Below are 72,089 nucleotides of genomic sequence, written 5' to 3' on the forward strand. Positions count from 1 at the left end.
CCTGTTATCCTTTTTAGAGTATATTAGTAGTCATCTTTTTAATTTAATTACTTCCTTTGCTGATTTTATGGGAGAGTTCCAGGAAGATAGCTGGAGAGATGACTCAACCATTAAGAGCAATGGCTGCTCTTCCAGAGAGCCTAGGTTCAGCTCCTGGTACTTACATGGATACTTACTCACAACCATCTGTAATTCCAGTTCCAGGGAACCTGATGACCTCTTTTGACTTCTGTGAGCACCAAGAACACACTTGGTCCACAGGCATACATGCAAGCAAGTGGTTGATCCATACATATGAAGTAAAATGATAAATTGTAAAAGGAGGAGGAGGGAAGAAAGGGAGGCAGGGAGGAAGGAAAAAAGAGAAAGAAAGAAAGAAGGAAGGAAGCACATTACTTGGATCTCACATTTCAGCTGGGTATTAAAATATGTCCAGGAAGACAAAAGACATATTTACAAAGTTTTCTAGAAATCCCTCCTCCATTAGTGGAGAAGATTTAATGGTTAAGTAGAAGAGGAAGAGCTAACATGAGTCTGTTTCCCTGGGTGGAAGCAGCCTGATGGATTTGCTTTTTATTATTATTATTATTATTATTATTCTTGGTTCAGCATCTCAGTTCCTCCCCTAAATCACATTGAGTTCACCATCATTCTAGGGAAATGGATCATTTAAGGGAAATGTAGTGGTTTGGACGTGAATGTCTTCCATAGGCTCAGATATTTAATGCCTGGTCTACAGTGGGTGGAGGGGAGGTTAGGAGGTGAAGCCTTGCTGGAAGAAGGGCAGGGGCTTTGAGATTATACAGCCTCACCTCCTACCTCATTCTCTTTATGCTTCCAGCTCGTATTGTCATGTCTGTCCACCATGATAGACTCTTAAGCCTCTGGAACAGTAAGTACAAGTAAAGTCTTCTCTATAGGTTTCCTCGGTCACATTGCTTTATCACAACAGAAACGCTTACAGGGAGGCAAGAGGAAGCCAGAGGCATTGATTCAATTCATTTTGTCCATTTAGCCATATCCTTGGGTGGATAAGTCATCTGTAAGAAACCATGAGGATAAAGATCTTGAACACTTAAGAGCTATTTAAAAAATCTTATCCCTAGCTTAGAACAGTGAGATACTGGAAAGCTACTTAAACCTTCTAAATGCCTTCTCCCATCTATGAGATTATATAGTACATTTTAAAATCAGTTATTTTGAACAGTAAACAAGATAAATGAAGGAAAGTACTTGCCACATAAAGAGTGTTCCTAAATGTATTTATTTTGTTATTAACTTTAAATGCACAGTCTTTTGACTTTCGTTGTCACTAATTTGATGGAGCTGGAGAGATGGTTGTTAAGAACACTTGTTTTCACAGAGGTCCTGAGTTCAGTTTCCAGCACCCATGTGGTGGCTGACATCTGTAATTCTAGTTCTTGGGGATCCAACACCCTTTTCTGACCTCTGAAAACAGCAGGCACACATGTGGTGTGGATATATACATGAAAGCAAAGTACATAAATAAATCTACAACAATATTTGTGAAAAAAGGAAAAAAACCCACACTAGATGTTAGAAAAACCGATGATGTGACCTTTTTTTTTCTTTTGCACTGCCTTAAGAAGGGAGGGGGACATGCTCTTACATCAGGAATAATGTATTTGCTTTCCCCCCCATGACTGCTTGCTACCCCCATGGGTTGTCTTAAGGATGAGGCAAGAATGAAGTTCAGCTTCCTTAACTGTTTTTTTTTCCATATCTGCTCAAATGCTGGCTACTTTTATATTTTCTGGCATTCTTCTCTGGTGCTATGTGGGTTTTCAGCTGTTTAAGCTCCCTGTATCTTTTATATGCTATATTGAATAAACATTTATTAATATTATTATTTTATATGTGTGTGTATGTATGTATGTATGTATGTATGTATGTATGTATGTATGTGTTTTCTCATGGAAACCAGGGCAACAAAATCCCTGGAGTTGTAGTTACACATGGGCTGTGGGTGTTGGGAACCAAACTCAGATCTCAAAGAAGAGTAGCAAGCATCCTTAATGCTGAGCCATTTCCCCATCTCTACTTTAACATTTTTAATTTATCTTTTTTTCTTTTTGAAAATGTTCCAAGTAACTATAGGAAAGTGTCTGGTGGCAGGCACATGGATGCATATATCCCTAGTATCAATACCTTTCCTTTACAGGTAGCAAGTGATGAAGAGACATTTTACCCTGCTTCAACAGAAAGGATGGAATATCCTTAACTATGATAAAATTTTCAAGGCAAGTCTGAATTCCAGGTAACTGAGCCTTCTTTTGCTCGAACATAAAGTATGTGCTTTAAGGTGATCCACACATGGAGTGAAATAAACTTGGGAACAGAAAGATGTCTGAAAATAAGAAGAAAACAATGCTGAAGACCTTGCAAAGAACAATAGTTACAAGCATGGATGGGTCAGAAACTGAGCCAACATCTGGCAAGGTAGTCAGTCATATGCTCTGCTAAGTCCCAGCACACAAAAACAAGGGAAACCAATTAAATGAAGTAAATATAAGGAAGTGTCATGCAAATGTGTAATTGGTTAATGGCATTGTTTAAAACCACAGCAGCCACAAGAAAAGAATAGCTTGTCACATTTTAGTTGTGAAAGTGATTTTTTTAAAAAAAAAAATATGTAAGAAGCAAATATTTCTTCTCTCCCACCTACTTTGCAACAAGTACTTCCTAAATTGGAATTTTCATAGTGTGATCTTTCTGGGTACTGCTTCTGATATTTCCTACTGTGTATCTATGTCTGTATTCAAATTGGGAGTGTTATTGAACGTGTGTGTGTGTGTGTGTGTGTGTGTGTGTGTGTGTGTGTGTGTGCATGCCCACTCACGATGTGTAGAGACCAAATGTTGATGGGATGGCTCATCCTGCCAGAGTATCATTTTTTCACAGTGTCTTTCATTGACATGAGGATCACTAGCTGATTCATCTGGGCTTGGGGGGTGGAGTTGGGGTGCAGGTGGGGCTCAGGGTTCCTCATATCTGGCTTCCTCAGCACTTGGATAAAGCCTACCATCACACCTGACATTTTAAACATTAGTCTGGAAGCTCCAACTCAGGTTTTCATGGTCTCACAGCAACTTCACCAACAACCATTACCCTGTCCTTCCTTCTGTCTCCTCTTCTTTCTTTCCTTCTTCCTTTAAAAAAGAAATAAAGAAAAGAACTTGTCCCTTTTGTACCTTCTTCTTACAAATGCAAAACATTTCTCAGTATGTGTGGGAGGGAATATGGTCCACTGGTTTCATTTGGATTCTGTCAAATTTGGGTTCCACAGCAGTCAAAGATGCACCATTTCCTCTAAGACTTCTAAGGGGGCTATTACCACAGGCCTGCAGTTCTGGTTTGTATTAGAGGAGACACTATCTTCTAAGTAAAACATGGAAGAGGAAGTGTCCAGAATTGTAAATAAGTCTTTTAGGAGAAGCCTTGTTTGGGGACCATGATGGAGAAAACCCACCTTGTCCAAGCCAGGATTCATCTTTGCTCCCTTTACCCAAATCTGACACAGACAATCCTGGATCATTTTTTGAGGTTTTAGTTCATTTGCTTTACTTTCCAGAAAGAGAAGTTTCCTTAAGTGTTCTACATTGTTCACAAATAAATTACTCACGGATAAAAGTCCATCTACACCTCCATTAAGAAGAATGAGCCAGGACCTCAGAGTGTTCTCCTTGGGTACAGTGGAAAGAGAAAAGGGTGAAGCCTCACACAGCCTTCATATGGAGTTCCCATTTGTGAGAAGAAAACGGAATACACACAGACCTAAATGTGCATAGAGTTTGTGTGCCTCCACCATAGCAAAATGGCCACACTGAGCATCTTCATATTTTTCTAGCATAATTTCACCTCATAAATTCACCATGTACTGAAACATTTTTTTTTTCTGTGAACTTGGGGAAAAGAAAAGAAAAAACCTCCAGGGCTTAGCACCTGCTTCTGGCACCATTCTTCCTGCTAATGTACATTCCTGAAGAAGGGGTGACTGTTTCCCCCTCTTTAAAAAAGAAACGCATCTTGTTACATTAATTGTGCATAATGCACATTAATGTTACATTAACGTCGTTTGGATTAGATATAGAAGCAGTAATCTTATCTCTTTATCCCGCTAAAAGACTGTCCTTTAACCTGTCATTACAAAAGCATTTGGTTATTGTCAGGGGTAAAAGATGTTACAGGACATTCGTTGTCATTTCCTAGGTGTGGAAGGAATGAGAAGAAAACTAGGGAGGAAAGTGGTTATGAAGGAAGCGCAGTTCTTCAATGGCTGCTTGAAATCTATATGGATGGAGAATGTAGGAGATCTGTTCACCCAGGGACCGCTTGTCCTGCAGTGAAACTCCGGTAGAGAAATGCCCCTTTCTCTTCCTCTGAAGAGTCTCTTGGTTGAAAGGTCAGTTCTAGAAAAGGTCTGGCCACTCTAAGGGACCGTGGTCATGGAATCGGGTGGACCAAACTACTCTAGCAGTCTCAGAAGGGCTGGTGCTCATCTCTGTGCCGGAAGCCCTGATCACCTCCAGCTCCCTGGATCTTGCACTGGCACTGTAGGTTTGTTGGACAGAGCCAGGCAGGAGTCCCTAACTGAAAGGTCTTCTTGAACTAGGCTTGTAACTTCAGATTTGAAGTTGCTGGAGGGACGAAAACTCAGTACGGACTTTGACAATCTGGATAAGCGCCTTATTAGGCATTCAGTCGGGAATTTTAAAACTATGGCTCAGTTGGCCAAAGCACCATAAAGCAAAACTCCCAAGTACTGGCTAAATCGCTGTAAATTGATTCCCCAAATACATCTAGGTCCAATGTTCGCTCATAAGCTCAAACCTGCTGCGAGTTCTTGCAGCATCTTATTGAGTTCTGAACTTTGAGGCGCCTAAAGAGGGCGTAGTGGGCCATGTGCTTCTGGTGATGCTTCCCAGGTTGTGGGGGCAAAAAGTGTCCCCGTTACTGGCTACATTTTACTTCCATCAGAAACCAAACTGCATCCAGATTTTCTCCCGGGTGCGACTTGCCGCTAGGCACAGTTCCGGGCTGGTGGGGGAGTGGGCGTGGGAAACCGGGAAATCCAAACCTGGTATCCAGTGAGAGGCGTGACCGGACGCGGGGAATCTCCGCCCCTCCCAGAAATGGCCCTGCCCCCATGCTCTAGAGTTTAGCCAGCGCTCTCTGCACGGAGTCCTGGGGACCCCAAGAGAGCAGTAGGCTGTGTTTCCTTAGATTGCGCAGGACGCTACCTGGTACAACAGAAAGCTCAGATTGCGTCCCGCAGCCCGGATAACCTGGTTTGCTGGTGTCTGCAGATTCCGCTGCAGTCGTGGCCGGAGCCAGGGCGTCCTTGCCCTGCGCTCTCCCGGGTCCTGCGCTGCGGAGCGCGTATCGCCTCTGTGACTTCTTTGCCAGCCAGGGACCGAAAAGAGCCTGTGCCTAAGAACTGGGCTCTGTGCCCAGCGCGAGGTGTGTGCCCAGCGCGAGGTGCAAGATGGAGAGCAAGGCACTGCTAGCTGTCGCTCTGTGGCTCTGCGTGGAGACCCGGGCCGCCTCTGTGGGTAAGGAGCCCACTCTGAAAGTAAAGCGACAAAGTAGGGTGCGGGCGGAGAGGGCGATGCGAGAGAAGACCTAACTCGGAGAGAACTAGGGACCTGCCCTTTGGTGTTCTTACATTATCATCAGGGAAACCGGTCCAAAGACTAGCCCTAAGCGACCCAGCCAGTCAGTCCATGGTTCCCAGAGCTCTAATCTTCTCCAGGCGTCTGTTGGAGCTTGTAGAGTGAACTCGACACAGCTTCGGGTTCTAGGGAGGCGGGAGTGGGAAGACGCTCTGAGCAGGGGCAGGAGATGCCCCCACAGGCAAGAACAGGCAGTGAAACGCCTGGAAGCAAGCACAAGCGGGGCGCCCTGAGTGGCATCCTGCCCTTGGTGCTGTCTTTGCGGAGTGGAGCAGGGAACCAGCCCTCTGCTCTGCTCCCCTTTAGCTCCAGCACTTGTGCACACCATCTATGTGAGGTGAGGTCTTTTCATAGGGTGACACTTTTCTCCTCCAACTTTCTTTGGTGCGGACTGCTACTTTCCTCGCAGAAAGAAGAAGAGACAGTCCACTCTTCTGTGACAGTTACTCCAGTGTCTTAAAGTAACTACCTATCTAATATTCCAAAACGTTTGGTCCTGGGGTAAACTCCTAGTTAGAAACGGAGTTTCAGAAATCTCTTGGGCTTGGCACTTAGTTGTAGAGCCACTTTTTATATCACTTAAAATTGCTCTCTGCAACACAGTTAGTAGCACTCATGCTCTTGGGCTCTTGCAACATCCCTTCCCTTCCCTTCCCTTCCCTTCCCTTCCCTTCCCTTCCCTTCCCTTCCCTTCCCTTCCCTTCCCTTCCCTTCCCTTCCCTTCCCTTCCCTTCCCTTCCCTTCCCTTCTCTTCCCTTCCCTTCCCTTCCCTTCCCTCTCGTCCCTTCCTTTATTTCTCTCTCATTTCCTTTTTGTAGCCAGTTTGCAGATTTCCCAATCTCCACCCATTGGAGATCAGAGGGAGTCAGAAAAAGAAGTCAGTTCTGTAAAAACATTCCTTGCATCAGAACCGTATGCCTTAAAAACACTGGCATTGACTTACAGTATCAAGATCATCTGTCTACAGTTATTGAGTTTTCTTCATAATGACTCGGTTCATCAGGCTAGCTCCATCATGGGTACTCATTTGTCCCTGACAAATGCCCACTCTCCCCCACTTCTGGGAAGAGAAAGACAGTCTGGAACATGTGCTTGCCCTGTGTCCCACAAAGAAGTGAGTTGCTTTGAAGCCTGGGGTGTTCCTAGAGCAGCAGTTTAACAGTAGCCTGGTTCCCTGAATAAAATGGAGGTTGCCCTTTTGGAGTGTGTGACTTGCTTAATTGGATTGGACTGTAATTGGTGCCATCGAAGTCTAGAGACAGAGCTGCTGTTGTTTTTCCTTCTTGTCTTTGAGCGGGAAGGATAACAGTGCACAAATTAATTAGTGTTGGTTATGGGATTCGAACATAAAAGGGCTTTTATTGTGTAGTAGCATATGTACCTCTTACAGTCAGAATGAGCTTTCTAAGGGAGAGCACCCAAACTTGTCAATAAAAATGAATGAGATTTAGTGGGTGGGTGGGTGGGGGAGTGTTAGTCATTGATGTAACTCTCTAGTTATTATCGATAACCTTGCTGACTAGACTTGATTGTGGAGAGATCCCTAGAATAGCATGGTGTTGTAGATGGTCTTGTGAATGGGACATCTCTTAAAAATGAATACAGCTAAAGTGCCTGCAGTCTCAGATAATCTCTCGCTGTACTCTATTACAGAGACAGTTAAGGTGCTTTCAGTGGCTGTGGCATGTAGATCAGAGGTAGAACACTAAGGGTCTGGGTTCACTTCCCAGCACTGGAAAATAAAAGTCATCTGCTGTGGAGATGGCGTGGACACAGTTTATTGAATGGCTAGTTATTTACTACCACATTTTCCCTTACACATCTGCCCAACTAGTGGCTTCTTTTTCATTTGGCTCATCATATGAGTGGTATATAGTTATTGTTTTTGGACTAATTTTTCTCATTCATGTTTAAAATCTATTTGTCAAGCAAATTGTTTGATTTTTCACTTCTCAAACAAAATAGCATTCCATCATTGGAAGATCCATTTATGAACATTTTAATTGCTTGCCTATATTAAGGGCAATGATTTCTTTCATATTGAAAAGTGTTACAATGATTGATTGAACATGACTAATTAGTTCTGTAGCTGTCTTAGGCTGTCCTCCAGAGCACCTGTGACACAGTTACTTTAAATGCCACTTAAAACGCATATTTGCCGACCTAGGAATATCCAAACACCACATAAAGTTCAGAACCACTGTCCAAACACAAGTCATTGATGATGTCAACTAGCTTCTGAGGCTATTTAATGTCATTTCATTTCCAATGTTTGAAAATATGTCAGCAGTCAATAAACCTATGGTTATATCAGCAGCATATAAGCATATGATTAGATTGGGTGTATTTGGGGTGGTATAGCTGTAGATTGTTTTGTACATCTGTGTAGGTGTGTGAGAGCCTGTGCTGTCAGTTAACAACCTGCCTCAAGTTATTCACATAGGGGCCACAGTGTCACAGCACTGGCTATTTGCCCTGACTATTTGCTCATACTCTCTTTATTCACACGGCCCTGTATTTGTTCATGCTCACTTATTTGCCCAACGAGGTCAATGGCAGCTGAGACCCTACGAGTCATCTGTTCTCAGTTGGTGTGAATTCGAAAGCCTGGGTGGCTGCCTGGTATTAATTAGTTATTTTTTTTTCTTTTGAGACAGTCTCACTATGTGAGGCCAGCCCAGGCTAGCCTCAAACTTACAGTCCTCTTGTTTGGTTCATTTGAGTGCTGGATTTCCAGGTGTGTACCGCCATGCTAGGCAGGTCAGTTACGTTTTCAAGCTGAGAGCTGGATCATTTTGATGTCACTTAGCATGGTGGGCAACTTCTCTTTTTCTCATGCTTTTAACATGCGTGGTAACGCTTTACATTTAGGTGACTGACACCTAGTCATCTTGCTGTGACATGACCTGTAGAGAAGTGTACCTCTCATGATGTTTTCCTGCATTTTAATTCTTTAGGTAACATGTATCTTGTGTCTGGAGTTTTGTGTTGAGATGAGCTCAGAGCTTTGATTAATTATCAGTTGAGACTCCCTCATTGTAGCTCATTAGAGTTACACTATTTTAAGTTTTGCTCAGAGAAAAAGTATATTAATATGCATGTATGCATGAACTTGAGAAATGTTTCTCTTCCTCAATTCCTTTTCCTTCATTTAAATGTACTGTCTTTAGGAGCCACTACCTCAGCTTGGTTACCAGAGGAAATCTGCTACACAGCATGATAAAAGACAATGGGACAAGGTCAGAGTGGCTCCTGCCCCTTTCAGGGGTATGGAGATGAGCTGTATAGAGGAGCTCTCTCCAGGGAGTTTTCATTAATCAGCAATTTAGTCAGATGTGTACATCCTATGCTTTCCCAAGGGCCTGAGATCATCAGATGGTGGCTCACTGGATTTCAATGTCCCATATCCTTTTGTAAGACCTTGAAGTTGGCAGTGCAGGAAAACAGGAACTCCACCCTAGCGCCGTGAATTGCAGAACTGTTGTGTTGGTTTGTGACCATCTGCCCATTCTTCCTGTTATGACAGAGCCTGTGAACTTTTACTGGGAATGGGGCAAAGCAGATTCCACTTTTATACGATGAATTGCTGAAGAGGCCTTTTAAAACTTGGAGTGTGCATTGTTTATGGAAGGTATTTCCTATTGGGTCTGACTCTTATCTAATTTGTTTCTAGGTTTGCCGGATGATTCCCTCCATCCACCCAAGCTCAGCACACAAAAAGATGTACTTACAATTTTGGCAAATACAACCCTTCAGATTACTTGCAGGTAAGGGTTCATTTTAGATTCAGATTTCCTGTGTGAAAAGACCCATTGTTTATTGAGGTCACAACAATTTCCATTACTGCAGAATTATAATTGTATTGTTGTAATTGTTTATAAGTCATGAGGCTTCTAAGAACTCAAGCAATAATGAAACAATGAGAAAGGTCTCTTCAAACTTTTGAACTGTTTTTCTGGGCCTTTTCAACACGTACAAGCATTTTGCACAAATGCAACACCCACACATGCATACGCACAAGCATGCACACATGTACATGCATGCCAAAAACTGACATGTGATAGACATTCATGACTATTGATGAATCAGTAAAGTTAAGGACTTATCCTTGTGAAATAGAGTTGAAGTTTGAGCCATGTTCATGTCAGTCTGAATGGTTTTTGGACATCTTTATAAGAAATGTATTCTACAAATGAAATTCTGTCTGTAGTAGCAATTTAATCTCTAGTCAACAATGTTCCTGACCAGCTTAAATCATGAACTTCATACTGTGGCTTGATGTTCAGGGCCTCTTTCCCTCTTGCCAGCAAGAAGCCATGCTGCTGATGCTAGATAAGCAGGGAAACAGAACTTTTGGACAAGAGGAGGCCTCTAGAATTTTGCTTTTCAACCAAGACACAAGAAAGTAAATATAGAATAGATTAGAAGAGGTGTAGGTGGATGTGGTGCTCATTTATGAATGACCCAGAGGTCTCTGCAGACCAGTGTGGTTTTAGTGGAGATGGTGATAGATAATGATGCCATCTAAGAGTGCTTGGTGCCACAAAGAACCTTGGCAGCTTGTGGTCATTGCTTCTTACTTGGAGAATACCAAGTGGTCCACAGCATAATTCAGGTCTGTTTTAGATTGTTGCATGTGGAGAGGCCCTAGGCCTCTTATCTAAGGGCTGCAAAGTCACCAATACCCAGCCTTTGGGGGGGGGGAACAAAAACAGAAAGCCATAGCAGGAGCTGTTTATCTTCGATAAGTCATGGTGTTTCCAGAGACTTCCCCCTCTACCTAGCCTCAGATACAAAGGTCACTTAAGATCTGCAAAGGTTCCCCTCCTCCCTTTAAGGGAAACTTCAGAAACATTTCTTGTGTTCTGAGCAAACCCGGGAGTGAACAGGCACAGTCAAAACTGTGATGTCCTGGGAGATTCAAGTTCTTTGAATGAAGGCTCAGTGGGCCACATTGTTTTATTCCTATTGGCTACCTTCCTTTGTCTTGGGGAGGAATGGAGCAATGAAAGTATTGTCTATTTAACTTGACCCTTGCGAGGATGTACCAAGAGCCTCTTCTCTTGATACCCTCTCTTTTTCCTCCCCCAATACCTACATGATGATTCTGGCTTCCCTGCTGCTCCCCCAACACTCCAGATGCTCACTGGTCCCTGTCCTTCACATCTACCATTCTTGCTTGAAATGCTGTTCCTTGTCATTTGCATAGGGCCAGCTTGGCCAAGTTCCTCCCTGTTCTTTGCTTCTTTTATGTTTTTCTTCACAGCACTAAATCAACACCTTTTATACAATGACTCGTATGTCCTACTTGTCTCTCCCTCATTAGAGTGAGCTTTCATAAAGGCATTGATTTATGTGTTCTTGGTGTACACTGGGCAAGTGCTCTAGCAGTGAACATCCTATGTTTGGTTCCTTAAAGCTGTGTTTTTTGTCCTTAATACTGCATAGCCATCATATGTACTTAAAAAGTGTTCACTGAAACAATGAATGTGTGGACTAACAGAAAACACATGACCCCATGGGTGATTTCTGAAATAGTGTGTGATCTTTGGTGGCATGGCCATGCATTCTGTCTGCCATTGGTGTCTATCAACTTTAAAGTGTCTGTTGTGCATTTTATGTGCATGTGAGAACCAAACCTTTCCTTCTCTGAGTCATAGCCTCATGCCACGGAGTGTCACATTAATACCTGCCTGGAATACATTTTTCAGGGGACAGAGGGACCTGGGTTGGCTTTGGCCCAACAATCATCGTTCTGAGGAAAGGGTGTTGGTGACTGAATGCAGTGATAGTGTCTTCTGCAAGACACTCACAATTCCAAAAGTGGTTTCAAATGATACTGGAGCCTACAAGTGCTTCTATCAGGATGTCGACATGGCCTCCAGCATTTATGTCCATGTTCAAGGTAAGCAGTAGATAAGAACGTACTTCCCACATCCACTTACTAGGCCTAAACCACAACAGGCACAAGAAAAGTTGAATCCAACAGGAGTCTTGATGGAAAGGCTGTTTGCCAAAAGGAATATAAAATCTGCTCTCCCAGGCTTCTTTTGAGAAAGGACACACTGAGTCTGGGCTTTGGTCTGAGCTGCATCTGTCTTCTTCAGTTAGGTCAGTCCTGGTCCCTTCTCTATGGTGCTCCGAGATTCTTTGTGACCTGCCATGGGCTATAGGGACTCATAAAATGCTTTCTCCTGTTTGAGACCCTGAGATCTTAGAAATGGAGGGAGATTGGAGGTGAATTATAGAGAGGTTTCTGTGGTGAGATAGGTTATCTGTAGCAGGGAGGAGGTTTTTTGCAGGAATGCATAGTGAAATAGCCAAGGACTCTGGAGGTTGTGTTTTTCCCCCTCCCCCATAAGATCTTTCCTTTCCAGGCTCACACTTTATTTAAAAAAAAATCCACATACCCATGTGCAAAGCACAACACCACCTCAAAAGAATCCTTGGAGGACTGCATTTCTTGTCTTTGCTTATGTGCTTTGAGAGGGCTTGAAGTTTGCAATCCATTCCAGGAAGATGCAGCCTAGAGACATAAAAAAATCACTTCATAGTTAGAGAGAGTATTTTATTTTAAGGGGCTGAGTAGCTGTGTGGACTTCCTTTGCATAGTTCACCTTTAAGAGCTAATGATTTAGGACTGATTTACGAAAGACCTTTCATTTTATGTCAAAGGATTAGCTTAGCTTTTGTCTCACATCAAAGGATTACTTTAGCACTATAAGCAAAGGCATGTAACTTAGCATCTTTAGAATTAAAAACAAAAAACTACAAGACAACATGCATTCAACATTTAGAGTATGAATTATGATCTATTTTATATTTTAAAAATTGCACACCACCTTTTCTTGTGAAAAACTTGTCTTCACTTGTGAGACGCCTGTAATATGCACTTCTCAGGAATATAAAGGCTGCATTATAGTTAAAGATTTACAAGTTTTTATTTTGTGAATGAGTTTTTCATGTTTGTGTGTGTACTGTGTGCATGTCTACTATTTGTGGGGGGGTCATAAGAGGGCATTAGACCCCCCCCTGGACCTGGAGTTACAGATGACTCTGAGCCACCATGGGTGCTAAGAAATGAATGCAAATGCCTGCAGGAGCAGCCAGCACTTCTAAGTGCTGGACTGTCTCTCCAAGTCTGGTTACATTATATTTGACAAGGGCTGTGTTTCCTTTGGAGAAGGGTAGGTCTTTAAAGGTATTTTATTTATTTATTTATTTATTTATTTATTTATTTATTTATTTATTCATCTGTATGCAATCTTACATCTCAGACGATTTGAGACCCGTGGAAATGACTTTTGAGATTTTTTTTCTAGAAGCCACTAATACCAGACAGGAAGGCTCTTCATCAGGGCAGCACCCTTGCAGACCTGCCCTTCCCTTTCAGTGGGAGACTGTCCCAATGACCCATGTGCGCTGGCGCTGCTCAGTAGTTGGGCATTCTTTTTGCCCAGGGTAAGCAAAGGCTAAGAGGGGGTTCTGTACTCTCCTCCTCACTCTGCAGAATCAAGGGAGACAGACCTTGGGGAATGTCTGGCTCCTTTTGATCTGGCAGTCTTGGGAGATGTGGCTCTCTCAGAAGACTGCAAGGATTTCCTGCTCTCTGCCTGTCTGGAAATACTACAAGATGAGACTCTCCCACAATATCTCCTGACTTCCTTCTCCCTGAGTCAGGAAACCTGGAGACATGTAAAAAGTCATTTCTTGAGTTACAGTAAATATTTTATTTTGAGAGGATGCATGGTTGTTTAATGCTCTTTTGTTTATTTCCCCTGTAAGGCTACCAAAATAGAATCGATTTGCCAAATAGCTTTAGTCTTAAGTCAAGAGATTAATTTATCTTCTCCAGGCTCCGAATGAAGCAAGTAATAGTCCATTAACATGTGCATGGAGGGTAGGCAATAGCAACAAGCGGTGGTCTCTAACACCTTTGGATCCACCATGAAATTCTGCTCCTGCCTCAGCTTAGCATTTTAAGTTGGTAATGAAGTTTAACAACAGGAAAGAAAGCTTTGAATGTTATTCCCTATGGGTAGGTCCTTAATGTCCCCCTATGGTCCCCACCTTACTTCCTCTGTCCTCTGACCCATCTAGCAGTGGATGGAGCCAGGAAGCTGGCCTTGGCCTCCTATGATAATAGCTATGGCATGGGGGGGGGGGGTGAAGCTAGCTGTATTTCTATGCTTTCCAGCTGGGGAGGAAACCAGATTTTTGCTGTTGAAAGGAATTAGCTACTTTTCTTCCCTTTGGCTTCATTAACTCTTTTTTTCACCCCTGGAAAGGCTTGATCAGATGTGTATGGGGGTGGGTGGGGGGTAGGAGCTGAGATTTTATCTCTGAGATTTCAAGTGGTGGCTCCAGACCATGTCCTCTATCTCTGGGGAATGGAGTAAATTCCCAGCCATGTATTAATGCAGTGTGAATTCTCTCTGAAGGTTATCAAAAGGACTCTGGCTTTTGGTCCAATCTTTTGGCATTATGGTTTTCTAAGTATTTATTGTCAGAGATATATTAATAAAGTTTAAAGCTTGAACTGGATGTATTGGCTATTAAACATTATTGCATAAAATCTTACATCTTCAGTGCTCACAGTCTTAAGGTATTATAGAAATCATTCTTTTGAATGACTGACTCATCTAATTGCTACTTGCTCTTAGTTTAAAGATTTCAGTTTCTTTTCAGGTCATTTATACTATTTGCCTACTGAAAGAAATGAAGTTTTAGCATCATAAAATTCATAGTTTCAGTGTATGGATTTAAATTAAAATGCTTATTTTATTAAAAAAATATAATAATCTATTAAATCATGGAATTTCGAAAATAGATTATACTTGCTACTATTCCATGTGCAGAAGTTAAGCGCATTTTTGTAGTTTTCATTCAGATCTTCTCTCTCTCTCTCTCTCTCTCTCTGTGTGTGTGTGTGTGTGTGTGTGTGTGCATGTGTGTGTGTATGTCTGTATATGTATATGCTTCTTTCCCCTTCCTTGGCCATAGCTTTGGAGCCAAATATCTACATGCAGATTAACCTATGGGCATGCAAGTTGTCAATGGTAATCATTCACTCATTCAGTTAGGGTTCATGGATCCAAGAATACCAACTGTCCTGCTAATAACTCACTGGAAGACTTCACTTTTCTTCCAGATTACAGGTCACCATTCATCGCTTCTGTCAGTGATCAGCATGACATCGTGTACATCACTGAGAACAAGAACAAAACCGTGGTGATTCCATGCCGAGGGTCAGTTTCAAGCCTCAACGTGTCACTCTGTGCGGTGAGTTGCCTCTTTTTTCAGTCACTTCCTAAGTTTCCAGGCTGTAAGCCTCTTTGCCGATGTGCTTCCTGTTTCCAATAGCAGGTCAATAGTGAACTGTAAAGGCCCTTAGGGAGGGTCAACAGCACAATAAACAAAACCAAACTATGTTCCTGATAGTAAGATGGAGCCTTCAGGAGTTATCAAGTTCTGAAAGCACTGAGTTAAATGCTCACTGTTTCTTTGTTGCTATCTAGAGATATCCAGAAAAGAGGTTTGTTCCTGATGGAAACAGAATCTCCTGGGACAGTGAGAAAGGCTTTACTATCCCCAGTTACATGATCAGCTATGCCGGCATGGTCTTCTGTGAGGCAAAGATCAATGATGAAACCTACCAGTCTATCATGTACATAGTTGTGGTTATAGGTAAGTGGGTGTTTTCTTTCTGTGCCATTAATACCATCTAATGAAGAGTGGCTTTTCTACGATCCTGGAGAGGAAGGTGTAGGGTGAAGGGCAAGGGGTGTGGAAAAAGATATTAGCTCAGGCTACAGAGGTGGTCAACTCCTTATAGATACTCTTTTCTACCAGACGCTGTGGAGGGAGGGGGGCTCCTCCTTTCTGGCCAAGACTAAGAATGAAAAAGTATCACCACAGGAGCTTGTGTTATGAAAAATACAATATTCAGATCACCACTTGGCACCAGTTCTTTTAATTGTATCTATTTTATGGAAAGTTCAGCAATTTACTCAAGTAGGCCCCATTAGCCTAGATTTTATTATTCACTGGGTTACAACATTTTCAGAACCGCTGAAGATAGTGATTTGTAAATCACTATAAACCTTTTTTCCTGAAAGCCATCAAAAAGCAGTGAGTCCTCCAAAGAGAAGTGATGTCACACACTTTGCACCACTTTAAAAGACGTGTGCCAAGTCCTGGATGTCTTTTCCGTCTTACTTTCTGTTTTTATCATTTACTCTCTCCAGGATATAGGATTTATGATGTGACCCTGAGCCCCCCTCATAGAGTCGAGCTATCTGCGGGAGAGAAGCTTGTCTTAAATTGTACAGCAAGAACTGAGCTCAACGTGGGACTTGTTATCAACTGGCAGCTCCCTTCTTTGAAGGTAACACAAACAGCTCAGAGCCAGACCTCTGAATACTTTGATAATACACCCTAATGAAGTTTGCTGAAGAGATATAGGGTCCCCTCTGGTCAGATAAATCATAAAGGCTTAAAAACGTGTATATATTCTGTGTGTGTGTGTGTGTGTGTGTGTGTGTGTGTCTCTCTCTCTCTCTCTCTCTCTCTCTCTCTCTACCCACCCACCCACACACACACACCCACACACACACACACACACACACCAATGCACTCACACTTTAATATAGAAGTACGGCAGAATACATAGCAACTATGAAAAGATACCTTGCTAGGAATCTCAACCCACCCTGCTATAGTTGGCCTGTGCATATTGGCCTCCACTAGGTTGACATTACATTATTTCTCTATTCTCTAAAGCCCTTGATCTGTTTTTCCCTTTAAGAGATGACCTGAGTTGCATTGCTCTTTAAACAGTTGTATTTGTATCTACACTCCGCACACATCTCATTCTCATTAGCTAAAGAAGTCTTCATAGTTCTACCTCAGTTCCAAGCATTTCAACTTCCACTCATTTCTCTTGAATCACAATATATATGTTGTTGATGTGGTGCTTAAAGCCTTAATTAATAATGGTAGTGCTCACCAAGGGACAGGACTTGATTCTGTGGGTCTCTAGGACTATTGGATGGTTAGTTGTTCTCCTGGGCTGTGAACATTTGCAAAATTCTTTTTTTTTCTTCTCAGCATCAGCATAAGAAGATTATAAACCGGGACTTGAAACCCCTTCCTGGGACTGTGACGAAGAAATTTTTGAGCACCTTGATAATCGATAGTGTGACCCGGAATGATCAAGGGCTATATATCTGCACAGCATTCAGTGGGCGGATAACCAAGAGAAACAGCACATATGTCCAAATTCATAGTAAGCGACCATTTTCTTGCTAATATACTGTACCTGTGAGAGTGAGATGACCTACATCAGTTCAAGTTATCTTGTTCATTTGGAAGATACTTTTGAGTTCTTGTTAACAAGGACACAAGGCCTAGAGGTCAACAGCTTAGCTTTGGAGTCAGGGACTTGGATTCAAAATCTCAACTTTGAAATGAAGCATGCTAAGTGCTCACTAGGCCTTACTTGTTAGAGCTGTTTCTGCGAGTATAGATATTATTAGAAGTAGAGTGCTGGTATATGTGGTGGTATGTTGTTTAAGATTTCAGTAAGGGAGGCTAAGGGCTTACTTGAAGAAGTATGCACCCTCAAATTGGGGAAACCCAGATTCAGTTGCTTTCTCTGTGGCTTTAGATAAATCACCCAAATTCTCGGTTGTGCACTCTCATTTGCATGCTGTCTCAGCTTAGATAATTTATGCTTGCTGGAGATCTGGCTTATGCTTTTACAGGGTTATTTTGCAGCTTACATGGAATAGTTTGTTTTGTGATGTCAGGGTCTTGCACAGGTTAGGTTAGTGATCTATCATTGTGCTACTGTAAGGTGGTGAAGGCAGAAGAGTGGAGAGAAGTTAGGAGCTGATTGTTCAAATCCAGGTGAGAGAAGATAGAGGACGTGGACTAGGGTATCTGTGGAGAGAGTAGAAGACACGAGATCCTGGGTCTATTGTGAAGGCATAGTCAACTAGACTTGCTGGTTGACTCGTTGGCTGTGATAAAGGCTTGAGCTTTAACACAAGCAGTGGAAGAGTGGTGTTACTAAGTGAAAGGGGTTGGGTGGGATGGGATTTGTAGAACAGCACTGAGTGAGTTCCTTTTGGAGATGCCCATTAAACATCCAGGAGGAGATGTTTGATATATAAACCTGAAATACAGAGAAGTCAGGCAGGGGTTGATAGTTTGTTTATGTAACAGATGCTTTAAATCTAGTACTAGACAGCAGAGGGGGCAGGGGAAGAGAGAGGTCTGAGGAGGGAGTGTTGGGGCAATCAACACCTAGAGTGTGGGTAGAGGGTGTTATGGCAGCAGAGGGCAAGGTATGCCCAGTGGTTCCCTGGGGGATCTAGAGAAGGTTGTGTGGAAGGATGGAAGCTGAAGGCTCATGAGAAAGCACTAGTGAGGACAGAATTCTGATAGACGGGAGCTGGAATGTGGCTGCAACAGACAGTGTGGCAACTCTCAGAATGATACTTTATACGTGTACCCCAACATCTAACTTTTCACTTGACTAAAAATCCAAACCAAAAAAGGCATTTGTAGTAACTTGGCATTCATGAGAGCCATTGTTTTGTTTTCTTCTAGCAAAACCTTTTATTGCTTTTGATAGCAGTATGGAATCTTTGGTGGAAGCAACGGTGGGCAGCCAAGTCCGAATCCCTGTCAAACACCTGAGTTACCCTGCTCCTGATATCAAATGGTAACTACTGGAAAGCAATGCAAAGTATTGGTCTGCATGAGATCAAATCCCTCTGTTGTGCTAATTCCTGGGACTATCTTCCATAGGTACAGAAATGGAAGACCCATTGAGTCCAATTACACAATGATAGTGGGTGATGAGCTCACAATCATGGAAGTGAGTGAACGAGACGCAGGAAACTACACAATCGTTCTCACCAATCCCATTTCAATGGAGAAACAGAGCCATGTGGTTTCCCTGGTTGTGAATGGTGAGTTCATTCAATGCTTCCTCTGCTCAAAATTTACTAGGAAAAAAGAGACTGAATCTTCCTACATCTCCTAGCCATCATTCCTTTGTCTCCTGTTGCATCATCCACATCATTAATTGAGCCAATGCATAAAAAATGAAAAATGACCCAGGGAGGTGAACTTGAAAGGAGATGTGGTATGATGGCGTATTCTGGCCATGCTTCCTAAGTCATGTAAATATGCTGTTGGGGGTCAAGTGCAAGGTAGTAGTTGATGGTACCCTCCAGACAAATGCCTTTGGGGTCTCTTTAAGGTTCATGAGCTCCCATTGTTCTTGTCCACAAAACTACACATTGAGTGAAGATTTGGTAGATTCTCCTTGTATTGTGTATGACATTTTAGTCTGAAGTTTTAGCCTTTTCACTCCAGACACATGGCAGAACTCCACACAGGATCCCTGTGGAGACTAGCATTATTGGCTGACTTGCTGTCCTCTCAGAGGACATATCTTGAGTCTGTCCAGAAAAGATTATGAGTTTTTGACTTAAGGATAATTTAAACTTTTCATTCCCAAAGTGAATGTTATAATTATTTGAGGTCAGGGGCAAGAAGGTGTTATGGTCAAGCGAGTGTAGAAAGTACCACCATGCTGACTGCCAGCCTGTTTTTTCCTTATAGTATTTCACTATGCTAATGAATATTGTCTTTTCCAATGGGAGAGACAGAGGATAAACTAGCTTATTTGACTAGGGCACTTTTCCTCCCTCAGTAAATGCATTACTATTTTGCTCCAAATACAGTTGGAGAAATGCTTCTAGTGTAATTCTTCATGCTGACCCCACATATGAAAACTGTCTCACGACAGTAACGTACTTCCCACATGTCTCAGTCCTCTTCTGTGTGTCTGCTGAGCATGGCTTCACTTATTTTTTCTTTAGGGAATATTTTAAAGATACAAGTTCTGGGATGGTTGCTTAGAAGCAACATGGGCAAAGGGGATGCAAGAGAGGGGAGGAAGACAAGAGGTGATAAGTGCAATGGGAAGAAGATAACTGGACCTCAAAGACAGAGAAACAGTGAGCAACCCCATGGCTCTGCTTCCCGTAGTCACCACGTGCAATGAACCTTACTTAGCATTTCCCCCACCGTGAGCAATAAATACAGACGTGAGGTCTGGCTTCTGAACAGAAGCCAGAATGTCTACCTTTGTCCTGAATTTTGCCACATATTAACTGATGCCCTTGGGCAAGTCTTTTAATGTTTGCCTCATTTCTTCTCGTGTGTAGTGTGAGGGCCATAGCCACGGTTGTGAGGACTGAAAAGTCAATGGGAAGCATCTCAGTAAGACCGGGTGCACAAGAAATGTATTTGCTGTGTTAGGTTTTCTCTCTCCTCGCCCCATTCTTGCTAGGCTGGAGGACAAGGTCAATAACATTTTTAATGTAGAGTGAGTGAATGAGGCATGGGCGTGGAGAGTTTGCTTAAAGTCACACGGCTTATTGGGTTTTAGTTTTATGATAGCCTAAGAATTCAGGTTCCAAGTCTAGCTGTTCCTTTGGGAAAGCAAGCAGAGGTGAAACCATCTGAGTACAAAGGGCAGATCTGGTAGCTGAAATCATCTCCTTGTGCCTCATAGCAATCAGACAATTCACAGGCTGTCTTTTTTGTGTCCAGTCCCACCCCAGATTGGTGAGAAAGCCTTGATCTCTCCCATGGATTTCTATCAGTATGGTACCATGCAGACACTGACATGCACAGTCTATGCTAACCCTCCCCTACACCACATCCGCTGGTACTGGCAGCTAGAAGAATCGTGCTCTTACAAGCCCAGGTGAGCGGAGCCATGCAGTTTGTTTTGCTTGCCATCTTGTATTCTTTCTTGCCAATCAATGCTGCCAATATTTCTTCTAAACCCGCAAGGCTATCTCTAAAGATGTTACCCTTTGAATGGCACTTGAACTCTCCTACTTTCCTCTGTATCTTGAGTTTTAACAGACGTCCTGGCTTGGGGCATCCCACTGTGTGAGTCAGCATTCTTAGTTAGCCCTGATGTCCACCTCTCCAAATGAACACTGTTTGCTTAGTTTGCTAATTGCCAGTCTTTGGATCTCCTCCTATCTGTGAGCTGGGGAGGACCATATTGCTCATTTTTATCTGTGGGAAGGTCCATCTCTCAGAGGAAGTGCTGATGGATGGGAGGTGGTGATAAACCTAGCCCAGACCTCAAGAGCCTTAGGCCCAGCTTATCAAGTTCTACCACAAGGACAGACATCCTTAGGGAAAACAACAGCCACCACCTTCAACCTACCATCCCAAGCATCCCCACTTCCTGTTGTTGTTTTGAAATAGCAAACACTGGTTTCTTCCTCAGCTGCTGGTCATTTCCTAAACAAAAGCCACAGCCCCAGAGAGACGACTTTAAGAAGCCCATTGGCTCCCAAGTTTCCCTACCTTCCTTTGAACTGAATTGACTTGAATTGTCTTGTCGATCCAACTTATGAATGGAGATGTGTTCCCAGAATAGCTGCTTCCCTCCTGTAACCTCAGTCAACCACCTTGGACCTTTCCACTGTCGTTGACATCTATTTTTAATTGGTGCCAAGTCCTGTGAAGTGTTAGCCTGCATCGAAAGTTACCACTGAGAACATGATAACCAAGGTCTGACCCTTTGCTGCACTATTGATTCAAAAGAAAGAGAAGTCTTGACATGCTATGCTTTCTCCCTCATACAGCCACACAAACCCATATACTTGCAAAGAATGGAGACATGTGGAGGATTTCCAGGGGGGAAACAAGATCGAAGTCACAAAAAATCAATATGCTCTAATTGAAGGAAAAAACAAAGTGAGTCTGAAATTCTTGATTTTGTATCTCTATTTCTAGTTCTCACTTCTACATAGAAGATGGTACAATAACTTGCAAAGGTATATTGAAGGTTATTAATCAAAGAGCCTGTGTGATACCATCCATAATAGCCAAGTTATAGAGTCAACCTAGGTAGATAAAGGAAGTGTGAGCTTTACACACACACACACACACACACACATACACATACACGTGAGCGCATGCACACACGTACACTCATGCACACACACAGGTGCTTTCATCTTTAAAGAAGAACTAATTGATGCCATTTGCAGAAAAACGGGATCATAGTGTTTAACTAAATAAGCCAGACTTAGAAGTACAGATGTTTTTCCCTCATATAAATCAAGATTTAAAAAAAAAAAAGACACAAAGATAGGAGCACTATTTGGGAAGAGGAGGGAGGTCATTTGGATGGAGGAGAGGGAACAGATAGGGTAATTGGGAGAGAATATAATCTAAGTATATTATGTACAAGAAATGTCATAATGAAGCCTGTTATTGTATACAATTAATACCTACTAATTTAAAAAGGGAAGAAAGAACACAGTACCCACAGCTTACTAGCAGTTTATGGAAGAGAAACAAATCATGTAATGCCATCCAGTATACACACCTGTTGAAAGGGAATTCTGATTCTGTGCACATGAAAAATGAAAACTGTTCAGAATACCCACTAAAGCCAATCCTTGAGGATTTCCAAAGCACGTCTGCATCCCGGGCATAACACCGAGTTAGAGCCGCTTAACTTGGAAGGTGGGCAGTGTGTAGCGTGAATGGCAAAGGCCAGTCTTAGCAGGTGTGTGTGTGTGTGGGGGGGGCTGATGTATTCAGACTCAGGATGTGTGTGCATATTCAACCTGCATTATTCATGGCTTGGGACTTGTATGTTCACAGACTGTAAGTACTCTGGTTATAGCTGCCAATGTGTCAGCGTTGTACAAATGTGAGGCTGTGAACAAAGTTGGACGAGGCGAGAGAGTGATCTCCTTCCATGTGATCAGTGAGTAAACTCTTTGGGGAGGGTGGGAGGAGGCGCTGTCCCCCAGAAAATGCATGCTAAGCTGTGAGGTCCTCTGTTGTCCTTGTAGTTTGTGTGAGTGGTGTGGTGTGTAGTTAGGACTTGAAGGTAACAGAAGTTAAAATTGCTCAGATAGCCGCTGAGCTGCATGAGAGTTCGTGCGCCATCACTGGCCTGAGAATGCTTTCACAAGCTTTAAGCCTCCAACTCCATGCTGTGTGTGACTTGTCTTGCTCACCACTTAGTGTGACTCATGACTCACTGGGGTTCGAGATGTTTTCTGTGGGTGTGTTCTAGAACAGCAGTGTGGCCGAGGCTTTGGGAGGGAGTGGAATGGCATGAGCATACTGTACTGTGCCTTCCAACACTCCTGATTTTTTCTATATAGCTGGCTTTGTGGCTCAAGTATTTCATATGTAGTTTTACTGTCATGTGTTAATAAGAAGGCATTGTTAAAGTGTCTACATGATGGTTATAAATGCCTTGCTTTGGTTTTTTTTTTTTTTTTCAATTTGGAAACCATGTCCAGAACTCAAAGTGGAGTACAGTAAATACTTGTGGAAAATTAATTCACATTTCTAAATAAAATTTTGGGAAATGAACTGTCTGGGTTGGCTCTGACCTTGTAGTAATGGCTGGGGACTGCAAGACCTGTCTCTAAGTTCTTTGTAGCAACAAGATGACAATAGTGTCATGTACCAATTCAAGTCACCATCCTCTAATTATGGATTTGCATTTCAGAGTGTCCAGAAATTACTATGGAACCTGCTATCCAGCCAACTGAGCAGGAGAATGTGTCTCTCTTGTGCACTGCTGATAAAAATACATTTGAGAACCTCACTTGGTACAAGCTTGGCTCACAGGCAACATCGGTCCACATGGGAGAACCACTCACACCAGTCTGCAAGAATTTGGATCCTCTTTGGAAACTGAATGCCACCAGGCGTCCTGATAACACAAGTGACATCTTGATTGTAGCATTCCAGAATGCATCCCTGCAGGACCAAGGAGACTATGTCTGCTCTGCTCAAGATAGGAAGACAAAGAAAAAACATTGCCTAGTCAAACAACTCATCATCCTAGGTATGAAGGCATTCTTGGGCGATGATCCACAAAGCCTTAAATGCAGTGTGTTTGGATGCTATGTCAATAGTATAGGCCTCTGGGAACTTTTGTAGTAGGGTTAGTTCATTCCTAGAAGCAGAACAAAGCTAATAATGGTGAGGTGATGCATTAAACTTAGAAGTCAGCTCGGCTCTTTGTAGCCTTTATGATGTAGTCACTACCAGTATCTGCAAGGGATTAGCTCAGACCAGTGAGTTCCTGTGGCATCTTTGGGCATTCAGTGATTAAAATCAGAATGTTTGTGTAGCACTGTGAGCAAAGAGAGTGCCAGAAACTCATAGTATGGACCTAGAAGGACAGGATGAGATGACAGACAAGCACTAGGTGATCATACCATTGTGAGGTCTCCAATTCATAAGGACAAATATTGGTCTATGCTTGCTTACTGTAACGTTAGCCATGGAACACAGTGGCAAATACTAGGGTGTAATTTGACCATAGAACACAGTGGCATATACTAGGTGCTCAGTGTGATACTTGCTTCACAAACATTATGGTGAGGGAGTGAGTTATAAGATCTAGAAGACTCTATGGAAAGCATGCTACATTCATTGCCTGTATTTCTGTGGTATCCCCTGTGGGGATGTTCTCTATGTCTTGTTTAACCTTGTACTTTGCACAAAACCTGGGCATTCTCTGCTCTGTCTCTGAGGAAATCTGGTGATTTTAGGGGATTTCTCTTACTTCCCTTTCCTTTCATTTCCTCCTTTCTTTGTTGTGCCCTTCAAGCTTCTTGTGAAGTGTATCTTCTCTCTTTTATAGTGCAAGGCAGAGAAACTTCCCAGCTTAACACATCTACACCAAAATTTTATACCAAATACCATCTTTTTTTTACTGATTTGGCTTATTTCAGGAAGCCCCTCCTAATAGACACCAGTGTAATGTTTTCTTTTATGAAGACTTGGGGACATAAGGAAAGATGTTTCAAGTTAAGTCATTCCCAAGGCCCTGGAAATCACACTGATGGCACATAGACCCAGTTATATTCTGTGGACATTAGTAGCTGGTCGAGCTGTGGAAGAATTTAGAAATAGGTATGAGGGGGGCTCTTGTCTTAACTATGACCAGGAAGTGCAAGATCATAGTCAGTAGGTGTGCTTCTATAAGGATTCCTGTGCTGTTTCCAGAAGTCTCTTCTTAGAAGATCAGACCCAGGATTTTTGTTTAAACTCTAATGTAATGCGCCCTAGAGGTAATGGCAATTTTCTAAGTGTTGAAGTGGATTTGGTTTGGACAAGATCTTTCTACAGCAGTTGGATGACTTACAGGAGGAGGGCAAATCTCGTGTCTTGCTGTACATGTAAACAAATGTCAGGTCCGTGACTTTTCACATGATGTTGTTTGGTTTGTTTGGGTTTTAGTGGAAATTAGACTGAACTTTCAGGTTCTCCTCATTCTATTATTAACACAACCATTTACTTGGTTATAGGGACTTGGGTGAGATACTTGAACCCCTAAACTGCAATCGTTTCACCTAAAAATAAGGCTAATGGCCTGGCCCTCATCATATATGACTGATAGTAAATATTAGAAATTATATAAAGCCATGCAACAAATGTAAGTTACTCTCTATGTACTTGTGCTGAAGTTTTGCCCTTCCAAGTGAAAGCATGCACTCTTAGTGGCTACAACCTTGCTGAAAAAGAGTTGTGCTTGGGGGAGAGCCTTGTGTAATTGTAGGAGGAAAACCCTACAACTTTTTAAAAAATCCCCCAGGACTCCTGAATTGTGATTTGCATGTAGGGTGATTAATTTGAATATTTAACCCTATGTCTTGGTCTGTTGGATCTGCCCTTCTTTATTATATTTCACTCCACTCATCCACCATCAATGCTCTTGTCACCATCCAGACAGCTTCAGCTTCTTAAGTTTAGACTGTTCAATAGTCACAGGACTATTGTTATAGTTGGAAGCATGGGCTCTATAATTTCCTTTTTATGTTCGTAGAACGCATGGCACCCATGATCATGGGAAATCTGGAGAATCAGACAACAATGATTGGTGAAACCATTGAAGTTGCTTGCCCAGCATCTGGAAACCCTACTCCAAACATCACATGGTTCAAAGACAATGAGACACTCGTGGAAGATTCGGGTGAGTGAAACTTGTCTATTTCTCTAGTGGTAGAATTTTATTTTCAAGGATACTGTGTAAGACTGCTCTCATTTCTAGGTTTGTTTCAAAGTTGAAAGAAAGTAATATTTATGGGACTGGGGAGACAGCTCAGTTAGTGAAATGCTTGCCATACAAGTGTGAGGACCTTCATTCACATCCCTAGAACCCATGTAGGAAACTAGACTCAGCATCCTTCTGTAGTATCAGTGCTAAGGGGCCGGGTGTATGTGTGGAGGGCGTGATGCAAGACAAGTGCATCCTTGGAGTCCATTTACCAGCCTGTCTAGCTGAATCACAGAGCTCCAGATTCAGAGAGAGACCCTGTGTCAAAAGAAGAAGGTATAAAATAATAAAGAAGACACCCAACATTGACCTCTGGTCTCTATGCACATGTTCCTCCCAACACACACACACACACACACACACACACACACACACGAACACATGAACACACAAAGTGGTAAAGGGTAAAGGGTCTATCTATCTGGTTCATTTCAGAGCCAGAAGCAGAATAGTTGGAGCTCTGTTGTTTTCACATGGAGATCCCATAGGAGAGTCGGGAGTCGATTCTGTGTGCCTCTGTAGAGCTGGATAAGAGCCATAGATGAAGGGCAGCAGCAACTATTCTGAAAATTTTCTTGATAAAGCATACATCACATTATCAGAAACAAAACAGGTGATTCCTTCCTCTTGTAGGTATTGTACTGAAAGATGGGAACCGGAACCTAACTATCCGAAGGGTGAGGAAGGAGGATGAAGGCCTCTACACCTGTCAGGCTTGCAATGTCCTTGGATGTGCAAGAGCGGAGACACTTTTCATAATCGAAGGTCAGTGTGATGTCATAGACCCCACAAATGGTTGTTTGTGATTAGTCTGTGCTGTTCATAGCCTCAAATACTTTGAGTGGAATGGAATGTGGGTGACTGCACTCTTCACGGTGGTCAAGTGTCTCATATCTAAAATATTTAGGAACAGATATAGCCCAGGTTTTATCATTTTTCACCAGTTTAATAGATATTTGGAGAGAGGACCTACATCCAAACATAAAACTCATTTAGACATCATATAAACCTTATACTCATAGCCAGGAGGTAATTTTACATAATATTTTCAGTGGCATCTGCCCTTTGACTGTGGCCCTTGACTGATGTAAGGGGTTAGTACTCAAAAAGTTTCCAATCTTAGTCCTCTGGGAGTTCTGAGTTAGAGATTCTCCCCCTGTTCTTCATACTCTGTCTTCAATGGGCTTGTGTTCTTTTAAACAGAAAACAAAATTAGAGGTGTACTTGCCTGTACCATATTTCCTATCCACTTGGCTCTCACTGTGAGGAAACTTAGGAGCGATGAATAACCTCCTGCCTGGTTATCACTTTGAATGGCCAAGTTAACTTAAAGGATTGACACTCCCATATCTATTTGGGAAAAAAGAATTAGAATTGGTGTTGCCATTGCTATTCAATTAGTGACAAGGATTCAGAATTTTCACTGGAGCTGAGGCTAGATTTACTCATAAACAATAGATGATTGCTTTTGTGACGTGGAAAATTGAGGGTTATTATTGAAAAATGAAAGGAAACCTCTTTCTCCTACTGTGTGTGTGTGTGCGTGCGTGCAGGATTGACGTGAAGACTGCCTTCTTTTCAGTCAGCACTCTATGACAAAATGTTTCAACTTATGAAGAGCGTGCCTGAGTCCTTTTTTTTTTCTTTTTTTTTTTTCTTTTGTAACCCACCAAGAGAACGGTGCAACTATATTGTGTGACTAGAGGAGTGGTGTGAAAGGGGGATGATTGAGGGAGGTAAGAGAGGTGGGTTTGGTCCCTTTAATCTGTCAAACTCACATTGTCAGATATTGCATTTAGAGCTACTATCATGTCCTCAAATCTGCAGGGATGTTAGGATTCTATAAACTGCATCTGCAAGTGAAGATGCCAAAGGCATGGTGGTTTTATCATCTCCAAAGGCATTCATATCTTAATGCTGATCCCAGCACCCATCAGTTCTCTCTGGTACTCTACCTCCCTCAATTAGCCTTCTGCATTAGGGTTACCCTGCCTAAGTGGGCATAGTGACATGGGTATTGTGGAGACTTCCTGGGGACAACAGCAGAATGTTCAGCTCTCAGAGGTTAACATGAGAATATTCATAACAGAAACTGATAGAGACAGTTGAACCTTTGATCTTTCTTCTGTATCATGTGAATAGGCTTCTGCATCTTTACATACAGATAGAGAATTATTTCCCTGGGAATCGTAGAGAAACCAAATCCACTTTCTGACACACTCAGAGCTTGTCTCCCAACTGGTGACTCTTATTTTGCCAACTAATTAATTGCTTGGCTTCTGGCTTCTGGGCTACTCCCCCCACCCAGCCAGCTTGGGGGCTCATTTCAACTCACACTACATAGTGTGAGTTAAGAGACAGAGACCCCAAGTGATAATTGTGTTCTAATCACCTCCCTCCTAATCACTTGGTGCTAAGAGCCTTCTGCCTGTAATCCCCCTCTTGGAACACACTCTGGAGAGGAGGCTACAGCTTTCCATGCCCTGCTTAGCTTTGCCTTTCCCCTCTCCTTTCACATAAGGGCCAGTGCCCTTATGCCAGTTCTTCTCTCTCTCTCTCTCTCTCTCTCTCTCTCTCTCTCTCTCTCTCTCTCTCTCTCTCTCTCTCTCTCTCTCCATTCCTCCCTCCCCCTTCTGCCACACAGGGAAAGGATTAAGTATTGGTCAGGTCAATTTGGATGAACCTAGTATAACCCTTGAACAATCCACCAACTTCTCGTGTCTCTCAAACAAGTAGCTTAATCCTTCAAATCTTATTCCTTCAGTCTGAAAACTTACTGAAAAAGTGAAGGAGGATAACATTTAAAGCAATAAGTTCATGGCAGGCGTGTGGTCATAAGTAGCTGTCTGGGCAAAGGGCTTCCCTTATTTCCTTGTGTGGTTTTCTAAATAATCATTTTTCCCATGCCACACAAGTGAAGACATGGACTATCAGCGCAAACCGAGACTGTATTACCCACAAATTATAGAAGTACCTTTTTTTCCCCCTCAAAAGAGGTCTCTTGCCAAACATCCTGTAAGTATTTCTTAATGCACCTATGGTTCATTGAGAAACTTATTGCTGGATGTTTTCATAAGCCTATGTGTCTGCTGTCTTTTAAGAATACTGGGAACTGGGCTGGAGTATGGATAGCTCAGCCGTTAGAGGCTAGGCTCACAACTAAAAATGTAAGAATGCTGGGAACTCCATCCAACTTAAGGAGTCTGGCTGTTGGTCTCTAGGGGTCTTGAAAGAGGATGAGCCTGAGGTTCTGCTTTCCATGTCATGCTTTTATCCCCTTCTGCCAAAGACCATGGGCTTCCAGTTGCTGATCACTCGAATGTGTGTCTTCCAGGTGCCCAGGAGAAGACCAACTTGGAAGTCATTATTCTTGTGGGCACTGCAGTGATTGCCATGTTCTTCTGGCTACTTCTTGTCATCGTTCTTCGGACCGTTAAGCGGGTAACAGCCTAACGTTCATCCTGTCCCTTGCATGTTGGTTTTTTGTGATTAATGGAACCTGACTGGGTTTCTTTCAGCTGCTTCTTCCCATTGTCATTGGCTCAGTGGGCACATTTTTACTTCAATACAATAACATTCTTGTCCATTTTCTTTGGCTGAACTATGGGCATTAATTGATGGAAGCCACTGGAGGGGTAAAGGGTCTGGACTGTCCACTGTAATTAAGATTTAGAAACTTTATTCTGAGCTCATTTTGGAAACTGAAGAGGCACTAGAAGCAGGGTTATAATAGGACTCCTCTCAAACTTCACGAGTTTTATTGGAAAATGAGACACCATGAATGGGTCCCCTATGAAACAGCAACAAGTACACAAAACAACAACCAAACAACAGGATCTGTGTGTGAGTGGAAGGGTTTTTATGCTTTCCAGGCCAATGAAGGGGAACTGAAGACGGGCTACTTGTCCATTGTCATGGATCCAGATGAACTTCCCTTGGATGAGCACTGTGAACGTTTGCCTTATGATGCTAGCAAATGGGAATTCCCCAGGGACCGGCTGAAACTAGGTGAGTTGTCAACTGGAATTAACTTGATATTGGTTTTACCAGTCCACCTAACTCTCCTTTAAGACAATGACATGTCTAGTCTATTCAGATGCTGTATTCTGATTCATAAATATTAATTCTAGTTCTAGACTTTGTGTAATCATCCATATAGTCTTCCAGCAAGACTATATGTAAGGAACACACACAATCATCCAAAGCAGGGCATATTGGAGGGTGAAGGGAAAAGCCAGAAGGAGGAATTAAAGTGAACTGTAGGTTTAAGTGGAATGCAACATCACCTTAACCAGTTAGAATCTTTACATAGCCGTCTGATAGTGTGACATGACAATCAAAATTTTGTAATTGCCATTATCATTGGTTCCAGGGAAACCTCTTGGCCGTGGTGCCTTTGGCCAAGTGATTGAGGCAGATGCCTTTGGAATTGACAAGACAGCGACTTGCAAAACAGTGGCGGTTAAAATGTTGAAAGGTAAAAAGCAAAATGACATTGTGATGTAGCTCTCTCTGTTTTGTTCATCATTAAGCATGGTATAAGGTTGTGCATAGGTGGGCCAGGGGGCCCCTGGCTTTTAGTGCCTTTGCACAAACTGGAAACAGTTTTCTCCTTAAAAGTGTCATGTAAGGGCACATGTCCAGGGAGCTAGGATCAACTTGTACAGTTCTGTTTAGTGGTCCTGGTTATATGGGAGAGACTATCTAGTTCTATTAAAATTGTTTCTCAATATATTACAATTGGAATTGAGGAAAGAAGTTTGTTATCAGTAAAAATAGCAGAAGCAAAACCATCATGTTCTTTATAATTCGAACATGCCAAAGAACTTTGTCTGAGAAGGTGTTTTGCAAAGTAAGAGTGTCTATGCACACAGAAGAGGATGTGGGTGTTCTCTTAGACATAGCATGTTTTCATAGTAATGGAGATACAGCCCGGACATTCTGATGAGAGAAGGCTATGTAGGTAAAGCGTCTGCTCCATTTGTGACTGCTTCCATGGAGGGACATGCTGCTGCTTGTCCTTTGCCAGGAGGTGTTGTGCCTTTCAAAGCCTCCCTTCCTCCATTTGCATTTTCTGTCTCAAGATCTCAAGGCTTAAGGTGTGTGTGTGTGTGTGTGTGTGTGTGTGTGTGTGTGTGTGTGTGTGTGTAGAGGGGCCATCAGGCCCTGAGGTGAAACCCATAGCTGTGAGTGAGAGAGAAGTGAGGCTGCCCAAGCAGCATCAAATGCAGTCTTATCCTCACTAGGCTCATGTGCAAGCAGCTTTGCTTATGTGCTGCTCCTGTTAACTTAGTTATTTGGTGCAGACCAATTGGAGTATCAGTACAGACCTGAGCAAATTTACCACATGCATTTATGTGTGTGTGCATGGGTGACTGTGTATGTGTAGAGGTGGGGGGAAGAAGGGAGAGACAGAGAGTGGGAGAGGGAGAGAGAAGGGAGAGAGAGAGGGAGAGAGAGGAGGGGGAGAGAGAATATATATACATTGTTAGAGGACAACTTATGAGAGTCAGTTCTCTCTTTCAACTATGTAGGGCCCAGGATCCCAGGGGGTTTGAATTTAGGGGTTGTTAGGCTCAGTGGCAAGCATCTTTACCCACCCATCCAACTCACTGGTCCCTAGATCTGAGAATATTTAATGTATGGGACCCTTCCCTATGAGTAGTCATTGAAATGATTAGGCCCTCTAAGCAGTCTACTAAACCTGAAATAGAACAGTCCAGTTTTGTAAAGAAAGAGAATCTGGCTGTGATTCCACTGCAAAAAGGTATCCAGCTTTACAAGAAACTCACCTTAGATTCCTTCAAATACCAATCATTCAGGGTTTGCTTAAAGTAAAGCCTTGCTTTCTAATTAGCAAATGAGTTTATATTTGACTTTTTGGAACACACAGCTGTACTCTACCGAGAGAGCATGCTGCATGGTTAAGTGTACCCATCATCCTGTGGCATTGGCCACACTTAACAGTTTCTGTCTTTATTCTGAATTTGTAGAAGGAGCAACACACAGTGAGCACCGAGCCCTCATGTCTGAACTCAAGATCCTCATCCACATTGGCCACCATCTCAATGTGGTCAACCTTCTAGGCGCCTGTACCAAGCCGGGAGGTGAGTAACTGCTATAGCTCTGCCCGCCTGAGTTTGACTCACGATTCTCCATTGGCGTTTGAAGGAAGCAATACTTTGAAGAATCCTAAATGTACTATGCTTCATAGAAATTTAGTGGACACTATAATCAAATGATTCTGTAGCATCCTTCGAATTAAAGAAGGATCTCATCATGGGGAGATGGTTTGTTAGATGGGAAAAACGAACATTCCTTAGACCTTGAAAGGAAAGAAACTCATATCATCTCCCTTTCCTCCCATCCTGCAGTTGTCTCGGTTGATTGCTGATGTTTGGATTATTCATGTAGAATCATCTCTTTGAAAAAGAAAAATTACAATAGGAGGGATTGGTGTCAGCTGATGTCTGCCATCCTGTTCCAGTGAAAAGTTATATGTAGCCTTCTAGAGAAGTTTTGGGCTTGTCAGTATGCTAAGCACATAGTGAAAAGTGTTCATGAAAAGCATTTTTTTCCCTTTCTTAACTCACCATGTTATTTGCAGGGCCTCTCATGGTGATTGTGGAATTCTGCAAGTTTGGAAACCTATCGACTTACTTACGGGGCAAGAGAAATGAATTTGTTCCCTATAAGGTATGTCACTGTCATCTGCCTGAGCATGGTCATACATGAAAGCAGAGCAAAACTCAAAGTGGCTCACATGTGTCTTTTAGTTGGAATTCTTCACATGTTTCCCTGGTTGTCTTAACGTCTGCTTTATCTTCTGGGGATTGTATGCTTCTAATATTTTATTTTTAGGACTTTAATCTCCTGGCCCATTATGATAGTGCTAGATTTGATTAAGGAAAGGGTAGGGCAAAGGGAGCTTTGGCTCTAGATTATATTCTGTCACCTCAGCCATATTTGGCTCTATGGAGGGTACATCTCTCTGTAAAGAGAACACTAATGGCAGTGTGTCTGAGTATTTCTGGAAGCAAAACACTTACCACTTGACACTGAGGAGAAGGAGCTGGGTGTTACAGCAGGAACGGTGCTAAAACTCACCCACATTTCAACTCAGAGACTCTAATCCTAGGATTGTCTTTCTTGTTAGTTTCTAATAATGCAACTGTTTGCGACCTTGCAATGCATTAGAGACCCATTTTGTATTTGAGGAATTTACACATTCCCTTCTTTTCCAGAGCAAAGGGGCACGGTTCCGTCAGGGGAAATACTACGTTGGGGAGCTCCCTGTGGATCTGAAACGCCGCTTGGACAGCATCACCAGCAGCCAGAGCTCTGCCAGCTCTGGATTTGTTGAGGAGAAATCCCTCAGTGATGTAGAGGAAGAAGAAGGTACCTGTCCTTGCTGTCTGTGCCTAATGCACACTCGTGTAGAAAGAGATAATGACAAGATACTCGGCCATGGGGGAAGCTTCATATATGAAAGGAATCTAAACTCCTAGGTAGCATCCAGTCAAACTTGACTAAAATATGGAATCCTGAGATGTCTAGGTAACTAAGTGGGCTAAACTGTCACTAGCAATCAAACCAACACTTGGTCCAATAGTGGATTAGAATTTATTGACAATAGCGGTTCAGGGCTGTGTTCGGAAAGGGGAAGGGAGAGACTTCATTACCATAAGTGGTTCAGACCCAGTAGGAAGTGTGCTTCAGCAGCACAGAGAGATCCTTCGGTATCTCTACCTGACCTTCTCCAAGATGGGTTAGGACATATCTGCCATTTTCACTCCACTCCAACTGGTTTCTCACACCCCCTTCTAGCCATGCTTTATGGTCCCAATGATATTTTAGTGGTATGTATAGGTGGAGCTGGACTCCAGCCTCACTCAAATGCTTCAGTTAGCTCCAGGACACACTGTATGTCTGCTTTAATCAGGAGGAGTGGGCACAGCTGTGGTCAAAGTGACAGGAATGCCTGAGGCCTGGTACTCTTGGGAGTGTGAGTTTAGACAAACCCAATCCCACTTCTGTTTTCCCTGCCATAAGCCAACTGACAGAACTTAATCTAACTTCTTTCTCTTGGAAGCTATATAGGCAGCTGGTAGCTAGGGCTTGTGCTAGAGGGGCATAGGGAAGTTGTCTAGGCTTGCTGTCTTGAGGTCTGCAATTAAGTGGGCCCTGCACCCTCTTGCTCACAAATGGTAGCCAGTGAGCTGGAAATGCAAGGCGTTAGGGCTGGGAGTTGAGGTGTAAATGGTGTGGAATTGCAGGCCTGGGTTTTGTCTCTTTGTCTTTATCTGGAAAATAAAGAGCACTTCACTATTCCTAGCCATATTAATTGAGGAAGAAGTCTCAACCTTCTTAATAGTAACAAGGCTGTTATGGCAATTGAGTTTGTGCTTACTCTAGTCTTGTGTCCAGGAAAGAGACAGTAGCTATATCTTATCTGATCTAAGTTAGGAAAGCATTTCAAAATACCCAGGAGTGCCTCAATGTTTATGTGTATTAGTTGTGTCATAATAAATACTACTAACTTATGTAAACTGGTCTTTCTTTCATGTTGTTGTCCCTCACTCCTAGTCTTGGAGGAAAGTCTCCTTTACAGACCAAACTTCATATGCTTACTGCATGTCTTAAGTTTGAAAGTGAGAGAAATAAATCTCTTTCTGGTATTTTTAGTTATCTGTTGTAGACTGTGGGTTGAACTTTGGTCTTTGTCCCAGGAGACTAAAGCCTGAAGAGAAAAGATTTGATGACCCTCAATATTATTGTTTTATTTTTAGAGTTCTTAATATGAGCTATTGTTTTTTCCCTCAGAGTTCATGGGAAAACAACAACAACTTGAGATAGCAGACTTTAAAAGGTCTTTTTCCTCTCCTTGCTGTCTGCACCGACCTCATCTCTATTCTTCTGGGTTTAGTGGCTCAATTTGACTACGACAGAGAAAAATTTCTTTCCCCAAGAAGTATGATAAAGGCTAATAACTTGGGATTTAGCAAATGGGCAAGTACTCTGCTTCTGTCTCCTGAAATTGGCTCACAGGTCTTGAAGATACCACTCGGGCTGACTTAGAGCAGGGCTGCTGACTGGTGGGAATACTCAATCATACTCAACCATGTCCTCTTGCCTCATCACAGCTGCTGAGGACTTGTACAAGGACTTTCTGACCTTGGAGCATCTCATCTGCTACAGCTTCCAAGTGGCTAAGGGCATGGAGTTCTTGGCATCAAGGAAGGTATGACAGGTCAAGGGAGAGGAAGCTTTCTCTTCAGATCACAGGCTTAGAAATAAGATATCTGCTTGTTTGGAAAGTCATGCACCACTTTCAGGATTCTTAAATGTGTTTCCTTGGGGAGGCTCTCCTACTGCTAATGAAAGGTGACTAGAGGTTTCATGAAATAATTCTTGTAATTCTCATTGACCAACTACTAAGAACTAGGCTTTGTTTTTGATTCTTTTATTTTGTTTTTGTTTTGTTTTGTTTTCAAGACAAGGTTTCTCTGTGTAGCCCTGGCTATCCTGAAACTCGCTCTGTAGACCAGACAGGCTTTTAACTCACAGAGATCCTCCTGCCTCTGCCTCCCAAGTACTGGGATTAAAGGTGTGCTCCACCACAGCCCAGGTGACTAGATAGACTTCTAAGTGCCATAATGGTGAACCAACCAAGACAGCTTTGCAGCTTCCTGGTGTTTACAACACTGGTGGCTGATGAAAGAACCAATAAACAAATAACAGAGAAGGAAGATTAAGTAGAAATAGATATTGTGGGGTAAAGCAGAAAGGACTTGCAGAATGAACAGAAATGCTGTGTTTGTGTGTGCACATGTTAACATGTGTGTACTACAATGTTATACAAGCTAAATGAGGAAGTCTTTACTAAGGATATGACATTTGAGCCTCGAAGAGGTGAGTAGCGTCTTGTAGATATCCTGGTGTAACAGGGTCTATTTTTAATTTATTTTACATCCATCGCCATCCATCAAGAAGTTATTTGTTATTTGTATAATTAGAAGCCAGGAAGGCCAGGCTTCAGATGGGGACGATTAAAACAGCTAAAATTAGAAAGTAGGCCAAACAAAGGCTGAGGTGGGACGTGACAAGTGACAAATATTCCAAAGGTTGTAAACACCACTGAGGTGGGGGGGGGGAGGTTGGTGGAAGTCACTTGGTGACCTTGGGAAGGGGGAGATGTGTAGTCTCACATTTGGTAAGAAAGGTTCATATTATATTCAGGAAAAGCTCTCAGTTGGTGAAGTGTATTTGCTGCAGGTTCCTAGGAGAACAAAAGGCTTTAATATTTCTTTTGTTTTCTTTGTCATTGTAAGGTCCCTTACCCTTATCCCCTACTGCAGTTAAAGTTTCTCAACAGTTTCTGCTGAATACTTCTCATATTCTTATTTCCCAGCGAGAAGGGAGAGGACCAGAGTCCTAGGTCTTTGAGTCTTTTTCAAGGGTTGTTTCAAGGGCCAGAGCTAACTCTTGGGCCAAGTAATTCCTTTTGGCAACTGGAAGAGAGAATTGATATAGTGATTGGAGAGTGGGCAGCTAGAATCCTTTCCTTTCTCTTATAACCACCAGATAGTTTTTTGTTTGTTTGTTTGTTTGTTTGTTATATACATAAATCTCCAGCTGGAAAAAGGAGTTCTTTGCTTGAGAGCAAGTAGAGGTGCTGTCTGCTTTGTGGCCTTTCCAGTTCTATTACTCACGCTAGGCAATGCCATCCTGAATATTCTGGTGCAAGGGAGAATGCTGTATGGACCAGGGGTGCCGGGTAGGATAGAGGCAGTGATTCCCAGTTCCTCTGGTCACTCCTGTGCTGATCCTGGTCTCTCATGGAAGCCTTTCATTCATGTCTAAAGTTCTTCGAGGCTCTTAGTTCCTCTCGGGTGGTGCTTAGGCACTTGTCTGAAGGCTATGATCATAGAGTGACATAGCTACTTCATGGCTGAAAGTCAGGTCCAGTTAGAGGACAGAAATGAGAGGCCACTGGAGGCTTAAGGCCAAGCTCTGGGACACTTTCCAGTGCCCTACAGAATCTAGTCTGCTCGTGATGGCTAGCCTTGCCTGGGTTGACCTTTACTGTAATACCAAGTACTCTGAAGCGGGATGAGTACCACTATGTATGGCTTCCAGATCTAGTCCAGCTTCAGTACCAAATGAAGTAGAACCAAGTATGCCCAACCAATGAGAAGAATCCTTGCTTCTGCTTTCTACATATCGATTCCACATGAATCTATTCTCAGATCTCCTTATAATAACCCAGTTTAAACCTCAGTGGGTGTCAAGCCAAAGGATGTATGGATGTGATCAGAAGCACATATTTTTTAATCTGTGTCCATCATCAGACTGTAACTTAATCATCGAACTCCAAAGGACAGGACTGTTTATGGAATAAGCAGATGTGTCTCAATGAAACACACAAGCCCTTTTCCTGACCTATTAGTATAAAACACCCCAGTCCTTGTTAATTGGTTGGTTCTCTGGTGTTGGATTTTTTTTTAAAGCATGAAGTCACCAGAGATGTAAAAGAGATTAGCTGTGTGGAGACTTATCACAATACTGTTCTTTTCACAGTGTATCCACAGGGATCTGGCAGCACGGAATATTCTCCTATCAGAGAAGAATGTGGTGAAGATCTGTGACTTTGGCTTGGCCAGGGATATTTATAAAGACCCAGATTATGTCAGGAAAGGGGATGTAAGTATCCATGAACTTCATGGTCTATTCAGGTGCAGAATTCAGACTTTGTGGCTCTGTGTTTAAAATCAAGGGAAGCATTTTTTTTTCCTTCAGAAATCCACCAATTTGGGTTCTGATGCCTTACTATCTATCACCACTTAGGCCCGACTCCCTTTAAAATGGATGGCTCCAGAAACAATTTTTGACAGAGTATACACAATTCAGAGTGATGTGTGGTCTTTTGGCGTTTTGCTCTGGGAAATATTTTCCTTAGGTAAGTCACTTCTCTTTGACCCTCTCCTGGGTGGGGGTCCAGGAGCAAAGATGATAATAGTCGACAAGTCCTTTCCTCAAGTAGAATTTCTTAGAAGATTTAGATGGTAAAAATCAAGAAGAAAAAAGCTCTGTAGGTGATAAGAATGTACAAGAGTCAGGCTTAAGGGCTTTTTGTGATGAATTCAAAGCTCACAATGCTCTTACCTTATTCTAGGAGCTTCCCCATACCCTGGGGTCAAGATTGATGAAGACTTTTGTAGGAGACTAAAAGAAGGAACTAGAATGAGGGCCCCTGACTACACCACCCCAGAAATGTAAGACTCTGAAAAACATGTTTCTTTGTTTTCTCACAAATTCTTCCCACTAAGAAGACCAGAGGGCCTTCCATTGTGAGCATCTACGTCATGGCCTAGTTTGTGCTCGGCTCTTTCTTCCATGCCTTCCTCGGTTACCTCAAGTACCATCATCACATTACCGTATTGTCTGCACCAGAGAGCTTTTATTAATGGTTGATAGAGATGCCTGACAAAGAAGACCCTTTTACAGATAGTTGGGTGTCTGAGCACAGATATCTGTGTCTCCTACAGTTTTCTATCTCTGGTTAGCTTCCCACTCCAGTATTATTTTGACCATTCACTCTTGGAAGAACTGCATGCTTAATGAAGCCATTGTCTTGCTTGTCCAGGTACCAGACCATGCTGGACTGCTGGCATGAGGACCCCAATCAGAGACCTTCATTTTCAGAGCTGGTGGAACATTTGGGAAATCTTCTGCAAGCGAATGCTCAGCAGGTTGGTAGCCCTCTACAAAGAGTCCTCAGGTTGAGGGTCTGCTGCCTGAACATTCACAAGGCACCATGTTATCCTCTTGACTGCTGATAAGGGAGCCTCTGTCTTCCAGTTCTGGGTAGTAATGTTTCCTGAAGCCACAATTGCTCTTTAGACCAATAGGATCCTAACTTGTAGCCTGGGAACAGATAACTCTAGTCTGTTCATAAGTTGGAGGAACCTGTTCTCTCCCTCTACCTTGCAGGTTCAAGGGATTGAACTCAAGCCATAAGGCTTGCCTGATGATGCCCTTACCTATTGAGTCATCTTGTTGGTCCTTGCATACTTGGTTTTGTGTTTTGTCTCCAAATGTTCTTCTAAAGTTAAAAAAAAAAAAAAACAAAAAAAAACTGCTGAGTGTGATGGTGCATGTCTGTAATTCAGGAATTCTTAAAGCCGAGGCTAGAAAATCACAAGTTTGAGGCCAGCTTAGGCAGCATAGCATCACTACCTCAAAAAACAAAAGAAACAAACAAAATGAAGCAAACAATAACAAAAAACAAATCTGATTGACTTGCTGATTATCAAAACTGGAAAGAATTTCAAGTAATTTTTAGTCAATTCTTCAGGCAAAGCCAGAACAAAACAAACATGTAAAACCATGACTTTGGCCTCCCTTGGTAAAATGTCAAGCTGTCGGGACAGTTCCACAAGGAATTTTGTTGTTGTTAGATTTTTTTGCTGCTCAGTGTCCCTTGTTCCAGTGGGGGCCAGTTGCTTCCTTCTTCCTTCTGAACACTTGCTGGTGACATCTATTTTCACCAACAAACCTTCCCAAACATTTGAGTGTACTGGATCATCTTGTTATTTCTTTCTCTTGAGACTGCATTACCCAGAATTCCTATGCTCCCCCTGTTTATTGCTTTTCTCCTCACTGCCTTCTGATTTTCCATTGCCTTGGAATGTGGAGGCTCGACTGGAGGCAGTATGCTTTGAAGGTCTGGCTCCTGTGGAGGTCTTTGTGGAGAATTGATTTCTGGGCTCTGGGCTCTCACATCTTGTCCACAGCCATTGCCTGCTTTGTCTTCATGGCAACCATGGCCTCTTGTCCCTTTGCTAATCCGGTTTTTACTTAGTCCCTTTATTAACCTTCTTCCACACATCCCTTTCAAGTGCCCCTTTTTTGTTTCTTTCAACCCTTTTCCAACACAGTCTTCAAGTCTTGTGCTCAGATATGAAAGCGGCACACACAGCCAAGACGCCCCCCTGCCCTTTGTTTCTCATGAAAAGGCCCTTGAAGGATAGCAGCCATAACAATAGCATGCTGTGTTTATTGTTTCAGGATGGCAAAGACTACATTGTTCTTCCAATGTCAGAGACACTGAGCATGGAAGAGGATTCTGGACTCTCCCTGCCCACCTCACCTGTTTCCTGTATGGAGGAAGAGGAAGTGTGCGACCCCAAATTCCATTATGACAACACAGCAGGAATCAGGTATATGGCCAGCATCCCCTGAGGGGGGGCCTTTAAGGCCGGCTCGGGAGATGGGGGTGGGAGGAAGACATTTGGATAGGCTGTCACTTACTACTTCTTGCTAACTGGAATTCTAACCCTCACCAGAGTAGTGCTCCCTAAAGAAGGTCTGGAGGGCTGAACCACCTCCCATCTGTGGCCCATATTGCTGGCACAGCTCTGCCTTTAAGAATTCTAAGCCTTGTGGGAGCAAATAACTAAAATGCCATAGTTTGTTAATCTCCAGGGGAAAAAGAAAGCCATGGTTCAGAGACATCTGTATTAAAATTGTCCCCGTGTACAGTTTCATTAAGGTGAATTAAATGGCTTAGGAAAGACTCAGGAAGGAAGAGTTCTGTGCAAATAGGAAACATACTGAGGGCTCTCTGGTGAAGACACAGCACGCCACAGGCTGTGTCCTGAATGGGGATGTACACGACAGAAGTTTGTCCCCAGTCTGGGTTTCACCATTGTGTTTACCTAACGGGGCGCCTGGGTTTATTTAGAACAAATACCATGCAGTGCAGGCTTGGTCTGTGCAGGGTTCTGCAGGCAGCTTTCCATGTTCTCAGTTAATACCTATGCATGAGGAAAATGCTCATGGGGTTTCCCACAATCCGACGATGTTAATGTTGCCTTTCCTAAGCCCAAGGCAACTTCACTTTGCTTTGGGTATCGTCCTTCTGCAAGCATAACAGCACGGGCGCAGCCTGCTTTTCTGAGTATGCCCAAGCTGCAGGAAGAGGAATGGACAGCTGTGTCCTGTGGGAGGCAGTGGCCCAGCTGTCATGCAGCAAGGAGTTTAAGGAGGTGCAAGACAGACAGACAGAGAGAGAGAGAGAGAGAGAGAGAGAGAGAGAGAGAGAGAGAGAGAGAGAGAGAGAGATTCTTTTTATAACAAGAGCAGTCAAGATTTGCTGAAGATTTTTTTCTGAATATTATCAGATTTCTGCCTATGTGGGAACTCTAGATTTAGGCAAGAAGGTAAACTATCACCTAGGTTGGATGCTGAACACAGGTCTTAGTTCTACCACCTAAGGCAGGGCAAAATATTGTGATTATAGATGTAGACATGAGAGCTTGGTGAAACCAGATATGATGCCAGGGTCTGCCTTTTAGTAGCTGTGTAGCAAGTCCTATATTATTTACTCCCTCCGCCAACCCAGTTTCTTTGTTAAGGAAGGCACGGCCACTGTTTGTGAATGGCCAATTGGAGGATTGCACGCTACGATGTATTTCTAAGTTCCTGGCACTTGAAGGCACTTCATAGAGGACAGCTGTTAAGAGAACGGCTTCCCACCCTGCCTTGGAGATGAATCCAACTCCTCTGATTCTAGACTTAGGGCCACCTTCCAAGGAGAGCATCTCAGAGACGAAGAGTCTTGAAGTGAAACTCCCCTGTATGCAAAATCTTACTCCATTTTGGCTTGACCACTGTTGCCGCCATGGTGTGTTTGTTGCCTTCTCCTTAGTCAGAGAGCCATCTGATGGCTCACTGTCCTCCTCATGCCCTGTGACCAGGCAGAGGAGAGTTCAGGGCTTGACCATTTGGCTTTCTGGGCTCTTGGAATGTGGTGATAAGCAGGAGATGAAGTCCTGTTTGGGTGACAGAAGTACCAGTGTGAGCTGGGGCTAAAAAAGGACTTGCTAACATTTATCCCCAAGAGTGCGGACCAATGTGACACCATGCTTTCAGCCCAGCCAGGCGTGGCTCAGATTTTCTGCCTCTGAGTTTTGAAGGAGCCTTCCCAGACTAGGTTCTCTTTTAGCTATCCATAAACTGAAAACTTAAACAGAAATTGGAAGCTTTTGTTTGCATCTCCTCTCAAGTCCCCTGTTTGTCTTTTTCTAAACAACAAAGCCCTCTGTCACCTCACAGTGATGTAAACAAAGACAGTGAAGGTGTGAGGTATGAGCACACACTGCACACGGCAGTGACAGTGCAGGACTCTCGTGCTGTCCAGCTTCTCTGGGGAAAATACACCCAGGCTAAGGCACCTCCCAGGGCATGTTCTATCTATTCCCATGCTTCCAGACGATCAGAGAAGCCAAGCCTTTCTGGCTTTGTTTCTTCCTTATACTTTTCAACTCTATTGCATTATAAATAGAGTTGGGCAGGGACATCACTGTGGGAGACAGTCTCTTGATTTGTTGCCCCTTTAAACTATTTTTAAAATATTTGTTCAATAGTTATGAGAAGAGGCAGAGGAGTGGGGGCAGGGAACACCACTTATGTCTAGACTTAGCTTTGTCTCCAATTTTCCCCATGGATCCTCTCTGGCCCCAAATGTGCATGCTTCCTGCAAGAAAACCCATATTCCCTGGGCTCGTCTCTCTTAGAGGGCAGTATGTGGACCAACTGTGGTTGCTTTGTCATTTTCTCTGGGAGTTTCACCTCCCATTACAAGCAGTTTAACAGAGATTTCTTTGCAGTTCTCTTCCAGAGCAAGGCTTCGGTACACACTATTTTCCTCACTCTGAGTATTTGCTAGTGGTAATTAAATACCCATGGTGGATTGATGCCTGAGAGAGCCTGCTAGCTGTCTAGCCTTTCCTTGATTTGGCCATCATGTTAGATGACTTGAAATAGGACTGTTCTTTCTCTACCTTTCATCTACTCAACACTCCATACTGACACCACCCACCCATTCACCACAAGGTCAGTGCACATGTGGGAACCAGAACAGTGCTGTGAACACAGTAGGTATTTAATGAATATTTGAGCAACATGTCTTTGACTCTCTTCTTTCTTTCCCATCCTGATACTCCAAGGGAGTCATGTGGAATAGGGTGAGAAAAACCAACCCCATGTGGGTTTTAGAGCCTGCAAACTTGAGTGTCAGTCCTGGTTCTAGCCTTTACCTGCCATTTTCTCATTAAACCTTGGCTTTTTCATCTCCCAGTGAGAAATAATGAGAGATCAGTATGGGAGACTGTGGGGAGCAGATGCAAGGAGATCTTGAGAAATACTTTGTCATTTGTGAGGACCATATTGTTTTAAAATCATTGGGTTCAGAATTCAAGGGTCTGAGTCTTCTAAGGAAGCTATGTGCTATCCATGCCTAGTTACTCTGCTGGGTTCACCCCTCAGATATCTATGGAATTTTGTCACTGCTTCAAACCTCATTTGCATTCCCTTTCTTTAATCAGATTCCCTGCTTTCCTGCTAGATAAGTGTGAAGTCTTCTAACTGGCTTTCCTGCCTCTGGTCTTATCCTTCTCAATCACAGCCAACTTTCAAAAAAAAAAAAAAAAAAAATTGTAGCTGGTCATGCCAATCCCGTGCTTAAAATTTTTCAGTGGCTCTCACAACTGTAGTGTAAGATTCTAGCTGTGTAGTTTTGGACCAGTGGATTTTGGAGGGGTTGTCATGAAGATGCCATGAGGTGATATCTGAAGAGTATAAATACTCTTCATTGCCTGACCTGTCTGTGGTAGATCCCCAAAGGTCTTCCTGACTGAGGGAATAGTCATGGTCCCAGCCGTCTTTGACGGTCACTGCTTTCAAGGACCGGAGTCAGTAGGAAATGGGCTTTGCTTGTTCTGTGTATTGCTTGTCCTCTTTCCTGTGGAGTCTCCTGAGGCCTCCCTCAGGAGTGTCACTGGGAAGCTCAGTCTCCCCTCTGTGTGGGGAGGAAACGACCTCTTGGGGAAGAGAAGAGGCACTCAGCTTCCAGTCTTCAACTCTGACCCAACTGTGCACTGTGCCAGCAGGCTGCTTGTCCTGGGACAAGAGTGAAGAATATGTTTATTGTCACCATGAACCCTTCCTGTAAAAAGGACTTCTCTTACCTCCCTTTGGGCTGTAAGATGTTTGGATAGGTTTTTTGTTTTGTTTTGTTTTGTTTTTGGACTCCCCCAATGTCGAGTGGTAAGGAAGAACAACCTCCAGGGAGAGATGATGAGTTGTCTGTCCAGTCTCCTTGAAGGTCTTTGGAATTCAAAAGAGAAAGCAAATGCTTGCTGATAGTTTTGTTGCTTCTTCAGAACACCAAACTTGACATTTGCCATGTCATTCACCTTCCCAACAACCTTGTGAGCTAGAAAGAATAGCTATTAGCTACAAGTGTTTAAAATAGAGGGATGGAGCCATGACTTTTATTTCTATAGTCGGTGTTAGACTCAAAACTAGGCAGAGTGTCTTGAGACTCTGAAACATTGCTGAGTTAAGACTCAGCCCACCTCCCTCTGTGCCCTAGATCTGTATTTCATGGAGAAGGAAGACGTTGACTTGAGATCACTGCCTAGCACAGTATCCTTTAGAGAAACCAAAGGTGTTTCCTATGCCCAGGCATCCCTGTCAACACTGTGTAGAGCACTTTTCTTTGAAGATGACTAGAAAAATGGAAAGCATGCAACAATACATCCAGCGCTCACTAGAGGAATCCCATCTAGTCAGGGCCATGAGAAGGTAGCTGCTGTTGAGTCAGCTGCCATTGACCTTAGCTCAGCACTGGGCCTCAGAAACATGATTCACCACAAGCACAGGGTCTCCCTTACTCTTCTCAGTTCTATTATACTTTTAAATGGACCTTCACAGGAAATTAAACCTTTCGTGTGTGCTAGCAAAGAATGATTTTTGTTTTTCTTCTTTCCAAAGGATGTTTTGAAGGTTGTTATTAAACTTGTGGTTGAACAAGAATGAACTTAGGTATCACTTGAGGCATCCACAGCCAAATATACCACCACTCAAACACAAATAAATATGTGCTCTCTTGCAGTCAGTATCTGCAGAACAGTAAGCGAAAGAGCCGGCCAGTGAGTGTGAAAACATTTGAAGATATCCCACTGGAAGAACCACAAGTAAAAGTAATCCCAGATGTAAGTACATCTTTTATAAATAGTCATAGAAATAATACTCAAGGTGAAATACTAGCTAGATAAATATTAGCCTAAGCGTTTGAGTCTTGGAACCTCATTAAGGCTTTCCTTGAGGGCATATGCCATGGGGTCATTATGGAGATGGATCTTTGGCTTTGCTGTAGGAAAGGCACCTGGACCAAGGTTCAAGATAGTCCAACTGTATATCCAACTTCACATAACTGCACACGGTGTCACTGTGCAGAGAGAAGGAAACTCCAGCATCCTTGGTTGCCGTGTGTCTTCCCTCTTTCCTTGGCCTAAATCCACTTCCTGGAAGCATTTGCTTCTTTTGTGGCTTACACAGTCTCTGGTTGCCATACCCTCACCCTCCTTGGCAGGACACTGAATCATATTATACACTAGATGGATTGAGAAATGAATTTAAAGGAGCTGGTCCTTTGTATATTCACTGTGTCGTCTCATTGTCTCCTAAAAAGGACAGCCAGACGGACAGTGGGATGGTCCTTGCATCAGAAGAGCTGAAAACCCTGGAAGACAGGAACAAATTATCTCCATCTTTTGGGTAAGAATCAGCCAAATATGAAAGACCTTTGCAATAGGAATTTCTCAAAGGACCTAATAAAGACATTCAGTGTAGATGACATTTCCCCTTTGGATGTCTTTGAATGTTGATGTTGTTAATACCCAAAATTAACGATTTGATAAAGAACTGAAATAAACCAAACAATGAAATTGATACATCTGAAAAAAATCTGAAGTGAGTTAGACGGTTTAGTCAATTTCTAATCACCAAATTTATGAAGGTTGTATACCTTCTGGGCATATTGATATGGGTCAGCATATTGACTGTGACCAGTAGTTTATGTGGTCCTGGGCAAACATCAGCAGATACCATGATCCTGAAGAGTTATGAGTTTGCAGTCTGAAGGATTTTCAAACCTGGACTTAATTGTCTTTATTTGTAATTAAGAGGATATGGAAATAGATACATAGTCACTTATTTAATATACTTAAATATTATTATTTGAATCATTGCCTTTTCAGTTGTGGGAAAAGTATTGTTTGATCTTGAGTCATTTGTCTCTCATGGTTCAACAGGAATGTGTAGTTGCTTTGATCAAGTGTACCTGATTTAAACATAAGAATTTGTGAGAATCTATAGTTAAGAGAATAATGAGATAATAGTAGCCATTTATTTGCTTATAGGTTGTTCATTCTAGATAGGAATACAAAAGATTCGATCTACCTATAATAGGACTGCTGTATGAGATGGGAGTCCCCATGGGTTTTTGAGCAATGCCTTTACAATGGTAACAGTAAATTTTGCTTTTTCTTTTAAGGCTCAGTGAGAAATCATGAGGGCCAATCATATGCTTCTTTTGTTGATTCCAACTATACTTATCCAGAACTACAAAGTGGCTAACTTCATGCCATTGTTTGAGACATGAATTAAGTTTGGTGTGGGGAGGGAGGAGTGAATTGAAAGGGGAAAAATGTATTTCTAGTTCTTTGAACCTACTTTAAACCATATCTTAACACAGAATAAATAAACTCTTTTTTTGTGGTTTTTATTATGAATAATGAGGCTAAGGCCCCTAAAAGGGCAAACCCTGAGCTTTTCAGTCCACACAGCCTACATTTGTTAGTTTTGACATGATTGCTATGTCATTGAAACATTCTCCAGTTGCTGCTGAGAGACTGAACCCCCAATTTGTCCAAAGAATGTGGTTTTGATGAATAAAAAGCAGTTTTTGACATGTCCGACTTGATTCGCACACACTCAGGGGTTTTTTTTTTTTCTCTACGAATTTATTAACATCTTTCATAAGCCATGTAGTCTTCAAAATGAGCAAACAGGAAAAACACAAATGAACTTTTAGACCATCCCAGCTTCCTTCAATATCATGAAAGAGACCCTTTGGCTCCAATCACTGTATACAAACTTGTCAATCATCAAGGCTGTAAAACTGTTCCATTGGTTGGGGCTCTGCATACCTCAGCAGAACTGCCTTTTATCTCATCTCAGGCTTGAAAGACTTGGACCTGAATAAGAGGACTTATCTGCAACTACTAACTCATGTTAGTACCTGAAAGTAGACCTTGTCTGAGTGAACCTGATAGGCTGATTAGGGAAGGGAGATAGGGGCTGGTGTTTCTGGAGGAGATTCCACCTCAGGGGACTGAGTAAGTGTGAAAAGCCAAGGGGCCATCTTCTTCCTTTCAACTCATCTGGTCGCCATTTCTTCCACAGTGGGATGATACCCAGCAAAAGCAGGGAGTCAGTGGCCTCAGAAGGCTCCAACCAGACCAGTGGCTACCAGTCTGGGTACCACTCAGATGACACAGACACCACTGTGTACTCCAGCGAGGAGGCAGAACTTTTAAAGCTGATGGAGGCTGCAGTGCACCCTGACTCTGGGACCATGCTGTGCTCACCTCCTGTGTAAAAGGAGGCACTTCCACCCCACTCCCTAAGTCTTGGAATTCATGTGAGAGGTGCTGCTTAGATTTTCAAGTGTCGTTCTTTCCATTACCCGGAAGTAGCCACATTTGATTTTCATTTCAGAAGGACCTCAGACTGCAAGGAGCTAGTCCTCAGGGCATCTACAGAGAAGATACCCCATGACCCAAGAATGTGTTGACTGTATTTTCTTTTCATTTTAATATTGTGTATAAAGTGCCCTGCTATGGATCTTACTGCCAGTTAAAACAAAAGCCATTTGAACAGTGGCTCTGTCCTCCAAGAAGTAGCCATGCCAGGGCAGTGGACACCTCTGTGAATTGGGTGAGATGGGCAATGTTAGTGCTTTGTGTGTTAAAGATGGGTGAGATGTGTAATGGCTGAGTCTACCTAAAAGGCTTTGTTGAGGATGTGGGCTAGGAGCCAAGTGTGGGATGTGGACTGATAGGAAGGAAGGCGCAGGCTCTCTTGGAGAGCGGCTGGAGCCTGCAGATGCATTGTGCTGGCTCTGGTGGAGGTGGGCATGTGGCCTGTCAGGAAATGCAAAAGCAGTCGGCAAGGTTTCTGGTTTTAGAAGGTTGCGTGCTCTTTGCAGTTGGCCTATAGGCGAGTTCCCTGTGCTGTTTCCTACTCCTAATGAGAGTTCCTTCCGGACTCTTACGTGTCTCCTGGCCTAGCCCCAGGAAGGAAATGATGCAGCTTGCTCCTCATCTCCCAGGCTGTGCCTTAATTCAGAACACCCAAAGAGAGGCCATTTGGTAAGGGCTCCCTTTCATGTTGAAGTGCACAGTGCAACTCAGGGTTTCTGCTGGATGGATACCCACGCGCCTCCCTGGTGGCAGTGTCTGAGGCCATATACAGTGGGTTCTGTGTCAAGCTGTGGTGGCAAAGTCTCAGACAGGATGTATTCATTTGTTCTCTCTACAAAGCCACTCCACTCTCATCCCCAGTTCTCAGTACTTTAGCTTTGTGGCCTGTTGATGGCAGAAACTCTGAATTGGTTTGTTCACTCTGCAGATAAATAATCGTTAGCCAGATTTCAAAATTGCCTTATAGCCAAGGTTATAACATCTACTGTATCACTTAGAATCTTAACATATAAAGCTATGTCTACTGGTTTTTGCCCTTGTGCTTATGTTTTCAAAGAAGAAACTGTACTTTTCATTTGGTACCATAGTGTGAAAAGCTGGGAACAATGACTGTAAAACATGCTATGGCACATATATTTATAGTCTGTTATGTAGAAAAAATGTAATATATTAAAACTGTATATTATATATAATGAACCTTGTACTATTCACATTTTGTATCAGTATTATGTAGCATGACAAGGGTTATAATGCTCTCAGCAGCTAATGTTTTATTAAAACCATTGACGAACTCAAAGGAATCCTTTCACAGGAGATGCGCAGCTATACCTATCATTTTTCTCATCTCAAACAGAGGAGGAGGAATCAGATACAATGTGAGTGCAGTCCACTTTTCCTTGTTCTCTATTCTTATAAAGAATATTTTCATCAAATGTTTATAATGCTTTATAAACCAATAAATGTATTCCGAGTAAAAAGATGCAGTGTATCATGTTATCACAACTATTCCGTGCCCCTCTTAACCACTTTGTTGTCATTCCAATCATATTTCATACAGCAACTCAGCCTTGTCACATCCCGAGCACTGGTGACATTGTTAACACATGGACTGAGACAAATAGTTCCATGGCCTTGCCTTGAACCTCAGAACTCAGGGGAGTCATATGGCGTGGCAGAGCTGGGGGCAGGGAGCAGATGCTCCACTGTCTACCTAAGGCAAGGGTGTGTAGTAAGACCCACTGTTAGCATTTTTGAATGACTGCTTTTACTCAAATTCAGAGAGCAAACAAATCCTCAGCACCAGTACATATCTCCACCTTCAGTAATGCCGAATGCCGTTCTTTGCTTGTGTTTTGAAGACAGGGTCTTTAGCCCAAGCTAGCCCCCAACTTATGCAGCCAAGAATGGTTTAGAACTTATGATTCTCCTCCCTCTACTTCCACATTACTGGGATTCCAGACCGCGGACCACCATACCTGGTTTAATTGGTGTGTTTTTGTAAATATAAGATATTGAAATACTATCTAATCAAATATGGCCATCTTTTAAAATGGCTTTTAGGTTTTTCTGGTTGTGTTATCATAAGCACTTTTCCTGAAATCTAAAGTAACACCAAAATTCATTCATGGTTTCCCCCCCCCTTTGATTGTATTTTCATTTATCTTCTTTTCATACATGAATGAAGTTCATATAAGGTCTAAGTTTCCGTGATATTTTTGCAAGCAGATTGTCAAACATGGCGGCAGTTCCATTTATGAGCTGTAACTCTTCCTTCCTGAAGCTGGAGAGCTGTCTTGTGCATTACTTTTCAGCCCCTACCATCTTACTGAGATCTTCTCCCCAACCTTATGATGAAGAAAGTAGCTGTGCGTATGTGTATTCCTAACAGCCAGGGACATGGGCTGGGATGGGTGAACCCGGGACCCTATGGGGAATTCCTCTCCCTTCCCTTAATCTGGCCTCTTCCAGTAAATGAATGGAAAGAGAGCCTAGGCTACTCAGGACAGAAAGACCACAGAGAAAAACAGAGCTTTCTGAACTTTGGGGGGTAAAAAGGTTTTCTTTCTCACAGATGGCTCCTGGCATGTTTCTGATGTCAGGAGTCTGGATTCAAGTGAAATTCTGTGCCCTGTGAAGAGTGCTTTTCTCGCCCTGTGAAGGATGATTAGAGGCAGGGAGTGGCCTCTACCTCCCTGCTGGCTGTCTTCCACATGTTGTTGCTTAGCTGTTCTCTCTCCCCTTTCCTACCCCTGCATTAAAGGAATAGCAGTAGCATTTTAGAGTGCTTCTTGCTTGGTCTTAGGTTCCAAACTTTAATTGGAGGCATCTGATATGTTGAAGTGAGGCTTTGCCCACACCTCCAGGGGCTTCTGCCCTCCTTCCTTCATGTCCTCCGAATGTCCTCTGTGTGCCCACCTTCCGTTCCTCTGCCAGCCAGTCCCTTTATTGCCTGTTTTTCACCTGTATTACATTTCTACTCCATAGCATCACAGGAAAGAGAGCTGGGGGGAGGTTCAAGTTTCTAATCCCTGGCCAGCTTCCCATCAATGCACACATTCTTCTGTCCTTTGCAATGAAAAGAGCGGAGAAAAGTAAAAGTCATAGCCTACTACCTCTAAGTAGTTAACTTAACCCAACTTTCCCATCTCCGTTGGCATCTTCTTTTCTACCTCCGAGTGGGGCATGTATCCTCTGGTGGTAAAATTTATGCAAGCCTAGAGAAACTTGGGTTAAAAGATCCTTTTCCTATACAGCTATCTGCACGAAGGAGTAATGGGCATGTCCTCATTCTTGGATAGGCAGTGAGAGCACAGTTTTAAAGGGCTTACATTCCACTTTTTAAAAACCATGCTTTTGGACTGGCTAATAGTGCTTGCTGATCATTAAAAGGACTCATTGTCTGATAACACAGCACCCATTACTGATAACTTCAGATCCTAGATAGATACATGATGGCTTCTGGCTTCTGAGGACACCTGAACATACATGACATACACCTATACTTACCTACTTTCCTACCTACTTACCTACACACACACACACACACACACTAAAATTGCACTTTTAGATGAATCTCTTTCATGAAGGAGATAGACATAAGCAAAATTTTGTATACATTTTTTGAGAGCAACTTGAACTCCTTTAGTGGGAAAAGTTGGAGAATTTCCCTACATGATAAAGAAATTAATAAGGTGAAATAAAATGGTTTATTTTTTGAAAGTGGTGGAATCTGGGAGGAGTGGTGAGAGCTCTTTCCTATTCAGGTTGAGCTGATGTGGTAGACACACCATTACTTAGGGCATGGAGTTAGGAGAAAGTGTTCGGGCCAGAACCAGTGATAACATAAAGGTTGCAGTAAAATGTCAGCAACATCAAGTTTTAAAGTGTCCTAAGAAGACATCAAGTTATACCTGAGATTCTTCTCTCGAGCATGGAACTTTCAGTTTCTTGGCAGTTCAAAAGCATCAACCTCAGCAGTTTCACTGTTTTTTGTTTTATTTCTTTTAAGTTTAAATATAAAGGAATACAGAGATAATATGCATCTTAATGTTTTATTCCAATTTCTTTTTTATAGAAAGTAATTTATAGTATCGGGTAGGTGAACTTGATGGCTACCGTGTCCTCTTATACGTTATTTCTGTGATTTCTTAAATTCGAGAGCCCTTGCTAAGGAAAAAGAGTAGAGAAGAAGAAAACTGGCCACTTCTCTAGTTTTGCTCCAATTTTGTTGTCTTTTCCCTTTTTATAGTAGATGATATGTTAGAGTACCTCCCATATATTTTCTGTTGCTACAGTTAAATACCATGGACATGGTTTACAAGAGGCATTTACTTTTTTCAAGACACAAGGGTTGGAAAGCCTAATACCAAAGTGTGGTCCTCTGGTGATGGCCTTTTTGCTGCATGGTAAGGTCATGGAAGTGTATCACAGGCCACGGGGAGCAAATATTCTAGACCACACATCTCTCCCACATCCTGTTAATCCATTTGTGCCATCTGGGAGCCCAAATTTCATGATTTCACCTAATTCCAATTGCTTCTGAAGGTCTCACCTCCAATTATCATCACCATATGACTTTGGGGATTAGGTGTTATTTATTCATTGTTTTTAACACATGTACATTAAGAGAGCATACTAACCATAGTAGGGGAATGGATCCAGGAAGGTGTGCAGGATTTTTTCAGTTGAGGATTCCCTTACAGTGTTGAATCTGGGGCTGTGTGCAGCTCACAGAACACGGAATACAGACTCACATTTCAGGAGTCCTCTGAGCTGGTATGGCCAGCAGAAGAGTAATAGGATCCTGGTGCTGAGAATGGGAGCTCTCTCTAAGCTAATATATCTTATCCTGATAAAGAGGAGTGAAAACATTCCACATTCCATGGAGGAAATAACTGGAAATGAAAACCCAAGTACAAGGCTAGATCAACAGGAAGCTACTAGAAGAGGCTAGATTGAAGAGAAGCAGTAATAACTCATAATATTTCCCAGGTTAATAAGGACACTGGTCCATAGTATCCTATAACATATATGGACGTAAAGCAAGGCTCCTTATCAAAATAAAAGGGGCTCCAAACTCAGCCCTTAATATTAAACTTTAAGCGAGCAATCTTTTGTTGGTTTGCTTATATTCAACTCTATCCATACAATGATTACAGTGTGCCAGATAGTCTTGCTGAACATTTAATAACTCATTAAAGTAACAGCTTCTTGTATCAATGTTTTACATGCTGCTGTGAAAGAACTACCTGGTAAGAAGTATGTCAGGGAAGGACATGGATTTTGTCTCAGAGTTTAATGATAGAGCCTTTGTGAATGGGAGGACAGAGAAGCAGTAGCAGCCATGTGAAGCCTCTGGGTCTGCAGTTGGGAAACAGGGAGGGATGAACACTGGTACTCAGCTCACTTTTTTCTCTTTTATTCAGTCTGGGACTTCATGGATGGTGTTACTCATGGTCAAAATCTCTAGTTAGATCTTTTCCAGAGGCTGTTCTCCTAGGTGATTCTAAATTCCACCAAGTTGAGAAGACTAGCCATCATAGTATCCTAACATTAATGGGAGGATATCCAGGGCAGGATACACAGAGAGAACCCCATGAATGGTTTCCACAGTGTTTACTAAGGATCAACTCTAAAGACAGACATCCTACAGGTAGAGGGACTGACTGTGCAAAAACACTCTACAGGTAGGGGGTACTGACTGTGCAAACAGACACATCCTACATGTAGGGGGTACTGACTGTGCAAACAGACATACTACAGATAGGGCCCATATTGTTTCCTTGGTTGCATGAGTTAGGGGTTATGAACAGCACCACAGAGAGCTCCAGTATTATTTTTGAACTCTGTGCATCTTTGAGTCTCATCTTCAGTTCAATTGTTCCTTGTTCTCATTTTAGACTGAGTTGAGGGTTTTCTTGGGGGTTGTAATTCAGTCATTGCAGCTCCCTTAAGTGATTTTTGAGTAAGGAAACACAAGGTAAGAGATTTCCCCCTGAAGGCTGAGAAAATTTGGTTTCCTTTTGTCTGCTTCACCTTCTGTTGCAAATTTGCATTACTTGTAAGGTAAGATGACACTATAAGAATTCCATGTTGTCAGAATTGCAACACAGTAGGAATTGTTGAAGTTAGGATACGACAGCACTGCCTCTCATATACTGTTCTTCGTTATAAACCTTTCCAGAAGATGAAAATCTAGAATACAGAGAAAATGGGTTCTACTGCTGTTATTAATTTTGCTAGAAATTCAATAGGACAAAGTCTCATATAATAGTTTCCCCTTGGTTGCTTCAAAGCATTTTCAGGGAGCATGCAATATTCCCTGCATATATTTATTTCACCAAATGATGTAAACTTTTGTATGCATCACTCTGGAAGTGCTCTAGGCAGTAGGCACCTGGGATCCATAGTGGACTTGAGTTTTTCTTCAGTCTAAATGTTATAGATCATACTATATATGTCCCAGAGAGAGAGAGAGAGAGAGAGAGAGAGAGAGAGAGAGAGAGAGAGAGGATGTTTTTTTTCTTATCACCCAATTTTTTAGCAAATGTTAGCTCTCTGCCCAGCATCTGAGCCTGTAGCCTTTTGTGCTAGCAAAGAGCTGAGAGGAGCAAGATAAAGGTGTCATGCCATAATCCATTCCTAAATAAGATCTTTCAGAATTTGTTAATAACTCTTACATGAAACGTGACAGCAACAGAGCCAACATTGCCCAGCAGGTAAAGCTGATGACCTTGAATGCCATCCCTGGGACCACATGTTGGAAGAAGACAACTGACTCTCACAAAGTGACTTTCATACCCATACCCACATACAAACACACAAAAATACATAAGTAGAAATAGAAAGTAGCATTAATTTTGAGTGGGCATATATGGTCAGAGAAAATTTAATCATGATGTAACAGAATTTTTGGATAACTGTAGGTTATGGATTTAACTTCCATTGAGTTTAATTCATAGTCATGTAAGCAGTTATGTAGTCACTCAGATTTGAGCAGTTCCAAAGGCAGAGAACCAATGTTGATCATTGACCATATATATGCCAGGGATTAAACCTCATGTACGAGCTCATTAAATCCTGGCAATGAGCCCCTATATTGCTTATGTGTATCATCAACTTACAAATGAAGACTGGCAGTTAAGATTTAAACTTCAGTAGGCAAAGCCATGCTAGGAATCCAGTCTACTGAAGACCTCAGGGATGCACAAAGAACCAAGATAGGACCTTTGCTTTTGATGGGAAATGGTGAGCTGGCTTACCCTATAATGATGAATCAACTAACCATATGATGGGTATGTGTTAAGATGATCTGGTACCATGAAGTATCCTGTTAGTTTGTGTTGGCTTCAACATCACTATCTTTAAGTTAGCCTCATCTATAAGATAAATCCACCAGGTGTGACTAAGCATGGATGCTCAGCTCAGTGTTGTAATAGACATCTAATGTCCAAGGAAGACTATGTGCTGCAAACCAGATGTGTGGTCTTGAATAAGTTACTTCACCCATTTGAGCCTAAATTTCTGGGTGGGGTTAGATGGGAATCCCATGAAGCCTGCAGTGCACCACTAACAGGTGGAAGTTGTCTGATAAGAATGATGTTGTCATTTGCAGGAACATGGATGGAACTGGAGATCATCACGTTAAGAAACATAATCTAGACTCAGAGATATAAATAGCATGGCTTACTCTCATATGCAAGATCTAGATTTAAAAATACAGCCTACAACATGAGAGTATAAGGGACACTGAGAGGAGGACAGATATTCTAGAGAAAGGGGAGTGAACATGACAGGGGAACATAGGATAGAATGTGAGCAAAGTACACAGCACATACATGTGAACGTGTGATAGCAAACCCATTGTTTTGTATGACAATTAGGAAAGGTTAGATATTCTTATATTCCTTTTGCTATATTTTATTCTGTGTTTGAATTTTATATGTATGGCTGTTTTGCCTGCATGTATGTCTGTGTACCATATTAGCATGTCTGTTGGTGCCATCCTTGTTCAGACAGCATGTTGATAAGAAGACTTCATGGGCGGACTTCTCCTGACATTTCTTGCAGACACAATCTCACAGAAAACGTCAAGCTCTTTCATTCTTTCTGTTCCCTCTTCTGACGTGATCTGCAGCCTTAGGTACAGGTATTTTGCTGTAAATGTATCATTGGGGCTGAGCACCCCCCTTTTTCTGCACTTTGATCAATTGTGGGTGTCTGAATTTCCATCTGTTGTAACAAGTTGCTTTTACTTTCTTCTTTTTTCCCCCCCCAGGCATACTTTCTCTCTTGCTCTGTGGGCCTTCAATTTAATTAGAGAGCTGTTGGTTACCACAAAGACGTACGTGCCACAACCACACTCTTACTGATATTATGCACACTGGTTGTTTACAGGCATCAGAGTTGGGTATGACTATTGGTTGGTTCCCTTCCTGGGAAGAATGCATGACAGCTGGCATCGTGAAAGCTAGTCCTTGGGGAGATTTTATGAAGTATTAATGGAAGTCTGAATTTTTATTCTTTTTTGATAGCAAAATTTTTTTTTCAATAAACTCTACCAGGGAACTCCTACAGTTGATAACAAAATTTTGTGACAGAAGTAGTTTCTCAAAGATGAAGGAACGGACTTACCTTTTCTATAAATGTGTTTCATCATTTTAATGAGTCACTGAAGCATAATTTTAGCATAATATTATTATAGATATTTTTCATTAATTTAGAAATTCTATAGAAAGCCCAAACTAACCACATCAATGTTAAAGGTTGATTTGTTTTCCTTTATCAGTTGCTAGAAGTGCCAAATTCAGGCTTATATACCTGACACATCTTGAAAGAATGCCCAAATATTGTCTGTCATATTTCAACTAGCAGCCACAAGAACTGCAAAATACTCAGAAGTGGCTGCAGCATTTGTACATGCTAGGATGCTTCTTATGTTGATTGGGGTTTTCTCCCTGCCACTCAGCATAGTGTGTGACAATAACAGGCACTCAACAACTATGTACAGAAATCAGTGATAGAATTGGCCCTTTGGTGACTAGAAATGGAGCCAATTGGCCCTCATCACATTGATTTTTATCATTCCAATCTGCTCTTCTTGGCACTACCAAGGACAAGAAATCTTTAGAGAGGCTTTTGCTCATTGTGCTTAGGGTATGGCTGTCATTATGGCTTTTCCAAGAGAGCGAGGGAACTTTTATTCTACATGTATTAGTCATTTTCCCCATTTTGGTGACAAAGAATTTGACAACTTAAGGAAGGAATGACTTATCTTTGCTCACAGATGGAGGGTCCATCACGGCAGGGAAGGCATGGTGGTGTGGTTGTGGGAACCATCCATGTCTATTGCAGAAGAGCATGGAGTTGTTTGTTCCCATCTTGGCAAACCAGGAGGGAGAGAGGACAGATGCAAAACCAGGCTGTAAGTCAATAGGATGATCCCCATTTCCTCCAATTAAGCTCCACCTTGTAAAGGATCTACAACCTTCCAAAACAGAGCCCCCACTGGGACCACATGTTCCAACACAAGCGCCTGGGAAGTCACCTGCAAACCATACCACTATGTCACCAGATGGGTTTAAGGAGCAAGACAGGAGTTGCCCTACTCTCTCCAAGCTGATTAGACCCAGTTAGACTGTGATACTCAGTAACTGTTACCACATTGAAGAATTAGAGCTGCAGTAGGGCCAAAGTCAGAGAAGGCTAGTGGGACCTTGGAATATAATGAATGACTGAGAAAGTAGAAAATGACCAGAGAAAATCAGAAGGCCCTGCAGGGGTCCTCTTTTAATATCTTAAGAGGGTCTATGGAGGAACTCTTCCAGCTTTCTTTTGTTTTCTCAAACGGCAAAGGCAGATAACAGAAACCATGACTGAGGCAGTGCCCAAGCCATCTCACTCCTCACCACATGCAATTTCCTTTGTGCCTTTTGGATCCTTCACTCCCTGGAGTAAAAGGTGACTGTTCAGGAAAGCTGTTGGACAGGAGTTAGGAGTTAGAGTTGGATTAGGAGTCCCCCAAGCTGCCTTTTAGCACAGCATCTCAGAGACCAAGAATCTGCCTTGAGGGAGACAGGCCTGTGTTTGCATCCTGGCTCCGTGCTTTATTAGCTGTGTAATCACGTGAAAATTCTCTTAGCTTTGGTGCAGGTGATAGCAGTGCACACCTCCTAAGGCTGTTGTAAGGATCAAAGCAGGGACAGATACATTTTCAATTGTTTACTACAGGCTTCATGCGCAATACACACTCAGTGAACACATCAATGAAAAGGAATGTGCCAAGTCTACCTGTCATTTCTCAATGCTCGATAACCAAGATTTCTCGAACGCTCAAAGTGCATGCCTGTAGGAGCGCATGGAGTTCTCCCGAGGGCAGGGAAGTAGGGGCTTGTTTTCAAAATAGCTGCTTCCCCGCATGACCCCCAAGTATGTACACAACCCTTGAGTCTTCACTCCAGACTTTGGCTTTGTTTAGGGGTCAGAGTGGAATGGAGACAGGAAGAGCAGCTGAGACACCCTGGCCAAGAGCTGGAATCCAGGCTGGGGAGAGCAGGGAAGTGGATCTGTGAGTCACAGCCTGGAAGGCCCCAGTGCTGATGTCCCTCAGATTCAGACTCCTCACACAGGGGGACATTTCCTGCTCTTTGCACACTGCCTCCACCCCAAGAGTTTCTTAAAGCAAGTCATTTGGCTGAATTGCTATAATCCAAAGGAAGGAGTATGTTCAGTGATTGCCAAGGCTGGGGAACTCCCAAAGCTTGAGGAAATATGTGTGAGGTGAGCTGGTTCACCAGCCAACATGGCAAAAAGAGGTTGGCAACATCGACTTGTTTCCTTCTGGGTAGAAAAAGCCAAAGCCACCTTCTTCCAGCACAAGGGTTACCAGAGTCCTTTCATGGAGCCTTGGAAAAGCAAAGACTTCACTTGAATTTGGTTAAAGGTGCCCGTACAGCCCTTGGAGTTTCATGTGGAAGCTTCATGTTGCATGAAGGTGGCTTAGGAAGGAGCTGACTGACAACTTGGGGGAGAGCTGATGTGTGGTCCCCTTGGTCCAGACCCTCTGCCTCTGACAGGTTTATGGAGGATAGGAGGCAGGAAAGTATCTTCCCCTCTTGGCTGTGACCTCTTTCCCTCATTTCAGGTTGGGACCCTGTTTAGGCCCTCTGTCTGGAGACTGATTAGGCCCCAGGAGACTTTCCTGGGGTCATTGGGAACCTGGCCAGGCCTTGAAACATATGGCTCCGATAACAATCTCACTCCCCGAGATAAGGAGCCATTTCAGGGACTCTGAGGAAGCTGGGGTTTGTTTCTATAAAGCTGGACAATGTAAAGTGTAATCCCTACACAGATGTAATTAGCTGTTAAGCATATTAAGTCGTGAGGAAGGGGGTGTTCTGCTGCCTCATAAATTACCGTGAGTCTGCCCAGGGGCACCAACTGGAGGGCAGGTATCTTTTCCTGCTTGATTGTTAGAATGGCACCTGATGATGGATTAGGCAGCTGATCTTGCAGTGTTCCAGCACACACCAAGCTCTCAAGGAAGCAGGGCTGGCGGAGCCACAGCTGTGGAGGTCCAAGCATGTTTGGGCCTTTTGTTTCCATAGTGAGGAGGCTTTGGCAGGTTGTACTATGTCTAAATATGGTGAGGGGCTCAGTGTCTTTTCTGTGGACTTCAGGGTCTGATTAGGATGTGGGTTTACTGGGAGGGCCAGGTGAGCCTGGTAAAGGGTACCTCTTCTCTAGAACTGCCAAGTGGGTGATAAGCAAGCCAGTTAAAGGTGTAGTTTCACAAGCCAATTAAAGTCTGCCAGAAGGAAGGATACTTGATGGCCCTCCCTCATGTTACATGCTATTGGTGCTTTGAAATGACTTCCATTACTTTTCTATAAATAACTATGAAAGTAATCGGTATTCGTAGGAGCTCACTCTGTTCTAGGAATAGAAGTAAGCATCCAAGGAGGGCTCTGTACTGAGTTCTAAAGGGTCTACATCTGATCTTTCATACAATAACTCTATAAGCTTGGTTATTGCTAATGCACAGATAAGGACACAGAGGTTTAGACAGTTTAATTATCCATCCAATTTAGAGTTTCTAGGTGTTGGATCCAGGTTTAGACTCCAGACACCCATTTTAGAATTTATGTTCATAAAACTAGTTGAACTAGTCACATCTCCTGTTCCTCAGGTTCACACTGGTATCAAGATCAACAAGAATCAACTGTGAAGACATTAGGCAGAGATTGCAAAAGCTAATCTATTTACTTTCCCAAGCTTGATCTTTTGAAACTCACGGGGATACACACACACACACACACACACACACACATGCACACATGCACGCACAGACATATGCATACATACACGCATACATACATACATACATACATACATACATACATACATACGTCTGTGCATCATGTGCCTGCAGTGCCCAAGGAAGCCAGGGAGGACGTATGATCTGCCATCACAGATGTTTGCTAGCTGCTATGAGGTTACTGTGAACCAAATCCAGAGTAGCAAGTGTCCTTCAGCACTGAACCATCTCTCCAACCCTGCTTGGGAGCTTTTTGAGGTGGCAGCAGACAGAACCAGTGGTGGGAAGTGCTTGTAATCCTATCTTTGATTTATTTTATGATGTGCGCTCTCCCCCCTCTCTCTGATCAGGTCAGGATAGTATGTATTTGTGTATTAATAAACGGACGCCATTGCTGTGGCTTTTTCATGTACGTGTATAACAAAATCTAATGATATCCTTGTTCCCCTCTGACTCCCAACCTTCCTCTGGCCCCTTATCAACAGTTATAATGAGATGATAGAGAGATGGTTACAAGTGAAACTGGGGGTGTTTGATTCACATCTTTTGACAGCTTTTGCTTTGGCATGAGCCAGTGCGTTCTTCAGTAGAAAGGCTGAGAAGTCAAACTTACACAGCGCAGCACGTTTCCTGGTAGACGGCTGGTGTACGAGCTTTGCTCCAGCTGACATTTTCTTTCTCTTCTGGGCTTCTTCTGGCATCCTCTAATCAGAAATATGAACCCTAAAAAAAGACCACTCCTCACATCTAGCTTGTATGTACGCAGATGAAAACTGGAACAGCATAGCCCTCTCACAGAGGCCAGCTGGAATGTCTAGCCATTGGAATGTGACAGAAAACTTGGAGAGCTTGAGTCATTCTAAGAAGCAGCTTTAATGATTTCTTTCTCAAATGATGAGAGATTCTTCTACTGGGTAATTAAAGGTTCCTCCCAGCCCCCTCCTGGCCTCTGAAACCTCTTGACATTGTCAACCAGTGAGAATTAGGCTCTGAACCATATGGCTTTGGGTCTGCACAAAGGTATAGCATGGCCATCTTGATCTAACACATAGGATGACGAAACAAGAGGCCAGCAGAGACCAGACAGGAGTGAGGCCTGTGGTGCTTAGCCATACTATGTTGGAAGAAGACAGTTAGCTTCATATCTTATCAATTGTTACTTTGTGTGATTTAAGACAGCCCAGTATTAAAAATTTAAAAACATGTAGGGGAGTGAGACAGGTATGGACAGAAGTCTAAATGCCATGACACTCATTTTCAGAGCTCTCAAGAAACAATGTCCCTGTAGAATCTGTGTGGGGAGCTTAAGGGTAGCTTGCCACTCAGCATAATAGCGTCCCTAAGTGATCTTTACATTTTCTGATAAAGACTCCCACTTGTCTACTGGCAGAAGCTAATGAACATTACAGTAGAGTTAAGCACGAGGCAGCAGGGGACACTGAGATAAACCAGCAGTTATTAACTTACTGGCTGTTTAATGGCAGGAAAAGTGCTGGCCTGACTGCATTCCCACAGTGATCCTTCACTTTTCAGGTAGTGCATTGTGTTTTATTAGCAGCCCATAGCAAGTGTCAGTTGTCTACAGCTGTGGCTAGGAAGGGCTTGTGTCTGGAAGGTGCACAGTCATCTTCCCAGCCCGCTGTGCTCATGCATCCATTTGGCTGGGAGGTTTTTGATATGAGGAGGAGAGACACAGATGAGGGACATGTTTTAGGTCACCTCTGATCTTTAGGAAAAGCCTTCTCCCAGGACTGTGGCCCCAAATCCTCACATGGGTGTTATTCTTGGGCTGTTGTTTAGGGATGGTCATGATCAGGGCAGGGACACTGATGTCCAATGTTTAAAAACAACTTCCTTGGGAAGAGGAACAGTCTGGAGAGCCCACCGAGGAAGGGCATGGAGCAACAAACTCCAGGAGTGCTGTCCTCATTGTAGAGGTATGGAAACAAAACAAAGCCAAAAAAACAAACAGCCATGAAACTGGCCGAGTGGAATAATAATAATAATCCTGGGGCCACTATTTCTTCTAGAAGAAGAAAGAGCCTTCAGGTTTGGATGGGCTTGTATTGACTAGAGGGTAGGAAGAGGGAGGTCAAGGGCCACAGAGGATGTGTTTCCTTCCTCCTGGTAATTGTTTGAGCAGTTGCTGCACACGCTTGCACACCAGGGTCTGTAGGAAGTGACTGCCAAGAGCAGCCTGTCCATATATGCTCATGGGGAAAAGCTACCTATCTCGATAACTGCTTTCTTGAACTATTAGGTGTCATATTCCACTGAGCAACATACTTTCTGCTCTGCTACATGTTTGCAGCACACAGATTTTGAAATCAAGCAGTTCATAACAGGACCCCCTTTGGTGAAGCATCTTGGTTGTCACATCTTACCGTTACCTGTTTGGGAGATTTGTAGGGATTGGTGACAAGGTAAGAGTCCTAGCATTGCCCTAGATTAATAGTGCTTTCTCAACAAATGGTGGTAGCACTAGCAATTGTTATTCTTTGTGTGTCTTATTAGGAAGAAATGTTAACCATTTCAAAAAATGACCAAGATTCTTTATTTAATCAAGCCAGGAAGTGTTGCTACACATCCAGAGTAGAAAGCATGGGGGTGGGGGGTGGATCATGTAACTGAAAATTACTACTTTTTTTAATGAAAGGATTGATCATACATTTATTTATTTGCCTCCAAAATGCTTAAAAGAGCTTTGATTCATGCTAGACGCTGAACTACATACTCATAAAATGGGGACCAACACAGATGCGTGGGCAGGATTCTGGCTTCACAGCTATAGTTCTTCTGGGATTGGTGCCCTTGAGCCCTATCTAGGGCTTTGCAGGCAGCTCTGCTTGAACTCTTAGAACAAAAAGCTCCTATCAGAATCCCATTTGTAGACCTTATCTTCTTGGGATGTCTCCCATCTCAAGAGGTTTGGGAAGCAAATGGTTACTGTATTGCCAGTGGGGGGGGGGGAGGAAGCGGTTGTCTCTAGTTCAATTCTAAATAAGCCACGAGGCATGGACAGGTCGTGGCAAATTTCGGCAAGGAAGCCTACTGCACCTTCAGGATCCTGTACATTTCCGGCGTATTCTGGGAGAACTGGGAATCACTTAATATAGATATCCTGTAAATTCCACTCTCCCTGCACATGTGTTTACTTGATTGTTATAGGAGCCTGTTCTTCTGTCTATAAATTGAGACTCAGAGAAAGAAAGAGAGCGGCCCCCACCCCATTCCCTCTCCCCACTCCACCAGCCACCCAGTCCATCTGTCCTTGCCCCCATCTCCTAGATAATCTTTGGCTTAAAACCGTTTTTAGAATTTAAATATGAAAAGTTCAAAGTACATCATACTTGAGACTTTTTCAGTGAACACCCGTGTGCCACCCTAGCGTCTGTCACTGTCTATGCATTCATCCCTCTACCCATCCACTCATTCTTTCCCTCGTTGCTTTACAAAGTCGTTTGTGCTTGTTTGATTCAAGTCACTTTCAAGATAACGGGGTGGCCTTGTAAAGCTCAGAAAGTTGTTTATGTCCTTCCCATCAATCTCTGCCAGTTCCTGAACTCACCAAAACCAGCCACCATGGATCAGTTTTCCTAGTTCTAGAGTCCTGGAGAAGTGATACTGTAATATGTTCTCTTCCTTACTAGCCTTTTAAAAAATTATGTCATGTTTTTAAAGTCATCCTATGCAGGGGCTTGAGGAATGGCTCGGCAGTTAAAAGCACTTGTTGCTCTTGTGGAGGACCTGTATTTGGTTACCAACACCCACATGGTAGCTCACAATCATCTAAAACTCTAGATCCAGGGAATCTGATGCCCTTTTATGACCTCTGAGGGTACCTGGCAAGTATGTGATGCACATACATGCGTATAGGGAAACATCCATACACATAAAATAAATAAACTTAAAAAAATGAAAGATTTTGGAGTTGTTCAATATTATTGACTGTTTGAGTAGTTCAGTTTGATTGTCACTGTCTTATTCCATATTGTGACTCTGCTGTAGTTTGTTTCTCCATTTTCCTATCGTGGGACACTAGACTGTGTCATCCGGGGGATTATGTAAATAAAGCCACGTGAGCCCTCTTATCTGTGTCCTCAGTAAATAAATGTTTTCATTTCTTCTGATAAATACTCAGGTCTGGAATTGCTGTGTGAAACATAGCAGCATACTTAGCTTTGGAAAATTCAGCCAACTGTATGTTCCACTTTACCATCCCTTAATCAACGTGTGGGAGCTGCCATTGGACTAGACTGGGGTTCAGTAAAGGCTGGAGGATGAATACTTCCATCATACTCTGCTAATTGTATGATGAGCTGCAAATTTCAAAGTCATTAATCTCTCAGAAGAACCAACTTTTTTGACTTTCTGATTTTTTTTACATGTTAACAGCTATTTTCTATCTCCTTAGATTTCCATGTGCTTCTATTCTTTTATTCCATTTATTTTCAATTTAATTTACTCTTCTTTGGCATCCTAATTAGGTTACCTTACTTACTTTGACCTCTAAATTTTTCAAACAGCATTTTACTCCACAAAAGCTTTCCCGGGCACCGCTTTTGAAATACCCATCTATCAGGTAATTAATTGTATGTCATTATTGTGAGTTAAGATACTTTTTCCCTTAGTGGTTTATCCCCTCCTGGAGGCATCTTTGGAAATGCATTGCTTAATTCTCAAATCTGTAGCAAGTTCTCCAGATATATTTAGATTTATTTCTAATTACGTTCCGATTTTAGATATAGTGTACCTTATGGTTTTCAATGCTATTAGTTTTACTAAAATTTATTGTATAGCCAACATACAATATAGCATAGTAAATACTCCATAGCTGTAAGAAAAATTTGTATTCTAAATTATTTGGTTAAGTGATCTTTTTTTCTTCTCAAACCCCTTTCTTTTCCCATTTCCTGCTCTCTTCCCTCCCCTTCCCTTCTTCTTTATAGCATAGCCCAGGCTAACCCGAATCTGTGATCCTCCTGCCTTGGCCTCCCATGTTCTGTGAATATCAATTAGCTTAGGCTCGTTGATAACACCATTAAATATTGTATGTTTGTTCTGATTCTTATCCAATTGTCCTGCTAATTACTAATGATTTAAACATTTCTACATATAATTGTATTTTCATTTCTTCCATTAGTTTTTATCCATTTGGGCTTTGTTTTGCATTCTTTAATGTATTGGACAGTTTATCATTTTCAAATATCTTTTTTTGTAGCTAGTAATACTTCTTGTATTGAAATCCACTTTGCCTGCTATTCACACTGCTATCTGATGATTAACACATTTTCCCATTATTTACTTTTACTCCCTGTCTACATTTTTATCTAAAGAATTTTTCTTGCAAATGGCATATATTTGGAGAAAAAAAAAACATTTTAACTCATCTGCTATTTTCTACTCTGATTGGGAGTGTTTATCAGATTTACATATAATATTGTTGACATGGTCCATTCTTTGGCTATCTGTTGCTTTGATGAATCAGGGCAAAGGTTTGTGGTCCATAATAACTACTACAGTGTGCTCTGGTACTGTGATTTACAACTCCAAAAGGAAAGATCAGGGTGGCTCTTCCTCTTTCTACACTGTCAAGGGCCTCAGAGGGATGACTCAAAGTTTGGAAGATGCACACTTGGATGATCACTTTCAAGGGACTTTACATTCTTAGTAGATGCCTTGGAAGGCAGGCTCACCTGAACTACTGTCTGAAGCACCATGACATGTGTATCATCTTTGTCAGTAACTACAGAGTGGGAAATTCCCCAACTGGGACTCATGCTGGTTGAGCAAATGTTCCCTGTAAAGGTCAATGTCAACAGCTCCTTTGTGGGGAACATCAGAAGCTGTTGTTCCGAGCTCTCACCAGCCTATCCAGACTCAAAGTCAGGGTTACAGAGCTGCCTTTTAAGGCATGGGTGCTCAAAGAGTTTGCCACCATTTCTTAAAAGCAGTTAACTTTAGTTGGCTTAAAATCTCTTTATTCCTTTTTCTTATTCACATGTTTTCTTTTGAACCAATTGGATAATTTTTAAGTCTTCTACTGGCTTTTGAGCTCTCTCTCTCTGTCTTTTTCTAACTACAGTATGTGTTCACATCATATATATCATTTCAATATATATCCTCCAAATATTACTTTTCATTAATATCTTTCCTACTCATTTTGAGATGTTATTGTCTTTAAAAAAAAATCTGTTGTCAGAAATGCCACAATACAATTACATAATTCAGCTTTAAAAACACTCATTTTAAAAAATATTAAAACTTCACTATTCTTTATAGGTACCTGTTTTTAAAAATGGTGGTAGATTCCCCGAGAAGCTGAATGGAATTTATATACAAGGATTCCCTTATATGCTTTGTCCCAACACCTGTTACAACACCCCACTGTCAATGTCCCACACCTCAGCAATATGCTTGTTGTGATCAATGGCTCAACATTGACCCCTCATCACCATGCAAAGTTGCCGCATTCTGGGGATCTCCACATAAGACTTCTGTGGCATAAAATGTGATTAATTTTATAGGAAGTGCCATGAGCTACCCAGACAAATGTATATTCTACAGCTGTTGAATTGAATATTCTGTAAATGTCTTTTAATTCCAGCAGGTCTATGGCACAATTTAACCCTGAACTTTATAATTCTTTTTATTTGGACAACCCACATTTTGACAAAAGTAGGGTACTAAAGCTATTTATCATTGTGTTTGGATCTATCTATCCCTTTATATGCAGTATTTTTTTATGAAATTGGGGCACCAGTACTCAATGTGCATATATATATATATGCACATTCACACACACACACACACACACACATATCCTTTACAGACTAATTCCTTTATCCATATGTAGTTACTTTATCTCTTTTGGAAAATTTACAGTTTTGGATTATAGTTTATCATACATGAGTATACCTTCTCCTTACTTTTGACTTTTATTTGCTGGATACACTGACTTCCATCTTTCCATTCTCAGGCTTACGGTGTCTTTTCCAGTGAGATGCATTTCTTGTAAACAATAAATAGTTGGGTCTTAGTTTTAATGCAATCAGTTAGTCTGCATTTTTAAACTAGAGAATTAAGACCATTGCATTTGATGCTATTATTGAGAGCTATTTCATGAATCTCACAATATTGTTGATTATTTTCCTGGTTGGTTCAATAGTTCTTTTTTTCTACCTTGTACAAATTAGGGGTTTGCTTGCTGAGTTAGACATAATTTCTTCTTTCTCAACCTTTATTAATCTACTCTTTTCATAAAATGTATTCTTTCTTTTGCTCTTTGGTTGATTCTATACTTCTTCCTATTCAGTAGAAAGAATATTTTAATATATATAAATTATTTGTATAAATATATATATTTAAAGAGGCATGAAAAGGGAAAAAAGAAAAAGAAAAAGGTTAAGTAAAGACATTAATAGAAATTATGTTATAAAAAGAGATTAAAAATCTGATTATTTGATAAGGAAAATGTACATAAATAAAAGTAGATAAATTTAGGAAGAGGGTAACACCTGCTTGGTCTTTTTGATCCCTCATGTTCCCATCCTCTACCTCCTCTCTTCTAACCCCCTCCCAGTTTACCCAGGAGATCCTAACTATTTTCCCTTCTTGGGGCCCTCCATGGGTGTCCCTCTTAGGGTCTTCCTTTTTTACCCAGCTTCTCTGGGGTGTAGACTGTAGCCTGGTTATCCTTTGTTTTACATCTAATATCCACTTATGAATATGTAAACACCATGTTTGTCTTTCTGGTTACCTCACTCTGGATGGTTTCTTCTTGTTCCATCCATTTGCCTGCAAATTTCAAGATTCCATTTTTCCCCCACTGAGTAGTACTCCATTGTGTAAAATGTACCACATTTTCTTTCTTTTTTTTAACTTATTTATTTATTAATTTATTTATTTTTTACATATCGATCCCAGTTCTCCCTCCCTCCCTCTTTCCCTCTGTCCCTGCCTCACATGCACCCCTCTCACCCTCCCCTCCCATCCCCCCTCCACTCCACATGTAGGGTGATGCCTTCCAGGAGGGGTCATCTAAATCTGTCAAGTCATTTGAAGTAGGGACTAGGACTTCTCTCCTGTCTCTATGTTAAGGGAGTATTGCTCCATGGGTGATGTGTCCGCCATGTCCTTTTGTTCACCAGGAATACATCCTGGCTCCACTGTCTGAGGTCCCTTAGACTGCTCAGTCCTTCTGGCTGAGACCCATATCCAGGGGGTCTGAGTCAGTCCCATGCTGGATTTCTAGCTATCAGTCTGGGGGCCCATTAGCTCCTCCTTGTTCAGGTCTTGCTGTCTCTATGTGTTTCTGCAGCATGGTCTTGTCCTCCCTCTCTGCATCTGGGTTCTAGTTCGGCTCAGTGTTTAGTTGTGGGTGTTTGCTTCTGTTTCCAACAGGTACTAGATGAGGGCTCCATGATGGTGAATATCTTTATTCCTTCTTTGGTTGATGGGCATTTGGGTTGTTTCCAGGTTCTGACTATTATGAATAAGGCTGCTATAAACATTGAGCAAATGTCCTTGTGGTATGATTGAGCATCCTCTGGGAATATGCCTAAGAGTGATATTGCTGTGTCTTGAGGTAGATTGATTCCCAATATTCTGAGAAATTGCCATATTGATTTCCAAAGTGGCTGTACAATTGCATTCCCTTCAGCAGTGGAGGAGTGTTCCCCTTGCTCTACATCCTGTCCAGGATAAACTGATATCAGTGTTTTTGATCTTAGCCATTCTGAGAGGTGTAAGATGGTATTTCAGAGTCATTTTGATTTGCATTGGGATGGAGTGGGTGAGCAATGAAAGAGATATCTTAACAGAGGGAATCATTATGGGGTTAGGGAGAAACCTGGATTTAGAAAAATTCTTAGGAAGCCATAAGGATGACCCCAACTAAGACTCATAGCAATAGTGGAAAGGGTGTCTGGATGGGCCTTTACCTTTAGTCAGATTAGTGACTACCCTAATTTCCATCTGGAAACTACATCCAGTAAGTGATGGAACCAGATGCAGTGACCCACAGACAAGCACTGGGATGAGCTCCTAGAGTTCAGCTGAAGAGAGGGAAGAGGATCATATGAACAAAGGGGTCACAAGCATGATGGAGAAAACTTCAGAGAGAACTGACCTAAGCTAGTGGGAGCTCATGGACTATGGACTGACAGCTGGTGAACCTGCATGAGACCCAACTAGGCCCTCTGAATGTGGGTGATCTGTTGTAAGAGGCCCAGGCAGTGGGACCAGGATCTATCTCAGGTGCATGAACTGGCTTTTTGAAGCCCATTCCCCGTGATTGGATACTTTGCTTGGCCCTGATACAAGAGGAGGGGCTTAATCCTGCCTCATCTTGGTATGTCAGACTTTGTTGACTCCCCAAGGAATGCCTTACTCCCTCTAAGGACTGGATGAGAAAGGGCCAGAGAAGGGGAAGGATAGGGAACTTGGGTTGGTGTATGAAATGAAAATTAAAACATTTTTAAAATAAAAAGAATATTAAAGTCTGAAAGCTTTCAGAAAATCAAGTCAACACACCTACTAAAAGTAGAATAAAATGAAACAAAATTGATAACACAATGGCAAGGAAATGTTTCCAAGCAGTTTCTTTGTGGCTAGGACTGGACGGAGTCTGCCAGGAGAAGAGTCAGGTAAAGCTGAAGACTCTTGTCTTTCTGATAGTTTAGGCTGCTGTTCACCTTTGGTCAGTCAATATTCACATGCTCATTGGAGCATTTCCTCCCTACAGAAACATTCCTTCTTTGTGTACACAAGACATCTGTTAGCCTGAATCATCACCCCAAGGTGGCTTATGCAGGGAATGTGTCCCATTGCACTGGATGTAGGAAAAGAAAGACAAGGCCTGAGAACTGTACAAGTAGACCATACTTTCAAAATTCACTCAGCATTACACTCCTGGATGGAGGGATGAGCTACAGAAGTTGAATCCTTGGAAATTCTTATTCTGTTTGGCAGTGAACTTCATTTGTGGTAATTGGTAGACCTTGGGCTTGGGGCTAACAGATGCTGTAGTTATTCTCAGGTAGTGAACTCAACCTTTAGTTGCAGAAAGTGTTCTACCGATTCCCACCATGGAGCTATAGCAAGTTATCAGCAGGCTTCCTGATAGGATTATGCCTTATTATTAACCTCTTAAGATGACTGAAGTTCCTTCTCAAAGTGGTGTCCAGCCCACAGCCCTCTGGGATGTGGGGAGTAACAAACCAAACAGTTGATCTCTCCACTGTTGACCCATCACACTGAAGGTTCCAGAACCCCTGACTGGACAGTTCACTTGTGGGAACTGTGAACTTGCCCTGTGGGTAAGACTACCAGTCTGTTTGCACTGGAGCTACCTGGCTATCCTTTTGGTTGGTGCTTCTGGAGAGCCAGGATGGAGCCATATGTTTCTTCCTCTTTCTCTATACTTTCCAGTTGTCTGGAAACACTTGGTGGTTTCTTAGTCTCCTTTCTTTGTGATCCTGACTCTTCTTTTGCATATTACTCAGAGTTAGCATTGAACCTGCCATCTCAATCCAATGTCTAGCAGCCTTCCTGACTGGTTCTGATGCTGTTTGTCTTTTTCATTTCATGGCCCTTCACATCATGGGAGACAGCATGACTATAGGTAGCCAACATTTCCCTTCCGCATTGTAAAAGACCAGAGCTGCCTGGAGATGTCCATTTCTCTTCTAGGTAGATTAGGTTCTGATGAAGCACTCACACAGAAGATGCTAAGAAAAAAACTTTGCTCAGGTCTTGTTTTGAATAACAGTGTTCTAGGATGGTTCAAAACAGTTCCACACCTCCCTTCTCTGCCAGAAACAGGGAAACAGCTCTGATGTCTACTATGAGGACCTGGTAGACACCCTACCCACACTCCACCTACCCCACCCCAGGGAAACAAGCATGGAATCCCTGCTGTGACGGGTCTCTCTCTAGAGTCTTTAACACTGTGTTGTTCAAAGAGTCCCCATCATTTGGTCAATTGCTTTGCAGATTTCCTTTCACAGTATCGGTATTGGTTTCTGGGGTAGTTTCCACTCTGATGAGCTATAGTTCTGTATTTATCTGTCTTTTCATTTTGGGGAGTGGCAGTTTTCTCTGTGCCCTCACATCCCTGATACATTAGCTAGAAGTTGTTGAGTTTGCTCAGATTCTTCTTGGGAGGATAGGGAGACAACTTTTAAGGTCCTTGGATACTGGCTGTTTTCCTGACTATTTTTTCCTTCCTTCAAGTCCAGATTTCTATGTGTGATCATTTCTCATTATACTGAAGCATAATGGGTAGTGTTTGCTATAATTCAGGTCATCTTGTAATAAATTCCCTCAGATACTGAGGTCTATGCTGCTGGTTATTTCCCTTATGGGAAACTCCCCTTTATTATTTGTAGAGTTTCTGGTGAGAAATCAGCCATTTATTTTCAGGTCTGCTTTTAAAGATATTTCTTTCTGTTTATGTTTCATTGATGTTACTGTTATGTATTTGTTTTCCTCATTATTCAGAGTAAATAGGGTTTGGTGAATTTCTAGCTCCATTGGTTGATCAACTTGGGAAGCTTGAATCAGTATTCTAAAAAAGGTTGTTTGTTTGTTTGTGTCTGTGTCTGTGTGAGTGTAGCCATATAAGTGTGGGTGCTGAGAGAAGAAGAGGGAGTTCGATCCTCTGTAACTAGAGTTTCCAGTGGTTGTGAGCCACGCAACATGGATGCCTAGAACTGAATTGCGGTTCTTTAAAAAAAAGCAACAAACTGCCTCTGCAGCCTTCAAGTACTGTCTAATCATCAATCTCCTCCATTCCTGGGACTCCTATTGCATACATGTCATAAATTCAATATTATTCCATGGTTTTAAATAGTATTTTCATTGTCTTCTTTTTCACCTAACTTGTATATTTTTGTATATGTTTACATGTGTGTGTAGAAATATATACCAGAGGTAAATGTTGGGTACCAAACTGCTCTGCATCTTATTTTTTGAGACAAGATCTCCAAGTGAACCCAGGTCTAACCGACTTGGCAAGACTGACTGAACAGAAAGACCCTGGGATTCTCTGTTTCCACCCAATGCTACATTTGTGTGCACCACTATAATGCCTTAAGTGGGTCCTGGGGATTGAACTCAGGTCTTCATGCTTGTTTGTGCAGATACCGGTTTTCTTATGGTTTTCACATTTAAAAAATCCTTCCCCTCACTGCCTTTCTCAAGTCTGGCACTGAGACTGTTGTCCTGCTACCAGCTGATCAATAAATCTTTTGATTATAGTTGGATTGTGTCTGTGGTCTTTTTTCATGGGTCATTTACCAAATGATCCACACCCC

The 72,089-nt window shown here is 42.4% G+C and overlaps 1 protein-coding gene across 1 annotated transcript; it reads left to right on the forward strand.

The window, feature by feature from the left end:
• The first annotated feature begins 5,305 nt into the window (after positions 1–5,305).
• Positions 5,306–48,936, forward strand: Kdr (kinase insert domain receptor). Its single transcript, XM_051198617.1, has 30 exons — positions 5,306–5,573; positions 9,367–9,460; positions 11,405–11,598; positions 14,845–14,975; positions 15,212–15,380; positions 15,941–16,080; positions 16,803–16,980; positions 18,309–18,423; positions 18,510–18,673; positions 20,328–20,484; positions 21,386–21,497; positions 22,416–22,521; positions 23,281–23,622; positions 25,612–25,758; positions 26,476–26,607; positions 29,177–29,283; positions 29,715–29,850; positions 30,215–30,319; positions 31,836–31,949; positions 32,450–32,538; positions 33,087–33,240; positions 34,986–35,083; positions 37,423–37,545; positions 37,690–37,801; positions 38,018–38,117; positions 38,489–38,594; positions 39,913–40,064; positions 44,804–44,903; positions 45,383–45,468; positions 47,158–48,936. The coding sequence occupies exons 1-30, from the start codon at positions 5,507–5,509 to the stop codon at positions 47,351–47,353; spliced, it is 4,026 nt and encodes a 1,341-aa protein (XP_051054574.1). The 5' UTR covers positions 5,306–5,506; the 3' UTR covers positions 47,354–48,936.
• The last annotated feature ends 23,153 nt before the right edge of the window (positions 48,937–72,089 follow it).

Source organism: Phodopus roborovskii, unplaced genomic scaffold, assembly GCF_943737965.1.
Source record: "Phodopus roborovskii unplaced genomic scaffold, PHOROB, whole genome shotgun sequence".
Lineage (NCBI taxonomy): Eukaryota > Metazoa > Chordata > Mammalia > Rodentia > Cricetidae > Phodopus > Phodopus roborovskii.

Excerpts from the sequence above, each read along its gene's own strand:
- Kdr (XM_051198617.1), top strand. The coding sequence starts at position 5,507 with ATGGAGAGCAAGGCACTGCTAGCTGTCGCTCTGTGGCTCTGCGTGGAG. Across the intron at positions 31,950-32,449 it reads CGCCTGTACCAAGCCGGGAG|GGCCTCTCATGGTGATTGTG; the intron begins GTGAGTAACTGC and ends TGTTATTTGCAG. Across the intron at positions 35,084-37,422 it reads AGTTCTTGGCATCAAGGAAG|TGTATCCACAGGGATCTGGC; the intron begins GTATGACAGGTC and ends TTCTTTTCACAG.